Here is a 60,948-nt window from a genome sequence, read left to right on the forward strand (position 1 = left end):
GTCCTCCTTGCATCACTACCTTATCAACTCCTTCCAGTTGGCTTTGTGCTTAAACAAATCCTTCCAACAAGGCATATTCATCCTCAAGGGACAAAAGAAATTGTTGAATAATCATATCTTCTTCACATACATGCTTATTAACTTGAATATCAACCTCAAACCGATCATGAGCTGAATTATTATCTTCAATAGCATCAAAACTTAGATTCATTTCTGGCTTTGGTTGTTGATCCATTTGTTCATCCAAGATAGGAAAAATGCTCAAACATGCATCTTTGACATACTCCTCAAGAGCTTTGCCATCATCCCATATAAATGATGCAATCTTCAAATAATCAATTGCATAAATATCATAAACAATATCACCTTCATTGCTTTGACTTGCTTCAGAATTAGAACCATATCCCAAATCTTCTTTGTTGTAAGGGCTCCTGTACTTAGGCTCCTCAAACCTTTCATTGGATTTGTCTTCTCTTGATTCCACATCACATTAACAATAAAAGAAGGTGCATATGCATAGCATGAACATGTATCATATGAGGCTTCATCATCTTCTTACAAATAGCAATCATCTTTTGGATCATTGTTCTCACTTGATGAATCATTTGGTTGCTGCTCCATTTGTCTATGGAAAAACCCAGAACTGATTGACATCGCATAATCCTCACACATACTTGAGTTCTTTGGCTATTAATACTTGCTTTCGGAATGTCTAAAATTGCTTTCGAATTGTTTGAAATGACATTTGAATCTAATCTGATCTGAAACATTTGTAATTGGATTAGAAATCAAATTATATGAATAAACATAGCAATTACCTTACTCATCTTTGGAAACATCTTTAGAATCTGAATTGGAATCGAAATCATCATCTTCCTCATGATAATATTCAGAGTGTAAAATGTGAATCCTTTGTTGAAGTTCCATGATATCTCCAATCACCTCTATGGAATTTGATATGCCAAGTTTTTGCATCATCAAGCAAAACATAATAGTTTAAAAGCTTATCCAAGAGCTTTGTGACTTTATGGAATGCTTTTTCTTCACATAAAGTTGAAAAGATTTTATAGAACTTCTTCTCCAAAAGATCAGTGCAATACTTCCTTTGATGACCTGGTTGTTTGCAATGCTTGCACAGACACATATAGCAATCTTTTGGACCATGATCAACACTTCCACATAAATGACATTGCTTGCTCTAACACTTTTTCTTTGACTTTGCCATAATGATGAGAAAATGAGACACTTTTTGTCGATATAAATCAAAAAATACAGAGATAAAGGTACCTCCAATTGATGCTTCTCATTGCTCGGACTTTAGAATTTTACTATTGCCTTAGTTTCGATCTTATGCTTGACATTCATCTTGTAGTTTGGATCATCCAGTAAAAGATTTGATCTTGATTTGGCATGCATTCTGATTTGAGTCTGATTTGATCACTACTCAGATAATGAGTTGAAATGTATGATTCTCTAGAAAGGCACTTGTCCAATCCAATTCGCTCCTTGGAAGCTTGACACTGTAGCCTGCTAGCTAGAATGATCTCGTTCATATCTAGTTCATGTCTTGCGGCTAAAATTTAAACTTCAGGCTTTATCAAATGATGGTATTAGAACATCTGATCAGTGTCCCTTGGTAAGAAAGCACATAGTACAACCACTACCACTCTGTGTATAATAGTATTTAGGATATCAGAAAGGCATTGATGGATGGACCATGCCAATAAGCGCAAGAAAATATCACTTGTATCATGGCTTCACAAATCAATCACCAATATGCACATTGGATAAACACTCCTCCAAGACCAAATGATGTCTCATAATGAATAGACTATTCTGAAGACAAAGCTTCTTTCAATTCTAGCACCTCATTGCTCCATCCCACAATCATGTTGATAGATAAAAAGTTTGGGAAGCAAAACACAACTTTGCAGTCGTGGTAGACTGGGCGTTCGTTAAACAAGCACAGTGGGAGGAATTATACGTTGGAGGCCTCGATCGACCGTTTTTGAACTCTTTCTAAAGAGACACAGGAGACTTGCTGCCATCTTGTTGCGGAGTCCTGTCCTTCTCCAATCTGATCAGCTCCCCCTGCCACCAACTCCGTTGCAACCAACGCCTTTGACAATCCTCTACCCTGATTCCCCCCTTGAAATTCAAGAAATCCCTTTGACTCCTCCATGCCACAACATGGCTAGACGTCGTCGCGATGATGATGGGAATATGGACCTCGATACGGAGGTTAACAATTTCTTTAATTGAAGAAATAATAACAATCAAGGCAGGCGCCCCGTGGGAAAACTGGAAGCTGTTGCAGCTACTCCCTCCTCGGTAGGCATTTACCCTTTCTATTCCATGTTAGACAACGTCTATTTTTACTTTCTAAGTGACAACAGCCTTCATTCGCCTTGTGCATCATTTAGATATGCTCACCTGGGCTGTTCAAACGGCTCCACCCGAGGCTCAAATAATTTAGTTTTAACAGAAATGATAGAATGGAAAGGTGTCAATCACCCAATTCCATTGATTTTGCTATCGTCGAGAAGTAGGATGGCCTACCTGCTAGAACAAAAATAGGAAGTGGTAAAATGCGTGGTCACTGCCACATAATTATGATGGCACTTGATGCCAAAGTTGTTGGTTCACTTTCGATGAATCCCTATGTTTTGGATTGTGAACTTTTATGTGTTTGTTCCTTATGTACCACGGATTATGGAACTTTGGGATAGGCCATAGGAGGAGATGTGAGTAAATCATTGTTCGAGAGGAACATGTTTGGAAAGAATGCATGGCATGTATGTCTACATGCATGGATTGATCTTGTATACTCATGATGTACCAAAAGTTGTGGGTCCAGATGGATGGCCATAAAGTGGGTAAATAATCTTAGAAGTGCTTGTTTGCATGCATTGAGTGCCTGCACATGCTCTTGATGTACCTCATGCTTTGAGTCCTATGGGATGTCCATGAGAGGATAAATAATCTATGTCGGTCCTACGAGATGGCCATATGGAGTATCTTATTTGTCTAAGCATGTATGTCTGTTGTTTGTGGAAGGATGCCTTGTTGTGTTTTTGAACTAACTGAGGATTTGGACTTCTACTTGCTTTAAGACTTTTTCTATAGCTTCAAATGGAACAAAGCATAAAGTTCAGTGTACAAACAAGGATGTTTGCTGTGTTTCAAGAGGGAAGTCTATCATGGGGATGTGAATTCCTAAGCTTTAGGAATTTATGATGACTGACATGGCCTCCAACTGATTAAAATAGTTCAAATGACACTTTAGTGCAATTAATTCCATGGGCCAATGCAAGGGTCTGAAGGTTAGAGAGGGGTAAGAATCCCTTTTGCTAAAAATAGCTCAAAGAGCTACGCTTGGCAAAGCTAGCTTGTGGGACAATGCAAAAAGTCAAAATTTGCTTTGAGGCTTGTTTCAAGATCATAGAAGAACATAGACAGGCACGTTACAGGCTGGGAAAGTGCTCCAAGGCTATTCTTTGACATCGCCTTGCTAATTTTTGACTACTACTAGGGTAGTCTGTGGGTTTCCAAGGCTGCCAAAAGCTCTAGAGAGATGAGTAGTGAAGTAAAAGATGCAAGACCATAATGTGAGACATATGAGAGGATAGATTTTGAATACATTGAAATCTATGAAATAAAGTGATTGAAGACAAGAATAATATAATTATCACATTCCTATCATGAGATATATATTATATATAATATGTTATACTTTAAATGAAGACAAGAATGATATAGTTATCAAATTCCTATCATGAGATATTTATTATATATAATAAGTTAGACTTTAAATAAAGTGAAACTGATTAAATAAATTGAGAGAGGAGGAGTTTTTTAATGGCAAGAACACTCTACTAGATAGTGTGAGGTAACAAGTGCAAGACCGTAATGTCAGATGATAGATTGTGAATAAAGTGAGATCTAAGAAATAATTATTATATTCTTATCATGAGAGACTATTTAATGTATATGATAGATTGGACTGAAAGATGCTTTTTTTTCATCATCACACATTTAATATGTATCCATGATAAATGTCCCTTATGTATCCATGAGTAAATGCCCCTTATGTATTCACATATTTAATAAAATCAACCAAAATAACATTGTGAGCCAAGGAAAACAAGTCACACATTTAATATGTATCCATGATAAATGCCTATTATGTATTCACACATTTAATAAAATCAACCAAAATAACATTATGAGAAACAAATATAAAGTTTTGTGAATTTGCACTTGTACATGTATCACTTGCCAAAATAAAGTTTTTCCTACTTCAAAATAAACTCATCTACATGCTAAACTCATCTACATACTTCAAAATGAAGTGGACTCTAATGCTTGTTGTGGACTCCGTTTGATGCTTTGGAAGAAGCAGACTCTTTCTCTCAAGGCTTTAATGCTTTTGATGTATATGGACTCTTCCTTCGGGAATATAATTTGTCTATTCTAAGCGTGGACTCGATTGTGATGGTTTAGGCATAGAATCCATTGGAGGTTGCAATCCTCTTGGCATATATTGAATCTCTACTTTTGAGTGTGGGATCGATTGTGATTCCTTGGGCATAGACTCCTCGGGAGGCTATGATGCTTGCGGCATAGAATGAATCTCTACTTCTACTCGTGGAATCTACTGCGATGTTTTGGGCATAGACTCCCTTAAATGTTGTGATGCTTTGGTCATAGATTGAGTCTCTACTTTTGCGAGTGGACAACGTTCTGATGCTTTGGGTTTAGACTCCTTGGGCATATGTTGAATCTCTACTTTTGTGTGGCTGGACTCGATTGTGATGCTTGGTGATGAGTAGACTCCTTTAAAGTCTGTGATGCATTGGGAGTATATTGAGTCTCTACTTCCTCGAGAGCCTTTGATGCAAACTTGGGTGTCTCATTTACTTCAATTAGAGATTGAGCAATTACGTATCGAATGGTATGAGCAACAAATGCATATAGTTTTGCATCGGAATATGTACACATTGAGGATTGTGATCCCTTCACATCAAATATTTCATTGAGGAGCAACTTGTAGTTGTAGCACACTCTCCACCCATAATTGTCTGCATCATTTTTATTTATTTTTTTGGGCAGAAAAAAAGGGATTATATTAATTCAAAATGTTTTTGTACATTTCAGAGATCAACCAAAATAGGAATGTTGTATACCCAAGCACTTCCTCTCTTACACCAAAAGAGAGAAAAAACAGAAAGAGTATTTTCCTCAATATAGATTGAGAGGAGCTTCTCATATATGAAAGGAGAAGCTAGAAGATTTCTCCTTAGAGTCACTATGAATCAGCTAGCAGTAGTATCAGTAGCATCAAAAGAGTCTAGGAGCAACAATAACACCCTCAGAAGGGTCAATAGACATCTCATTCAAATCTTGTAGTTGAGTAGGTAACACCACAGTAAGTCCCTAAGTCTAGTAGGAAGGGACAAAAGCAGTAGAGGGTAAATGAGTGGCTAAGCCAAGATAGGAAATCTGTATGCAAGAGCCATAAGAAGCAAGGGGTAACTGAGTTGAAGGGTCAACATCAATAGAGGGGGACTGGTTGAAGAGGCCAACCACATGGGGATGCACCAACAGCAGTAGAGGGGAAATGTGTAAAAGTACCAACAGTAGCAGAAGTTGATGACAGAGCAAAGGGGCTCTGTGAATAGGTACCAACAACAAGGGGATTTGTGTACAGGTGCTAGCAGCAATAGAAAAAATTGAGGCTGAGGGGCCAACCAAATTAGAGAGGACCTAGAAGAGGCCATCAGTAGACTGTGTGGAAGGGCCATGAGCAAGGGCTAGGAGCAAAAGAGGGAGTCTGAGGGAAAGGACCAGCTGTAGATGTTCTCCTCTACATGAAGTTAGGCAACTTGGCATGTTCATCTGAGATAAAATAGTGGTGTTTATGTCTTGAAATATCTGCATTCAATTTCGAGTGTTCAAGATTGTAAACACTAATGAAGAAGTCAAAACGTCTTTTCTCCTATCCCACCATGAAGCAAACAGAGCATCAGTACATAAAGCTTTATGATTAAACTAAAAATTATTTCTAGAAATCCATATGAACCAAAGAGAATGAGCTCTTATTTGGAACCATGGCTCATGCCTTACTTTGCATGCATCACCTAGTAAAACAACCTTCCAATTCATAGGTTCTCCACACTCAATCTGAATGAACTTCCAAACTCTTTTGGCATGAGGGCAAGCAACAAATAAGTGGAAAAAATCCTCCATAGAGTCCAGGCATCTCAGACATTTGCCATCTCCCTTTCCTATCCTGAGTCCTCTAGCATTAATCCAAGTTGTTTTATGAAGAATAAGCCAAGTAAGGCAAGAAATTTTCTTAGGAACACTTTTAATCCATATTTTGTGGAACTTGGCATACCACATAGGTCTATCATCCTTCAAATTCCATTTGGCATTGAGGATTCTAAAGAGTAGAAAGCATATATCCTGTCTAGTTTCTTTAGCATACTCACACCCTTCCCAGATGTTAATTATGGCTTCAAGAAGGTGGCATCCTTTAATAAACCCCTTTTTCTCAGAGAGAATCCACTCTTTCATCTTGCCTTGTACCCTAAGAGCTAGGGCTTTTGCAAAGATCTTATAACTATAGTTTTGCATTGTTAAGGGTCTCCAGTTCTTGAGCTCATCCTTGGGGCCCTCTTTTGGGATGGTTTAGTAATACTCCCATTGATATGTAAGGGGAGAGCACCTTTCACCAAACTTTCTTGCCATAGCAGTAAAGGCCAACTAGTTCATAGAAGGATTTATAGAACTCAATTGGTATCCCATCTTCACCAAGTGTCTTACCATCTGCCATAACTGACACTGCTTCCTTCAAATCTTCTAATGAAAAGGGTCTCTCCGAAAAGAGTGTAGATCAAATCGTTTGACAACTTTATGCCTTTATAATTTGACATAGTTGTCTAGCTCTTTGGATGTCCTCATTTGGAGTGATTGTACTAGACAATAAATTCTAGAAATGTTGCTGAATGAAATCAAGATTCTCTTCTATAGATACAGAGTAAGAACCATTTGCTCTTTTAAGAAGAGGGATTTCCTCTTGCATTCTCTTTCTTCTAAATATTCTAAAAGTTTCCTTAGTGGGTCCATCTATCTTCCCTACCCATCAATCCCTGAAATATATTTTGGAATAATTTAATCTAATATGTTCTTCCTTCCTAAGGTTCTTTTTAGCACTTACCAGCTCTTTTTGGGCATTTACATCTCCAGTTCTGGCATTCTGCTCTAAAACTCTGATATTATTTTAAATTCTATCCATTCTCTGAGCCCTAATCTTAGCCCTTTTCTTTCTAGCTATTTTTAAAATGATTTGACTACCATGAATAGCTAAAGCCCAAGATTTTGAAGCAGAAGTGTGCTTAGAAAAAGCAATATGCCAAGCCTTACCACAATTAGTGTTTGAACACTCTTCAACAAAAAGAGCTTTGGGTTAACTTTAAACCAAGAAGAAATCCTCACCCCAGACCCAAAATCACATCTAAGTGAGATAGGTTTATGGTCTAATAGACTTAAAGAAGAGAAAGTTTCTTCTTTTAAAGATAAGTGACTATTCAGTCATCCCTCAGAGATATAGGACCTGTCCAAAATGTCCTCCCTTCTATTGTCCCCAACTTGACTATTGCACCAAGTGAAATCACTAGCTGATCCCACATCCACCCATTGTCAGTGCTCCTTGCACTCTTCCCAAGAGAGTAATTTAGTGCATGTAATGCATGTCCCCTTTTGAAGCCACCTATCTGCCTTGCATTCCACCATGTTGAAACCCCCCATTGTAATACAGTTACCATCATCACATTGTAAAGATTCCCATAATCCTTTTCTTTCTATAGTTGAGTTAGGGGCATAGAGAGAAATGACTGAAAATTTAATTTCCTTCATGAAACACTTCAACATTACCCACTTGTTATGATCATCTACAATGACTTGTGAGATACCATCCTTATAGTGAGATAGTATTCCAATGGCTGCACCCCCTTTACCCTCCTCATGTGAAGTGTAATACCAAGTTCTTCTTTTATCTATAGCTTTTAGTCTATTTTCTAAAATATCCCTACAAGCCTTGATCTCTTGTATTGCTATGAAGAGAGGAGATAAAGAGTTAGCTCTTAGCCAAAAAGCTAGCTCTTCACTCTTACTAGGGTCCATCAGCCCTCTAACATTTAGAGTTAAGAAGGTAAATACTTTATCTGACATTCTTTTTCTACCCCTTTTTAGCCCTGGGGTTGGGGCTGCTCACTTGAACTATAGTAGCTTTCGATTGCCTCCTTTTGTGTTGGACCATAGGGAAGGCCTTGCCTTGATGACTAATGTCCTCTTGATTTATTGGACTGACTAGAGTTCCCTTCCCTTGATCTTCCTCTGATTCCTCATCACTCTTTTCTATCTCTTCCATAGCATCCTCTTCAAACTCTTAAGACCAGCTAGCTTCAATCACCATATTGTCCTCTTGACTAATTCTATTGCTACTCTCTAAAATCTCCTCTTTATCTCTGAGAGGCTCAAAAGAGTTTTTATTTGCTGCTTTTGGCAGATTGTGCTCCTTGTCCTTACCACTATTTCTTGTGCCATTCTGATCAATATGCTAAATGCTCATTGGAGGGTTTTGAGCTTTGGGAATCCATCTTTCAGAAGGGGTAGCTTGTTTGGTAGGAGAGAGTTTAGCTTCCTTGACTTTTCCCCTCTTCAAGGGACAAATTTTAACCACATGAGTGGAAAGTCCACACAAAAAGCAAGAGTGAGGGAGGTTTTTATAAGTTAGGGGCTGCTGCTTATAAACACTGCCATTTCTATTGAGAATAGTAAGAGTCTTGGCAGCAATATCCATCTTGATGCAGATTTGAGGATTGCCTCTAGTGTTAATGAAATTCTTGTGTTCTCACCCAACACTTCTCCCAACCCACATCAAAGAAAGGGAAGTTGACACAAGTACAAAGGTAAATCAGGGAGTTCCACCCAAACAAGGATTCTCGTAGATCTAGGGGCATCAAGAGAAAAATCTTTAGACCACCATTCTAAATAAAGAGGTTGATTTCTAATGGTCTATAAAGCATGTTTCATAGCTCTAGCAGCCATCTCAAGTTTTTCAAAAAGAAAGACAAAGAAGCCTTTCTTCAAGAATCTCACATTCAAGACATTGATACCCTTTCTAACCTAGTTTGTTATGATCCAGGACTCAATAAATTCTAATGGAGGTCTGACTCCAGGTAAAAGGCCAACTAAAGCATGTGTTCTTAGCCATACCATAGAGTCATGCAACAGAGAGTCATCCAGATAGGCCATTACTATTTTACTTATTCCAGCTGATTGATCCTCTCCATCAGGTGGTTGTGTTCTACTAGCATCTTGTTGTGGAGCATGTCTAGATTCTGGGATTGTTTGTGGTCTGCCACCTTTAGCTTTCTCCTTGCTAGGACCCTCGACTCTCCAAGAGCCTACTCAGAATGGATACGATCTGTTTGATCAATTTTGCTTGGTATATCTCTTCCAAATGAGGGTGAACCCCGGTTCTGAACAAGTCTGTTCCACTGCCACAGGCTCCATCTTTATCACCATGTTTGCTTCGTCCTTCACTATTGGAAGTGGCTGCATGCAGAGCAACTGTCCTACCAATCACTCCTGAGGAATCTCACTCTTCATTGGTTCCTCAAATCTCATCTCTGTACTGGGGAGAAGGAGCTGCACCTATTTTGAGTATCTCTCTTGAGGCCACGGGCCCATCTAAAACAAAAGGGCTAGGAGCAAAATGCTATCCTGGGGGGAAGCTAAAGAAGCCCCCGGTGGCTTCTAAGCTGCATGCGTATTAAGAGGGGTGGACAAACCCTCCTTCTCTTCCTCCTCGACCTCCACGCAAGAGCTAGGATAAGCTCCATATATAGATGTAGGTGCAGTACGTTCCTCCAAGAGGTTGGGTGACAAAGCAGGGAAGCAAAACTCATCAGCAAAATCTATGCTTTCTGAGAGACAATAGCCAAGAAGTCTGGCAATGCATGCAGGTGGCGAGGGACGTCAAAGGGAATATCGAGGGGGTTGATGGAAAATGTTGAAAGTGGGTGGCCAGTCTGAAAGCTGCACCTCTGTCTCCATCACCATCATCCTCAGTCTCCATCTTTTCTTCCTCTTCACTTCACTTCCTTCTCTTATGTGCATCATTTTGCTCTGCAACCTCGCATCTTTGTAAGTCTATTGCTTCTTGTAAGTCACCATCATACTTTGTGACTTGTTCGGTTGCACTTATTAACCTTGATCTAGACCTATCCATCATAATATACAAGGGAATGAATAAGTGCATTGCAAAAGATACATACCATGAAAGTTACAATCCATTAAGAGTACACTTACACTAACACATTGCCATGATATCTTGCAATTGAATTGGCAAAATAACATTTCTTGGCTTGTAGGTCCAAAGTCACCAAACTCCAATGTAAATTGCATGGCCAATTAAGAATCTTTATTATTTGACTACATCTTACTTTTGGCAAAAGTAAATATGAGGTTGCAGTGTCCCTTACTCCTCATAATAAAGCATTCTTAACATTGATCTGGTACACATTCCATCTGCTAAGTGTCGCTAGTGATATCAAGAACCATATGGAATCCATCTTTGCTACTAGAGCATAAGTCTCATCATAGTCCTGACCATATTGATGTGCAAATCCTTTTGCAACTAGTCTGACTTTGTATCCTTCAATGCTTCCATCGAGATTGTACTTCACTTTGTATACCCATTTGTTTGCTATGGCCTTCTTTCCTGGTGGAAGGGCACATAATTCCCAAGGATTATTCTTGTACAAAGCTTCCATTTCTTCATTCATAGCAGTTTGCCATTCTAGCTTGCCAACTGCATCTTTGAAGTACATTGGCTCTTTTGTAGCCATGATGGTAGTCATAAGAGCATAGTTAGTGGTTTCGACCTAAATTGCTTTACATTTCTGAGCATAGGTCAATATGGCTAAAGGTCTGCTTTCCCTAGAAGACCGTCTGAGTTGCTATGATTCTTCTTGATGTGCTTCTCGCAATTCTTGATCTTCTTCATCAACATTTTCTATAGATGACTGAGTAATTAGTGCATCTATCTCTTGTGTATTTGAGGTTTTCCATTCTAACTCCTCATCAAGGATTACATCTCTAGAGATAATGACTTTTTGGTTGATGGGATCATACAACTTGTATGCTTTTCTATCTTCACTATAGCCAACCATGATGCATTTATGTGACTTTGCATCCAATTTCCTGTGATGGTTGTCATGTATGTGGGCATATGCTATGAAACCAAATATGCGGAGATGCCCAATGCATGGCTTGTGTCCAGTTAATGCTTCATAAGGTCTCATACCCTGAATCAGTTCAATCAAAAGTTGATTAAGCAAGTAGTTTACAATGGCTATTACTTCTGTGCAATACTGATTCAGAAGATGCTTCTCACTCAGCACTACTCTAGCACTGTTTCCTAAAGTACCATTCTTCCTTTCAGCTCTTGCATTTTGCTGAGGAGTATCTGCATGAGTGGATTGTCTTCAAATGCCATTACTTTTACAAAAGTTCATGAATGCTAAAGACATGTATTCACCTCCTCGATCTGATCTCATGACTTTGATCTTTTTGCCTATCTAGTTTTCTACAACCTTACATTCATCAACTCAATGAGCAGACTTTAGAGTTCAGAGGCATTGCAGATTGAAGGAGAGAGCTTCTATTCCAAATCTTGCAAGTAGACAATGAAGACCAAAGTCAAACTTTTGGCCTTTTTTAGTAAGACCTCCACACTTGATGTGCATTCAATGGTAGTTGTTTCCTCTTTAATAACCTCTTTCTAAATTGAGAGTTCACGCTCAACATCATGTGATCACATGTGCATAACACCATCATGTGATCATATGTGCATAGCACTAACCGAATAGAGTGCTATAAAGGAAAGGGTTAAATCCCCTAACCCTAACCCTAAATGGGTTTGTATATATTCTATTTTTTCAACTAAATCTAGTGTACAGTTAGTCATTTGTGGTGTGCTCTCTAGCTGTGCCCTCTCTCCTCATCTCCACTCTTCTCCTCTCCCCTCTTCATATTTTGTCAGATTGATATAGTGTACCTTGACATTGATTATAATTTAAAAGGGGAATGTAGCTATCAAGTCGACCAAGCAAATCAACATTATAATTCAAAAGGAGAATGTAGTTATCAAGTCGACCAAACATATCAAGATCTTTGGCACGACAGCGGTTTATCATCTCATGTGACAAAGCATCAAGAATGGTTCACAAAAATGAAACCATTGGAAGGACAGAAGAATGTCATCTACACGATAGATAACACACCAAATCTAGTTCAAGGGAAAGGCATTGTCCGTATGAACAATTTCACTAGTACGAAAGGATTGGTGAAAGATTTACTCTATGTTTTGAAGCTCAATAAGAAGGGTGGATAGCAGTTGATTTCACACACACATGCCACCATTGTAAAGCCTATTCGGCTATCTCACGGCATCGTGCACATCATCTCAGCCTTGTAAAGCCCCTTTACAAGATATAAAATCTGATCCAAGGACGAGGGAATGCATCCACCAATGTGTCAAACATTCAGTGCCAAAATTGTCACAAGTTTGGACACTATGAAAGAGATTGCCGCAAGAAGCAGTATGACCAAGGCGGTCAATCCAACTGTAATCGAGGGAATTCTCGAGGCAAAGGAAATCATCGTGGTGGACATTCTAGTCAGTCATTTTGCAAATGAACATGGAAATATGTTTCTTGCAAGCGAGAAATTGCATCAGACTGATACAGTGTACCTAGACATTGATTTCAATCCCAAAGAGGATTACAACTACCAAGTCGACCAAGTGGAACAGGATCCTTGGTACATCGATAGCGGTGCATCATCTCATATGACAAATCATCAGGAATGGTTCACAGAAATGAAGCCATTAGAAGGACAGAAAAATGTCATCTACATAGCAGACAATACATTGAATCCAGTTCAAGGGACATGTGTTATCCTTATGAATAATTTCACTGGTACAAAAGGATTAGTCAAAGATGTGCTCTATGTTCCGAAGCTCAGCAAGAACCTTTTGTCAGTAGGTCAAATGACGGAACACAATTACAAAGTCATCTTCGATGGTGATGAATGCACTATCAGAGACAAATCCAAAAGATGTCAGCTAGTAGCAAAAGGTGTCAAGGAAGGATGCTTATATAGAATGCTAGCTATAGTACCAGATAAGCATGCCATGTCAACTCAACCACAATAGATGCCACTATCTACAAAATGGCACAAGAGCTATGGTCATGTCAACTTCAAGTACTTGTTAGATCTCAGGAATCAGAATATGGTAATCAGGATTCCGAAGCTACAGTTTCTTGGAAAGGTTTGCGAAGCATGCTGCTTCGGCAAAAAAAACCGAACCAACTTTGTCAGAAGTACCTCTCGTGCACGAGGTATTCTTGATTTGATTCATACAGATGTATGGGGTTATGCCCAGACCTGTAGCATCAATGGTTCACTTTATTACTTGACCTTCGTCGACGACTATAGTAGATATTGTTGGGTCTACTTTCTGAAAGAGAAATCTGAAGTGTTTTCCAGATTTCAAGAATTCAAAGCCATGGTAGAAAACCAGACAGGCATAAAGATCAAGGTCATGAGATCAAATAGAGGAGGTGAATACATGTCTCTAGCATTCATAAACTTTTCTAGAAATCATGGCATTCGAAGACAATTCACATGTGCAGATACTCCTCAGCAGAATGCAAGAGCTGAAAGGAAGAATGGGACTTTAGCAGACAGTGCTAGAGCAATGCTTAGTGAAAAGCCTCTTCCAAATCAGTATTGGGCAGAAGCAATAGCTATTGCAAACTATTTCCTTAATCGGCTTCCTACCAAACCGATACAAGGTATGACTCCTTATGAAGCATTCACTGGACACAAGCCACACATTGGACATCTCCGCATATTTGGTTGCATAGCATATGCCCACATACATGATGATCATTGCAGGAAATTGGATGCAAAGTCATGCAAATGCATCATGGTTGGCTAGAGTGAAGAAAGCAAAGCATACAAATTGTATGATCCCATCAACCGCAAAGTCATTATCTCCAGAGATGTAATCTTTGATGAGGAATCAGAATGGAAAACCTCACCTACACAGGAGATAGAAAGATCAACTTCACAGTCATCTACAGAACAGGTTGATGAAGAAGAGCAAGAATTGCCAGCAACACCCCAAGCAGAGCCACAGCAGTTCAGATGGTCTACTAGGGAAAGCAGACCACCAGCCAGATTGACATATGCTCAGAAAGGCAAAGCAATTCAGGTGGAAACCACCAACTATGCTCTTATGACTACCATCATGGCTACAGAAGAGCCAGTGTACTTCGAAGACGCAGTAGATAAGCCAGAATGGCAAACTGCTATGAATGAAGAATGGATGTTTTGTATAAGAATAATACTTGGGAATTATGCGACCTTCCACCAGGAAAGAAGGCCATAGCAAGGGTATACAAAGTGAAGTACAATCCAGATGGAAGTATTCATAGATATAAAGCCAGACTAGTTGCAAAAGGATTTGCACAACAATATGGTCAAGACTATGATGAGACTTATGCTCCAGTAGCAAAGATGGATTCCATACGGTTCTTAATATCACACACTGAGCAAATGGAATGTGTATCAGCTTGATGTCAAGAATGCATTTCCCAATGGTTACCTAGATGAGGAAGTCTACATGCAACAACCAGCACGTTATGTTGAACCAGGAAAGGAGAATAAGGTTTGCCATCTCAAGAAAAGTCTCTATGGCTTAAAGCAAGCACCCAGAAGTTGGTACAGCTGAATTGACAAATATTTTGCTGATCTCGGATACATGAAATCCAATGCAGATCATACTCTCTACTACAAAGTTCAAGTTCAAGACATTACTATTGCACTTTTGTACGTAGATGATCTGATTGTGACAGGAAGCAAGGATAGCTTCATCAGAAAATTGAAAGAAGACTTATCTGCAGAGTTCGACATGAAAGATCTTGGACTTATGCACTATTGTCTTGGAATTGAGTTCTGGAGGGATTCAGATAGCACATTCATGAGTCAGCTCAAATATGTTGACAGTCTCCTGAAGAAGTTTCATATGGCAGATTGCAAGATTGCAGCCACTCCCATGGAACAGAGTTTGAAACTTACTAAAGATTCAGAAAAACCTATAGTCAATGACAAAGGATGCGTCAATTTTACGAGCAAAAACCTATGAGCAGGTTTATCCGAGTGTGTTTTCAAGAGATTTTTAAAAATGTTTTTCTTTAGGAAACATGGTTTTTACACTTTTATTTTCACTAGAACTAGATTCCTTTATCATAAAAATATACAGACTAGTCACTCATTCATTTTTACACAACATAATTTTCTTATTTAGAGACATCCCTTTGTACCCCTGTTATTACCTTAAAAAAGTGTTGATTCCTTTAAGAAACATTCCTCATAATCACTCTCAATGTAATAATACTATGCATATATAATTACTTATTAACACATTTATATCATATGGCAATATCTTTTTAGTGTTTTTATAGCATATTTATGGACATGTTTCTAAAGAAGTTTAAATTACTATAAATAAGTATTAACTTGGGCTTATATATCACTCTCATAAAATACATGTAATATTTAATACTATATATGAAAGATTTTCCAAAATATAACTCCATAGATGTGCTCAAATGGGGTGTTCCGATCAATTTGAGTGGTTGAATGACTATATTTGGACATTGGATATGAAAGTTATGTCACTTTTAAAAGTGCTGTCCAAGGTAGTTTCGCCAGCGAAACTACCTTGGGAGACTTGCTTCAAAGGGGTTTCGCTGGCAAAACTACCTGGATGGCTTGCTTCAATGAGTTTTCTTTGAAGAAACTCTTTCATGAAGATAGGTTGAGAGAGGGTTTTCAATGTCACCCCCTATTAAGTAAAAGTTGTAAGAAGGATCATAAGGGAATTTTCATAGAGAAGTCTACTCTACATGTGGGTTTCTTCAAAAGCCATCCCATTATGCTCTCACCATTCCTACAAATTTACCTAAAGATTTTTGTATAAAATAGGCATTGCTATAATACTTTGCATATTTCTAAGTGAAACTATGTTTTCTTCTTATCGATTTTTGCCATATTTATGCATAGTTGGAAGCTTTTATTTTTCCTTCGCTCAGACACTCGGAAGATTTCGCTCAGAAAATGCTCGTCCCCAATGACAAATACTACATGCAGCTCATCGGATCTCTTATATATCTGACAATCACACGGCCAAATATTTGTTATGCAATAAGCTCACTAGCACAATTTATGGCAAATCCAAAACAGTCTCATTGGAAGCAGCCAAAAGAGTCTTGAGATACATCAGAGGTACAAGACAGTTTGGGATAGAATACAAAGGAAGTCATCCACGGTTGCATGGATACTATGACAGTGACTATGCCGGAGATCATGAGACCAGGAGATCGACACAGGGATATGCATTTTTCCTTGGTCAAGGTGCTATATCATGGTTGTCAAACAAACAACCAACTGTTTCTTTATCCTCGATTGAAGTAGAATATAGGGCACTCACTACAGATGCATGTGAGGCTATATGGCTCAGAAGACTATTGCCAGAAACAGATTACTTTGATGAGTCAAAGCCAACAGCAATATACTATGATAATCAATCGGCTCAAGCATTGGCCAAGAATCTAGTATATCACTCCAGGACAAAGCACATTGATGTTAGAGAGCACTTCATCAGAGAAAGAGTGTTACTTGGTGACATCACACTGCAGCATTGTGATAGCAAAGAGAATGTTGCAGACATCTTTACCAAACCACTCAGTAAAGAGCTATTCGAGAAACACTGACTAGCTCTTGGTTTGACGCAGAGGAAGGACATTCCCATTAAAGGGGTGTGATGGAATGTAATGCTCAGTCCTTCTTCGATTCCCCAGAATCATCATCTTGAGGGAAGGCCTACTTCATGATGTTGATCTTGAGGGAAGGTGTTGAGAGTTCACGCTCAACATCATGTGATCATGTGTGCATAGCACCATCACGTGATCATATGTGCATAGCACTAACCTTATAGAGTGCTATAAAGAAAAGGGTTAGATCCCCTAACCATAACCCTAAATGGGTTTGTATATATTCTATTTTTTCAACTAAATCTAGTGTACAGTTAGTCATTTGTGGTGTGCTCTCTAGCTGTGCCCTCTCTCCTCATCTCCACTCTTCTCCTCTCCCCTCTTCATATTTTGTCATTTCCTTAGTGGCTCTATCAATATTTCTTGCCCACCAGTCCCTAAAGTATATTTTGGAATCATTTAATCTGATATGTTCTTGCTTCCTGAGATCCTTTTTAGCACTTACCAATTCTGCTTGGGCCTCCACATCTCCAATTTTTGTTCTAAAATACTGATGTTATTCTGAATTCTATCCATTCTTTGAGCCCTAATCTTAGCTCTTTTCTTTCTAGCTATTTTAAAAATGATTTGAGTATCATGAACAGCCAATGCCCAAGCTTCTGATGCTGAAGTGTGCTTAGAGAAAGCATTATGCCAAGCCTTGCCAATTAGAGTTTGAACACTCTTTAACAAGAAGAGTTTAGGGTCAGCTTTAAACCAAGAAGAGCTTCTCTCCCCAAAACCAAAATCACATCTAAGTGAGAGGTTTATGATCTGATAAACTTAAAGGAGAGAAAGTTTCTATTTTTAAGGAAAGGTGACTGTTCAGTAAACCCTGAGAAACATAGAACCTGTCCCATCTAGCCTTCCTTCTATTGTCCCCACTTTGACTGTTGCACCACGTGAAATCTCTACGTGATCCCACATCCACCAACTGCCAGTGCTCCTTGCAATCTTCCCAAGATAGTAGATCAATGCCTCTGATGCATGTTCCCTTTCCCATCCATCTATCTGCCTTGCATCCCACCATATTAAAATCCCCCATTCTAATACAGTCACCATCTACACAGTGTAGAGATTCCCATAATCCCTTCTTTTCCAAAGCTGAGTTAGGGGCATAGAGAGAAATAACGGAGAAATTAATCTACTTCATGCAACACTTCAGCATTATCCACCTATTGTGGTCATCTACAATGACTTGTGAGATACCATCCTTGTAATGAGATAAAACTCCAATATATGTACCCCCTTTACCCTCCTCATATGAAGTGTAATATCAACTTCTTCTCCTATCTATCATTTTTAGTCTATTTTCTAGAGTATCACTACAAGCCTTGATCGCTTGTAAATTTTTTGTGATCTACACGCTTGTCACATCATGCGCACATTTTGGTGCAAGTATCACTCACATTTTAGCCTCGCTGGACAAAAGTACTTCCTTCACACATTCGCCTGTACATCGACGCATTTGACCCAGCACTTAAAAAGAACAAAAGAAAGAATTATTTGCTGTTCTTTCATCGATCTACGGTTGGTATAGATCTAGTTCAGAGTAGACTAGATTGCCATAGAGGGGACACTTTGAATTTCCCCAAGTTGCAAATCAAGCCATGCTTGAAATTCCCGACTAGTACCTACTCAGAGTAGTCCATACGCTCACATACAATTTCACATCATTACATTATATGAAACCTTATGTTCATCAGTTCAGTGAGTAGACTTCAAAGAGTTTAGAGGCATTGCAGATTGTTTCAATGGGCAGATAGCATTTGATTTCACACACACATGCCACCATTGTAAGCCTACACAGCTATTTCATGGCATTGTGCACATCATTTTAGCCTTGTAAAACCTCTTGGCTATTCCCGGCATCATTGCCACAAGCTTTGTCACACAGATCATATTTTATATATTGCAGTTCTTCACCGACAGTTTAGATTCCACTTGGCACAATTAGTGTATTTGCAGTTGATTTATACAGAGATTTTCATGACACTTTGAGAACATTTCTTGCACCATGTCTATGAGTAGCAACCTCAATCTAGAGGCATCTGCTAAGCTAGACAACTCCAATTAAGGTACATGGAAATACTAAATGGAGACTAGTCTAGTACTTCAGGACAAATGGGAGTATGTCGATGGATCTACACATAGACCATTGGATGATCCAGCCACCAGTAGCTCTACTCCACCTATTGTCAGCACCAACAATGGGATCTACAATGGCATCTACAACTAACAAATAGTTTTCGCACCTGTAGCAAATCCTACCATTGCCCAAGCTCAGGCAGAATGGGATAAGAAATACAAGTACACCTATCATCTGATCAAGTAGAATGTGCAAGATGTCATGCTAGGATAGCTCAACACAGTCAAGACATCGAAAGAAGCATGAGATATGTTCGCAGCTCTCTATGAGTCCAAGAACACTTCCAAGATACTCACTCTGAGAAACCAAATCAACTAGAGTTTCCGCAACAGTAGCGAAACCGGTCATGCTTATATACTCTGGATAAAAGACTACAACAATCAACTTGCAACCAGTAGGAGAGACTACGAACCCCACAGAAACAGTTCAAGTCATCCTGAATGTGGACTAGGAGAGGGATACAAGAATCTAGTCCAAAGTATTGCCATCCAACGGTAAATTTCGACAGTGGAAGAACTTCAATCAGTCCTACTTGGTGAAGAACTCAGGATGCAAGCCATACAAGCATGAAAAGGTCATTCTAATGATCAGGCATTCATAGCTTTAGATAGAAGTAGAGGTAGAGGTAGAGGCAGAGGTAGATCATACCAAAAAAGTGGTCATCATCAGCAACAAAATTAATTTCAGAGTCAACATCAACATCATCCTCAGCAACATCAAAATCAGCCAAAAAGGAAATCATTCCAACTGAGGAAGATTCCAATGATGAGGGAATGCATCCACCAATGTGTTAACATCCATTGCAACTATTGTCACAAGTTTGGACACTATGAAAGAGATTATCTCGCAAGAAGCAATATGACCAAGGCGGTCAATCCAATAGTAATCGAGGGAATTCCTGCAACAGAGAAAATCATCATGTTGGACATTCTAGTCATAGTCATTTTGCAAATGAACATGGAAATATGTTCCTTGCAAGAGGAAATGCATCAGACTGATACAGTGTACCTAGACACTGATTACAATCCCAAAGAGGATTTCAACTATCAAGTCAACCAAGTAGAACAGGATCCTTGGTACATCGACGGCAGTGCATCATCTCACATGACAAATCATCAGGAATGGTTCGCAGAGATAAAACCATTAGAAGGTCAGAAAAAAGTCATCTACATAGTAGACAATACACTGAATCCAGTTCAAGGGACAGGTGTTATCCCCATGAACAATTTCACTGGTACAAAAGGATTGGTGAAAGATGTGCTCTATGTTTTGAAGCTTAGCAAGAACCTTTTGTCAGTAGGTCAAATGACGGAACACAACTACTGAGTCATCTTTGACGGAGATGAATGCACTATCAGAAATAAATCCAGAAGATGTCAACTAGTAGCAAAAGGTGTCAAGGAAGGACGTTTATACAGAATGCTAGCTACAGTACCAGATAAGCATGCCATGTCAGCTCAACCACAATAGATGCCACTATCTGCAAAATGGCCCAAGAGATATGGTCATGTCAACATCAAGTACTAGTTAGATCTCAAGAATCAAAACATGGCAATTGGGATTCTGAAGCTACAGTTTCTTGGAAAATTTTGTGAAGCATTTGCTTCAGCAAACAAAAGCGAACCAACTTTGTCGGAAGTACCTCTCGTGCATGAGGTATTCTCAATTTGATACATACAAATATATGCAGTTATGCTCAGACCCGCAGCATCAATGGTTTACTTTATTACTTGACTTTCATCGATGACTACAGTAGATATTGTTGGGTCTACATTCTGAAAGAGAAATCTGAAGTCTTTTCCAGATTTCAAGAATTCAAAGCCATGGTAGAAAACTAGACAGGCAAGAAGATCAAAGTCATGAGATCAGATCGAGGAGGTGAATACATGTCAGGAAAGAAGGCCATAGCAAACAAATGGGTATATAAAGTGAAGTACAATCCAGATGGCAATATTCAAAGATACAAAGCCAAACTAGTTGCAAAAGGATTTGCACAACAATATGGTTAGGAATATGATGAGACTTATGCTCCCAGTAGCAAAGATGGATTCCATACGGTTCTTGATATCACTAGCGACACTCAGCAGATGGAATGTGTATGAGCTCGATGTCAATAATGCATTTCTCAATGGTTACCTAGACAAGGAAGTCTACATGGAACAACCAGTAGGTTATGTTGAACTAGGTAAGAAGAATAAGTTTGCCATCTCAAGAAAAGTCTCTACGGCTTAAAGCAAACGCCTAGAAGTTGGTACAACAAAATTAACAAATATTTTACTAATTTGGGATACATGAAGTCTAATGCAGATCATACTCTCGACTACAAAGTTCAAGGGGAAGACATTACTATTGCACTTTTGTACGTAGATGATCTGATTATGATAGGAAGCAAGGATAGCTTCATTGGAAAACTAAAACAAGACTTATTTGCAGAGTTTGACATGAAAGATCTTGGATTTATGCACCATTGTCTTGGAATTGAGTTATGGAGAGATTCAGATAGCACATTGATGAGTCAGCTCAAGTATGTTGACAGTCTCTTGAAGAAGTTTTATATGGCAGATTGCAAGATTACAGCCACTCCCATGGAATAGAGTTTGAAACTTACGAAAGATTCAAAAAAGCCTACAGACAATGACAAATACTACCTGTAGCTCATTGGATCTCTTATATATCTGACTATCACATGGCCAAATATTTGTTATGCAGTAAGCTCACTAGTATAATTTATGGCAAATCCAAAACAATCTCACTGGAATGCAACCAAAAGAGTCTTGAGATACATCAGAGGTACAAGATAGTTTGGGATAGAATATAGAGAAAGTCATCCACGGTTGCATGGGTATTGTGAGAGTGACTATGCCGAAGATCATGAGACCAGGAGATCGACATAGGGATATGCATTTTTCCTTGGTCAAGGTGCTATATCATGGTTGTCAAACAAACAACCAACTATTTCTTTGTTTCCAATTGAAGCAGAATATAGGGCACTCACTACAGGTGCATGTGAAGCTATATGGCTTAGAAGACTATTGTTCAGAAACAGATTACTTTGATGAGTCAAAGCAAACAACAATATACTGTGATAATCAATCAGCTCAAGCATTGGCCAGGAATCCAATATATCACTCCAAGACAAAGCACATTGATGTCAGAGAGCACTTCATCAGAGAAAGAGTGTTACTTGGTGACATCACACTGCAACATTGTGATAGAGCAAAGAGAATGTTGCAAACATCTTTACCAAACCACTAGGTAAAGAGCTTTTGGAGAAACATCGATTAGCTACAGAGGAAGGACATTCCCATTAAAGGGGTGTGATGGAATGTAATGCTCAGTCCTTCTTCGATTCCCCAGAATCATCATCTTGAGGGAAGGCCTGCTTCATGATGTTGATCTAACAACCAGAAAGCTAGCTCCTCACTCCTACCAGGGTCCATCATCCCTCTAACATTTAGAGTCAAGAAGGTAAAAACTTTATCTAGCATTCTTTTTCTGCCCCTTCTTAGCCCTCGGGTTAGGGCTTGGACTGTAGCAGCTTTAGATTGCCTCCTTTTGTGTTGAACTAGAGTGAATCGTTGCATATTACTATTGAAAGTTCACGCTCAACATCATGTGATCATGTGTGCATAGCACCATCATGTGATCATACTAGTGTCCTCTTGATTTGCTGAAATGATTGGAGTGCCCTTCCCTTGATCTTCCTTTGATTCCTCCTCACTCTTTTCTATCTCTTCCATAGCATCCTCTCTGTTAACATCCTCTTCAAACTCTTTAGACCACCCAGCTTCAATCACCATATTATCTTCTTGACTAATTCTGTTGCTATTCTCTAAGCTCTCTTCTTTATCCCTAAGAGGTTTAAAGGAGTTTTTGTCTGCTGTTTCTGGCAAACTGTGATCCTTGTCCTTACCACTAAACTCTTGTGCCATTTTGATCATTGTTCTAGTTGCTCACATGAGGGCTTTGAGCTTTGGGAATCCACCTTTCAACAGAGGTAGCTTGTTTTAGCAGTAGAGGGTTCAGGTTCTTTAGCTATGTCCCTCTTCAAACAATAATTTTTTACCACGTGTGTGGACAACCCACACAAAAAGCAAGAGTGGGGAAGATTTTTATCAGTCAGTTTCTATTAAGAAAATAGTAAGAGTCTTGGGCATCTCCTCAGCTATATCAATCTTAGTGCAGATTTGAGGATTGCCCCTGGGGTTAATAAAGTTATCTTGTTCTACACCCAGCACTTCTCCCAGCCCACAACATAAAAAGGGAAGTTGGTTACACATATACAGAGGTAAATCAAGGGGCTCCACCTAAACAGGGATTCTGGTAGATCTAGGGGCATTAGGAGAGAAATCTTTGGACGACCATTCCAAATAAAGAGGTTGATTCCTAATGGTCCATAGACCATGTTGCATAGCTCTAGAAGCCATCTCAGGTTTCTCAAAAAGAAAGACAAAGAAGCCTTTCTTCAAGAATCTCACATTCAAAACATTGATTCCTTTTCTAATCTTGTTTGTTCTGATCCAGGACTCAATAAAGGCAAGTGGGGGTCTTTGACTCTAGGCAAGAAGCCCACTAAAGCTGAGTTCTCAACCATACCATAGAGTCATGCAACAAGGAGTCATCAGGAAGGCCATTACTGTTTGACCTATTCCAGCTGCTTGATTCTCTCCATTAGGCTGTTGTGTTCTACCAGCATCTTGTTGTGGAGCATGCTTGGGTTCTGGGATTGTCGATGGTGGGACACCTTTAATTTCCTCCTTTCTATACGCGGAGAACCTCGACTCTCCCGGAGCCTGCTTAGAATTGACACGATCTGCTCGTTCGTTTTTGCTTGAAGTGCCTCCGCTGGCTGAGTGATGCGTCTGCTCCACTTCCATGGGCTCCTTCTTTATCACCGCGTTTGCTTCCTCCTTCACCACTTGAAGTGGTTGCATGCGAAGTGGCTTATTTACCAAAGGTTCCTGAGGGAGCTCGATTTTCATAGTTACTTCCAATCCCTTCTCTATGCTAGGGAGAAGGAACTGCATCGGCTTTGTGTAGCTCTCTTGAGGCCAAGGGCCCATCTACACCAGAAGGGCTAGGAGCAAAACGCGATCCGAGGGAAGCTGAAGAAGCCCCCCCATGGCTTCTGAGCTGCATGCACATAAAGGGGCGCACAGCACCTCCTCGTCTTCCTCCTCTCCCACCGCGGGGGCTGGGATGAGCTCCATATCTCAGTGGAGGTAAAACACGTTCTTTCAAGAAGTTAGGTGACAGCGCTAGGAAACACAGTTCGTTAGTAATATCCAAGCCTTCTGACAAACGAGGAGGAGCACGATCAACAAAGGTGCAAGGAAACTCCGACAAGAAGTCAGGCGATGCATGCAGATGGCGAGGCACGTCAAAGGAGATATCGAGGGGGTTGATAGGAGATGCAGAGTGAGGGTGGCAGTCTAGACATCACCCTCAAAAGCTTCACCTCTATCACTATCAGCGTCATCTTCCGTCTCCATCGTAGCTTGCAAGCACAATTCTTTCAGATCCTGGTGTGGCAACTTCCCTCTCCACACTCTTCGAAGCAACATGGTATTAGAGCTCTAGGTCTACCTCTTTGTCTCCATTCAAGGATGTATGTGGTCTTTGTGGCCATAGCAACCTACTAATGCTTTCTAACAATTGCCATAGTTGCAAAACATGTTTACTAAAGAAATACTTCTCATTGGGAGTCCTTATAACTACTATGACTCCAATAATTCCATTGTTTTTTTGTTTTTTCAACTAAGAGAGTTCCAATTTTTATAAACTTTGGATGACATGCCAGATTGAAACTCGAAGTTGTGATAGTCTCCATTTGTTTGAAAACGTCATAGTACCTCTCTGTGTCTGTTTTGACATTTGCTTGCAACATTTGTGAGGTTAGTGTGGTCTATTTTGTCCTCACCATTTGCTTGCAACATTTGTGAGGTTAGTGTGGTCTATTTTGCCCTCACCATTCAACTCAACAAGTTGTTAGAAAGGTTGTGAAGTTGGGATTCCAAAGTGTGCATATAAGTTTCAACCCCTCTACCTCTTGACTAGTACTAATCCGTTTTTTGTGGCGAAAAAGGTCTACCTTTAAGATTTGTCTTGCCTTTTGTCAATGAATCAAGATTTTGAGAGGGGTAAAAGAAGCTCCCCAATGTATGCGAATTATAGTGAGTGAGTTGGCTTTTTAACAAGGGTTAGGAACCTTTCTACACATGCATAGGTAGCGAGTTCATAAAGGACAAGATTTGAGCAACCTTAAAGAGTCTCAGTTTTTTTAAAACAAATTGCCACGTGTGACCCTACTTTTTCCTAAAAAATAAGATGTTTCTTGCAACCAAATTGGAGCCTCATTGTTGTCAAAGAGGATTTCTTGCTTCTCCAAAATTACGAAAAGGTCCAACGCAACCATTTTAAATTATCAGAAGTCCCACCTTTGATAAGGGTCCAAAAATTTACAACTTTTAGAAGGATGCGTCAATTTTACGAGCAAAAACCTATGAGCAGGTTTATCCGAGCGTGTTTTTCAAGAGATTTTTAAAAATGTTTTTCTTTAGGAAACATGGTTTTTACACTTTTATTTTCACTAGAACTAGATCCCTTTATCATAAAAATATACAGACTAGTCACTCATTCATTTTTACACAACATAATTTTCTTATTTAGAGACATCCCTTTGTACTCCTGTTATTATCTTAAAAAAGTGTTGATTCCTTTAAGAAACATTCCTCATAATCACTCTCAATGTAATAATACTATGCATATATAATTACTTATTAACACATTTATATCATATGGCAATATCTTGTTAGTGTTTTTATAGCATATTTATGGACATGTTTCTAAAGAAGTTTAAATTACTATAAATAAGTATTAACTTGGGCTTATATATCACTCTCATAAAATACATGTAATATTTAATACTATATATGAAAGATTTTCCAAAATATAACTCCATAGATGTGCTCAAATGGGGTGTTCCGATCAATTTGAGTGGTTGAATGACTATATTTGGACATTGGATATGAAAGTTATGTCACTTTTAAAAGTGCTGTCCAAGGTAGTTTCGCTGGAAACTACCTTGGGAGACTTGCTTCAAAGGGGTTTCACTGGCGAAACTACCTGGATGGCTTGCTTCAATGAGTTTTCTTTGAAGAAACTCTTTCATGAAGATAGGTTGAGAGAGGGTTTTCAATGTCACCCCCTATTAAGTAAAAGTTGTAAGAAGGATCATAAGGGAATTTTCATAGAGAAGTCTACTCTACATGTGGGTTTCTTCAAAAGCCATCCCATTATGCTCTCACCATTCCTACAGATTCACCTAAAGATTTTTGTATAAAATAGACATTGCTATAATACTTTGCATATTTCTAAGTGAAACTATGTTTTCTTTTGATCGATTTTTGCCATATTTATGCATAGTTGGAAGCTTTTTTTTTCCTTCGCTCGGACGCTCGGAAGATTTCGCTCAGAAAATGCTCGTCCCCCTTTTAGAAGATCCCCTCTCGAAAAGGCCTCATTTGGACGACCTCAAAAATCAATATAATGCTTCACTTTTGTATAATGAAAGGGAGTCTGGGTACTAAGACCACAGTCGTCTATGGTGTTCCACCGGTTGGATTGCAAATAGCATGCCTATGGCTAGTGCCAGGCGTCTGAACAATGCTGGGCAGTCTCATGGGTAAAATCTAGTAAGACGAGTGGCTTGTTGAGGAAAAAGTTATGCAAAGTACAAGCCCGAACAGAATGACTGAAAGCTTATCGATAGGATACTACCACTTTCAGACTGAAACTCCCTACCAGCATTGTACAACTTGAGGGAGGATCTCAAAGGCTACTAGGTGACCTTTCATAAAGGCCATATGAACTCTTAAATTGCTTTATGAAACAGACTGACCTGCTTACTAGGCTGAACAACAGCAAAGGCATGACAACGAATGCTAGAGAAGCACATAAATACTATATGGGACTGCAGGGTCCCAAATATCAAACTTCTATGAAGAATTATGCATCACTATGTGGCTGTTACAGCAGCATTGGCTCGTGCAACTGAGGTGAAAGCCCTCTAATGTCTATGTCCTATTCAGAAAGAGGGTGTTCTACACCTGTATGGGAACTTGTGAGGTCTTGCCACTATGAGTAAGTACAATATGCTATGAACAACTGTGGGTCTGATGTGATGTTGAGGTGACGCGTGTTGTTTCAAGACATTTGAACCTTCACTAGCATGGCTGCTACTGGACTTTGCTATGGTGTATCTAGAGTAAAGAGAACACAATGATATTCAGAAACTTGGTCTGAGTCCACTTGAAAATGCCATGAGATGGATGGTGAGCATAGCTAAAATAAACAAAGGGAGATTCAGCAACATTACCACAGCAAGCATTCGCTTGCTGGTGTCTTTTTGAAATAAATAGAATTTAATCTATTAGCTCTAGCCCGACTGGCTGGTCATTTCATTTTCTTGTTAAGACTTTGAGAGCTCTCTCGCAGATCCTTATAATTCAGGAGGTCAGATCATGAAAGAACCCACAGAAAATGCTTTTGTCATTATTCAGTTAAATACCCTCTTGTGAATTTCAAACGTGGTCCTTCTGTTGGCCTTGTTTTATCTATTCCAACAAAGGTGAACCTTTCGTTCAAGCAGAATACATTTTTTCAGGAGTTCAAAATCATATTTAGACTTTTCCAAGCATATTGTCGTAGCATCCTTTATTTTTCACTTTCTTGAAAAAAAGTTGGAACGTTCTTCATTTGTTATCTATTTAAAACTTAATCAAGCTCTAACACAGGTTATGCTTTTCCATGAATCAATGTTTTGATGAGCTCTGTTTTTCCATCAGTATTAGGTGTCCATGGATTCATGAGTGAGCATATGCAGGTGTGTGGCATGTGCACATGCACGCATGTGCCTGCATGAGACTGTATGATGACAATGAATTGGAACATTTGTGCATGCACAGGTGGAGAAAAAAGAAGATGGAACATTTAATCTCAAAGATGCCTATCAACGTACTTCGCCACAAATACAATATTTAATCCAAAACATCACCATTAATGGTCTCTAATTCTTAGGTAAGCTTGTCAAATATTGAACTTTCATTCCTGTGTATTTTACATTCCCTAGCATTCTCAGTTTACAAGCGGCCATAGAAACCTGCCTTCCAAGTACAAATATTTATTTCCAAGCAAGAAATCTCTCATGCTTTCAGCATAGGTATCCTTGAGGTTAACCTTGCAAATGTGCATGACTTAAAAGATTCTGCTTGGAGAACGTGAATCTTCATGCCAACTGGCAATTGTTCAATCAAACATTTCCCGTATTATTGACAACATGCATATTAGACATCAATATGTGCTTGCAATAGCCCACTGTTCGAGTGATACTGTTCTTTGTAAGAGACACAATTCTGTCTAGGTCAATCAACAGCAGTTACAGGAGACTCTCCAGACTTAGTTTGAGAAGACAACGTTGTAGCCAGCTGTTTACAGGTAGTAAAGTCAATTTTGTTGACACGAACACAACAAAGAACTTGCTCGGGTAGTTCGTCAGACCTGTTCCCCTGTTTTGAGCAAATAGAAGTCAGCTGACCAAAAAAGGCAAACTCTCTAAGTGCTACCTCAAGTTCCACTGACTTTCTCCCTTTTTACGTCTTGACTTTTTATTTCTTAAATATACTTGCATGCACATGCATCTTAGCACTTCTGTTGCCTAAAATGCCACATTGTGCTCAGTTTTCTTCCGAGTGTATCTACATTGCTCTGTGTGTGTGTGTGTGTGTGTGTGTGTGTGTGTGTGTTTGTGTGTTGGTTTGTCTGTGTGAGAGAGAGAGAGAGATGTGTTTCTCTTCTGTGTGTAGGTGCAAACGCATGTCCATCTTGGTGTGTGTGTGTGTCTATGATGTGTGTGTGGTGTTTTGCAAGCGGTGAGAGCTCGTTGCCCGTCAACGTCCGGTGCCCTCCAGCCATCGTACGGCAGTTTCCGTACAGATCCCAGCGCCGCTTCAGCTGCTCCGTACAGGCGTGCCTTTGCTGCTGCTCTTCCGTAACCTTTCGTACAGCCCCTTGGAGTGTGTGTATAGTCCACGGTATCTTTATGCGATTTCAGCCAGGTGTACGTGTTTTGGTATTTCGTCCTTGCCAAGTACCCTCCGCAGATTCGTCCGTACGTTGTACGATCGCCGTACGGTGTCCGTACGACCGTACGATTACGTACCTGCACTGTATTTCCGTACAGTTAGCCTCCCCCCGTGCAGCCTGTGCATATTTCAACACAGCTCGTCGTAGTCCGTACAGCCCAGCACCTCTTGTCGTTTAAGCTTTCGGGGTTTCTTTGCTTCGTTGTCTTCCTGAACAGCCCTGTTTTTTTTTCACCAAAATCTTACCTTTCCCTCTACTTTTCTCCTCACTAGCTATACTCTCCTCCCCCTCCCTTGTGGGCTTCCTGTGGATACTCCTATGGTTTTCACTACCCCTTTACAGGTATTTTATTCCCAAGCTCCCCCTCATACAAAGTTATGGCAGAATACTCATATGAAAAAACGTTTCAAAAGGAGCGCTTGGCTCCCTGCAAGAAGCAAAAGCAGGTTGAGGGTCAGCATGACCCGGTGCATGACACTCTTGAGGCTCAACTAGTATATGATGTCATGCATGAAGGATTTGCAGATACGAGAAAAGAATGGAAAGACTCAGTTCCCTCAGTTGGCATCATGGTTGAGGTTGATGAAATTGTGGATCCAGTCAGAGAATATGCTAAGAATGCAGTCATATTATTTTTTCCAGGCCGGATGCCACCTGCTGCAGAGATAGGCAACTGGCTGACACGCACATTGGCTAGCTCTTTTGTTCGTAAAGTACATTATGCAGCCAAGGGCTTTTTTGAGGTGATCATGGTGGATGAGATCCACAGACAAATGCTTTTGGAACACTCGCCTCTCTTTTTTGGGCAGCAAATGGTGCATGTTTTGCCATGGTCTCCCACACGGGACTTTCAGGCTTTAATCCGACACAGATGCCCGGTTTGGGTTGAAGTTGTTGACTTCCCACAATGTATGGCCTCACTTTTGCCTAAAATTGCAGCATCTTTAGGTAAAGTGGTCTGCCCACCACGGCCCAATGGCAACTCAAACAGATTTTGCATTCTTTGGGATACTGATAATCCCACACCGGACTCTTATTCGGTCACGGTGAATAATGGGAACATGGGCAGTGCTTTTTATAAACTCAAATGGGGTTTATTTGCAGGGGCTTGTTTTGAATGCAAAAAGTTTGGACACATGGCTTCACAGTGTTCACTGAACCTACATAAAATGCCTCATGTCACCTTGCCAGTCCACATGCCCACTAAAGATGCTCCTACTCCAAATGCAAACAAAAACAAAAGCAGTAGACAGCATTCTGGGAGTCAGGATAAAGGCAAAGATTCAGTAGCTACCAATGCGAATCTCACTTCACATTCACCTCCTGCTACTCAATCCTTGTCCAAAGGAAAGCAACCTTCAACTGATGGCTGGCAGAGCCCAAGAAAGGTTATTTCTGCTCGAAGAATTCCACCCCCTCGCACTTGGAATGGTGCCTCTTCTAGCGGAAACACCCCAGAGATCAATACAGGAATTGGGATTACATGGGCTGCAGTAACAACCAGCAGAACACTCTTCCCTGAAGAAGAGGTTGCTGCTTTGCTGTCTACTTCTCAGGCGACTACTTCTTCTCAGGGGCGAGGCCTCGACCCTGAGATAGAAATGCAAGGCTGACCTCATGCATTTTGCTGCTGTACATAGTTGTTACATTACTATAAATATCTGTATATATGACTGCTCACATCACCTGTTTTACACTCAATGTCCAGGGCATGTGTGACAGTAGGAAATGGAAATCTGTGTGGTTGTACATCAACAGATTTCAACCTGACATAGTGGCATTACAAGAGCACAACCAACATATTTATGCAGGCAAGACAGGACACTACTGTGGGTATGACATTTTCTATGCTGGGGAGCACTCTTTCTCAGGGGTTGTCCTTCTGATCAAACATGAGCTTCAACCAGTCATTGCATTAAATGACAACAAAGGCAGATGGCTTGTTCTCCAATGCATTATTAGAGGAGAGGTGTTTGAATTTGCTTCAGTTTATGCACCTCAGTCATCTCGAGACAGAACTGTAATTTGGCATTCTATGCAACAATACCCGTGGAGATCTCATGCCTACATATGTGGGGATTTCAATAATGCTCCACAACAGGGAGACAACACTTCCAGCCACGATCATATGTTAGCTCTTGAAAGGCATGCCTCGTCTCAACTACTCTTGCATTTGGATCTAGTGGACCTTTGGAAGGAATTGCAGCCTTTGTCACCGGGCTATACTTTTCAACATAATGCTCTTTCCGCTTATAAGGCACGACTGGATCGCTGGTATAGTGTTGCTCCCCAACAAAATGGGGATTTCGCATGCAAAATGTGGATTGACTACGCCTTTGTGCATTCAGACCATGCACCACTATGGCTGCGGTTATCTTTTCATAAGATGCCAGATGATAGATTGCCACAAAGGCGACATTTAATCATCAACAACAGTTATTTGCAACATGCTGAATTTAAGGCAATGGTCACTGAAGCAGCTCATTGTCTGTCATCAAGCAGCCATCTTCATGCTGATGATGCCTGGGCTTCTTTTATTTCTAAAATGCAAATGGTGATTAGAGTTTATGGCAAGTCTTACATGAAGACTCTGAGGGAAACCATTGCTCAGGCCAAGTCTACTTGTCAAGACCTCACTAAACTCAGTCATCATCGTTTGCTGTCCATGCATGATCAAACCACATTATGTCAGGCAAGACTTTGTCTTAAACTAAATGATCACAGGAAACTGGCAAAATGGGAGACTAGAGCAAGACAAAGAGCCTTCACAGATAAAGGTTGCTCTTCCAAAGAATTTTTCAAGAGTTTGCATCAGAGGAGAATCAAAATAGAAATTTGCAGAGTGCTTATGCCTGATGGATCATGGACTACTTCACGGTCACAGCTTGCCTCTGTTTGTGTGCATCACTTCTCTCAGCAATTTGGCTCTGCAGCTCCTCCCTCGCAACAGGTTTTGCTTGCACGAAATTTACTGTTGAAAAATGTTTCTCCAATCATTTCCCCTACTCAAGCTTTGGAATTGGAAGAACCCTTTACTGAGAGGGAGCTGTCAGATGCCATCAAATCATGTGGCAGATGGAAATCCCCTGGATGGGATGGTTTGACAGTCGAGTTTTTTCTAGCATACTGGCCCATTTTGAAGCATCCATTACTATCTATGGTGAATGCCAAACACATGGAAGAGAGGTCTTGTTAAACTCCTTCCTAAAAAACAAATTTGTGAGTCTTTGGCAGACTAGAGACCTATCACTCTTATGCCTGTAATATACAAAGTCACTACCAAAATGATTGTTGCTCGGCTAAAGGGGTTTTTACATGATGGGTTGCATCCTGCGCAATATGGCTTTGTCCCGCGTAGGCATATCACCGATAACATTGCTAATGCCTACATTGGAATTGAATATGCCAAATACACACAGCAGGATGTTCTGTTATTGCAAGTTGATATTGCCAAAGCTTTTGATACAGTTCAGTGGGATTTCATTTCATCGACTATGCAGGCTTTGGGTTTTGGCACAAAAATGCAGCAACTCATCAATTGGCTCTATCAAGATAGTGAAGCTGCTTGCATACTTTCAGGAGATATTTCTCCATCCTGGACTCTTGCTTGCTCTGTCAGACAAGGATGCCCACTGAGTGCTTTACTTTTTGCCATAGCCACTCATCCACTGCTTCAATATCTGGATCACCTCTTGGACACGGACCAGCTGCACGGTTTGGAGATCCATGGCAGTCGCAGCATGATTGCTCAAGCATATGCCGATGATTCTTTCTTTACTCCAAAAAATACTCGGGCTGATCTGTCCATGATTATGCATGCTCTTTCTACATATGGATTGGCTGCTGGCCTTCGGGTAAATTTTCAAAAATCAAAATTGTTGCCTTTACATCCACAGGACTGGCACAACCTTTTGTGGCCTGGGGAAATTGTTCGTGCTTCTCAATTCATTCGACATCTTGGTTATCCTTTAGGATGGGGACTCACCCGTTCACAACAAACTGATTGGGTGCTAGTAAAGTTGAGGGCAAAACTTGAATATTGGAAGCTTGCAACTTGGCCATTACATGTTCGTCCTGCGAATTACACAATCCATTTTGATAGCATACATACAATTTTATCTGCCTCTCACTATGTTTACTAAGGCAGATTTGGTTTCATTTATGTCAGCTATCATGGAAATTTTCTGGCGTTCAAAACATGGCAAGAAAAGTCTCAGATTACTCTCCATGCATCGTCTTTGTTCTCCAAAGATGCACGGGGGTCTGAACATTCTCAATATTCAAATGCATTTACTTGCTCACAGGGGGAAAATGATGATGCAATTTCTACAAGGAGATCAGCCTTGGGCTTTTATGATTCGCTCTCTCTTCTTACATCTTCATACATCTGCTTTTGGAAATTGGCAGCCTACTCAGTGGGATTTTTTATTTGGCTCTATCCAAGGCAAGATCAGAGGATGCCCATTTGTTTCTTCTCTGGTTCTTGATTGCAAACACATTTTATCCCACTTGGAATGGAAAGGCAGGGACTCTCTCTTGGGCAACTCTTTGAGGGTAGAGAATCTCTTTTGGTCTAAAGTATTCCACCCACCTTTGGCCATACAAGAACCTCGACGTTCTTATTTTCTCTCCTTCAAAGGCATTTCATCTATGGCGGATATACTTCACGATGATGGCACAATTCTATCTTTTTCTTTGGCTACTCGCAAATACGGCTTGGGAGCTCATTATCGTCCTTTATGGCATAAAATTTCAGCAATGCTCCAACCGTACTTGCCGATACCTCATTTAGAAATACAGCATCGGCTTGAGGATTGGATTTTACGCTCTCCTTCCTCATATGTCCGTCCTTTGAAGCTTTCACATATCACAGTGTCATCATTGTATAGAGTGTTATTACCTCCACCTTGGATTTCCAACAGAGCAAATATTGTTTGGCATATGGATCGTCCAATGAAGTGGTGGAGAAAAAGGCTGTGTCTCCTTTGGCATTACAAAGTCCCTCTTCGACAACAGCTTTTTCTATGGCGAGTTCTCCTTGGCATTTTTCCATCTGGACAGTTACTCGCACACAGACATATTGCTTCAGCTGTTTGTCACAGATGCTCGCACTCTACTGAATCAGTGCTCCACATCTTTTGGTCCTGTCCAAATACTTCTGATTTCATTGCTCTCATCAGAAAGAGGCTTCGACAGCGATTTCCTACTGTTACTTTTGGCAGATTTTTCTGGTTGTTTGGATTTCATCCCCAGAGACAGGGTTTTGATTTATTTTTTATATGGGTGCGATATTGGACCCTATGGACTTTATGGATGGATAGAAATCATAGAGTCTTTGGTGATCCACTATTTTCATCCTTTCTTTTTTTCAAACGATCTCTGCAACAATCATTCTACGATTGTTTTCAGACTCGTTTGATTGATCAGGATGTGTATACAGCCTATACTGAGATCTTTTCTTGAGTAGTAGCTACTTCGTTTTTTGAAGCAGCTATGAATGTAATTATTATATAGAAATAAAAGCTTTCTTCTCACAAAAAAAAAAAAAGTGTGTGTGTGTGTGTAGAGAAAGAGAGAGAGAAATGTATCGAAGATAAGATGACAACACTTGAATACTATATACTACTTTTAACAATATTATAGTTAAAACAAAAACTGGACTTGAGATTGTTTTCCCCTCCTTTTTTTTACATACAACAACACTGACAAGAGCAGCAGAACAATGAAAACTGTCAGCAGGTCCTCCTCTACCAAATTCCAACGATAAGTGAGTATAAAGTAGTTTTTCAGAACCTCACCTGTATAGTCAAGCCAAGATCCAAAATGCACAATTCCAGTCTTTCCCGGAATAACTCCACTCCTTTCCTTGCAAGATAGCTAAAACGATGCACATCCAGGTCTACTTCAAGATAATCTTCACACTGCGAACCAAAAAAAACTCATATTGTCACCTTTCTCAAAGTTATATTACCAGGGCGTATGCAGAACAAGGCAAGACTTAATTATACAAGGCTGGTGGACAGACTCTATGACACTAGTAGTCTTGGTAGTTAGTTTCATGAACAGAATTTGCAGAGCTCCACACTCCTAACCTGGGTGTTCCGCGCAAATTCATTATTTTGAGATATAACTTGACAGATTTCCCAATAAAAGAACTCGATCAACAAATTCCACTCTACCTGCTTGTACCTTATAAAAACTGTGCTGAGGTCGAGACAGAACTGGCTTTTTATTGTAAGAATACACGAGACTTTTTTCAGCCCCACTGAGATGGAGCTCCTCAGGGTTTACTACCCGCCCCAGGACCTTCAGCCTATCCCTAAATGGTACCATAGAATTTGTTGCAAAGCATCTAACCCTTCCAACCTCGTCATTGAGTATTTTCTGTTTCAGCCGACAGAATGTTGAAGAGCACATGGTCAATTTCAATAGTTCTTTTTGCAGGAAAGTGTGAAATTTTAATAAAAAGAAATATCAATGCAGAAGTCCTGAGAATGAATACAAATTTAACCTTCCTGCTTCTCTCCAGCCAGGTTTTTATTCTCGAGCATACCTCCATATCTGTGTTCATTCTCAAAATATTATTTGTGTCTATGTCTCAAGCAAGTGGTTGGATGCATTCTTGCAACCGGCACAATCTACATCAAGATTTGGATTATCATACAATTTAAAGGCATGCTCATAATGCTGATACTTTAACCCATGATGTCGAACATGTATTTTGAAGAAACATATACACAAGACTTAGGGTATCATAGGACAATTGAACAATGCATCCTTGATTTCTAAAAACATAACAGCTTTCGATTGATTAACTTCTCCAGAACTTCTGGAAAGGAAAGCATGAAAATATTAGATGGTCCTGAAACATCTCTCCCATTTGTCACACCATCATGGATAGCTGATCTGTAAGTATTTTCAAAGTGTAATATAGAAGGTAAAACAAGGTACAAATTCGTTCAGCCATGATTCCACACATTTTCTTTGGGCAACCAGCTAAATGCTTGTGCAGAGAGAAAGCCTGGGAACACTATTAATGGGGCCCTGGACAGGACACACACCTTTTTAAGACTTGGTCTCATGAACACAAACTTATTAAATACGAGGTTGACAGCTATCTATAGAGATGCAGCTTGTAATTTTTGATACGGGACCAACCTTTGTCCCATAGATCCTGTTGTGTCTATAGTGGACATTAGCAAAATCACATTGTATCATATATAATCTCTCACTCACTCTCTCTCTGTCTCTCTCCCCCCATATGCTCCATATATGGAGCACTGGTTTGTTCCATGACGTAAAAATTCCCCCTCATCACCCTCTCTTTGTGTGTCTCTCTTTCTCATAGTTATCTCTGCTACTGGACGATATTTGGATTAAATTACTAAAAAAATCCAGTGTTGCAGCCAAGACTAATCTTGCAAATGTATGATCAACCCAAAGACACACACAATATATAGATAAGAAGACAAGCACTCAATGATCCTCTTACCATAAACATCTCCTCGACATAAGAAGGGACCCCTGTTGAATAGCTTTCTGAAAGCTTGTGATACAAAACCAAGTTCAACCCCTCTCCATCACCTTCATTTAAGAAGATAGCAGCTGGGTATATAGGTATCTGGAAGAAAAATATTATATTTGTTAAAATGTCTTCAATAATCTCAAGTCCTGTTATATTTCATCAATTGATACTAAATGTATATCAACATAAGGCAATGATTAACAGTGTTAGCATAGCAGAAAAAAATTCAGTCAAAAAATCTTAAATGGATCATTATGCTTCTGTAACATTTATATTCTCAATCACAGTAGCTTCAGTCATTTCAAAATCAAAACCACCTGAATATTAAGAATAAGAAGTGATGGTAGCTTTCCAGTTCCATGGCACTTTGGGAGTTCAACATATTGAGCAATATGATTGATTTTCTTTGGCGACCAGAATAAATCGACACCAAAAGGTTCGTACATTGCATGCTCTGATGCAAATGTCTTTTCCTTATCCCTGCATATATCACAAATTACTCACCTCTCTCTCTCTCTCTCTCTCTCTCTCTCTCTCTCTCACACACACACACACACATATTTGTACCCGCAGATGCTTGTGTATGTGCGTGCGCTTGTGTACTAATGAGAACATAAGCGTAGTTTTAATTTTCTCATTTTACTCATAATTTTGTTTAAAGTTGCTTACAAACTCCCTTCTTTCCTTTGCTCTTTCGCTTGTTTTATTAAAAAACTAATTTGTAAGATTGGATATATTCTAGTCTTATGAAGGTATACTAAAGTATGGTCACTTCTATTTCCACTATGAAATATAAAAATTGCATTACTATTAAATCAATCTGAAGTGCTCACATGGGATGTCTCTCTCTCTCTCTCTCTCTCTCTCTCTCTCTCTACACACACACACACACACCCCCCTTTTTTTTTTTGTAAAAGAAAGATTTCATTCAGAAAAATATACATTCATAGCTGTCCCAAGTGGGACAGCTACTACTCAAAACTAGAAACAATAATGAAAAAGTTTGCAACTGTGCCTCATACACACACACACATGTATGTATGTAATACGTATGTATGTGCACATGCATACACGTGTGTGGGGGGAGGGGTCGGTGGGTGGGTGTGCGTGCGTCCGTGTGCATGCTCACACACACGAGCGCGCGTATGCACGCATGCACATATGTGATGTGTGTGTGTGTGTGTGTGTGTGCACCATAGCTAATCATTATGTTCAATATAACATAATGTATAGCTTGTGCACTCCATTCTTCCCCCTGATCTTCCAACATGTTATCAAAGCCACTCATGCTATATCCTTTGTGAGAGAGTGCAAGCCCTTGCTTCCATCAAGGCACGAGCCCTTGCTTCAGTCAAGGCACAAGCCCTCCTTGAGGCATCTTCATCTTTGTTTAGCTCAGCTTCCTCTTCAATTTGCGTTAGAAAGTTCAAGAATCTGCTTCCTAGAGCTTGAGTTACCCGTTTTTAAGTGATTAAGTGATTTGTAAGGTCCATTCTTTGTATTTTGTGAAGGGTTATTTGTGATTTACTGTGCTTGAAAGAAAGAGAGTGTTTTCTAAAGTTTTTCTGTGCTTTGGACTCGGCAGGCTTTTTCTATTCAAAAGGCAACTTCAGCCTCAAGATGGGCTACGAGCAACTCGACTCTGAAGTGCCTCTGTCTACACAAAAGACCAACAAAGAGCAGGGAGAAGAAGGCTGACTTCGACATCTACAATGGCCACAAAACAGAACCAGCAGGGCAACTACTATTACCACTACTCCACGCCGGCAACGAGTAGGGTGCAGCAGCAATGCATACCTCAACTATGCAAAGCAGCATCTACAACAAACAAAGCCACAACACTCAAAAAACTTCCATTGGCATACTTCCCTCTTCCCTTCGGCCTATATTCCTTCCCAAAGGCAAAGGGAAAATGCATCTTTATGTACAAGATCTAAGTTGTACTCACTGGACAGACTTCTGCTCTCACACATGCACATACTACTATGATATTTTCAGTTGCATTCAGTTTTGTTCTTCTTCTTGAGCGAGGCACGGAAAGCTATGAGGGTGAGGATGAGGGAGCAGAGGACTTCAAACTGCACCCTTTGTTTTGCTCACTATCGCAGCCTCTTTTTTCAGAAACAGCAACTTGCAGTATACTTTTGAGTATGGTCGAATCTTGAAACTAGGCCTATCACACAAACCACCTTTCTGCACAAAGGATATTCCCATAGCACCAACTAAACCACAAGGCTTTACAAATACAGGACCTGAACTTGCTCTGATGCCAACTGATGCCCAAAAATGGTAGTAGGATTCAATAAGCATTTTACTGAATTATAGTTATGCTGGAACAGGTGTGTTGAAATGCATGGCCTTTGAATTGAATTCCAGGGTGCTATGTAAGTATCACTGAAAGTGGCCTTGTTAGTTGTGCACCTTAAGCACTAGGTGGAGTATTATAGCATCAGCCTGTATCTACTTCTTCACAAAAGGCTGTTCCCCAACACTAAGTCTTATCAGGCAAAAAAATTTGACCCCCATACATCTGAAATCCATCCTCAGAAGTTGGCAATATCTTCTACAGCACCAGTGTTATACCTCAGATAACTGTGGCTGCGGAGCTTGAATGTTGAAGGGCTGACGACAGACCAGCATCGTTCACGAGGTTTATCTGCAGGGCATAAGGGCACCTGGGATCCCGCAATAGGCCTTTCTATGATTCTTTTAGATAGAACTGTATAGACACGAAAACAGAATAACCAGATTTGCAAAAGATTTCATAAGTAAAGACTCGTGACAAATGGTGTCTCAACATGAGAAAACCTACATCCTAACTTTTCTGACAATCAACAGGAATGACACCAAGAAACATTTCCACAATGGCCTGGCTGTTACATTGCTGAAAATAGCCCTAACATACACTCAGTACAAAAGAACTTTATCCATAAGGAACCAAAACGGTGGAAAGAACATACAAGGATGAGAGCTTTCACGCAAATCACTAGAGTGCCGCTTGAAAGAAAACCGTAGCAGTGTACTTTTATCCTTGTGTACACCAGGAGTAGTGAGCAATTTTTTGTCATTGAAGCTGATGGATGGAAATAATCGTGGTAAGCAAGACTTTTGTATAGAATTTTTCTGTTGATCACCTGCCATATCACCTTTGAAAACATTCACAACTTCTAAAATCAAAATTAAATACAAAAGCCCACAAAAAGATTTTTCATTGGAAAAATACTCTACTTGAACAACGAATTGCTGACCTTTCTCAGCAGCCAATTGATGCTCTTTGTTCCCTGACTTGAAGTGCTCGCCTAGAGGTAGCTTGAGGAAAAATTCTCCCAATGTCTTCCTCTCAGTAGGGCTAGCCAACCCACTTTCTCTTCCGGAAGGCCATGCAACATCCATCTCCGAGTTTTGCATTTGTTCTCTCAGTGATGTAAAAGTATGTCGTGGAGTCCCTTGAGCACTACCAGGATAACTAAGGCTATTGCCTGTTGCAGGTAGAGAGTCTAGCAACACAACAACCATCAATCCTGCGGTGCTTAGCTACATCTGAAAAGCCATTTGTGGAGTATACAGAATGCATATGCATAGACACATGCACACCAAAAACCAAGAACCTTCCAATGTCACAAATTAGAATCGTCGGCAAACAAGAGATGCTGGAACTTGCATAGAACAGCTTTTTTTTCATCCCCTTGTATCAATACCAACCAAGTTTAAAAATTACATTGCTTACCACTGTACACACTCTTGAAATCTTCATCAGAATCAGAGTCCAACCAGAGTTGTGAGTCAAACCAGACTTCATCTTTGCTTGCTGCCATGCAGGATAAGTCAACGTTGGAGGCAAAAATCACCACGAAAGCATGCTAGTTTACAAACATGAATGCATTAATCTCCCAGCCCCAAAGAAACTGGAAAAATGCATGGTTAGGTATACTGAAGATAAATATAATGTGAGCCACGAGCTGTTTGCCATAACAAAATTGGCTTTTTTCACAAGTCAAAGGGAGCAGATATTGGATATGAGACCAAATGATCTGACTATGTTACCAAACCCTTCATGTACAGAATAAAAAGTGCGTCTCGAGCCTCAAATCAGCTACCTACCAGCTTCATCAGTGTGCAACAGTGGTTTAATAAGCCTATGCTCCAATACATGCACATAAATCGACATACCATAAAGACCTTATTAAGCTTCTGGCAAACGCCTGGAAATGAAACAGTCATAATGGCGGATACACCTTGGACTGGCTAAAGTCATGCTGGAAAATAGCACGCAAACTTATCAGAAATAAACATTCCATGTGTACCTTGAATGCTGCTATGTAGATCAGAATTTTGCTTGGGTTTTTGACAGTTTTCATCACTAATTTGACTTGATCTAAACACTGTCGCTTGTTCTTTCTGCACATATCTGCCAATCCCGTTTTTTGTCACCCAGGAGGTCTTGTCACTCACATGTTGGCATCCCTTTGATATCTTTTCTGTAAAGAAGGTGTGTGAAGATGATGTAGTTCTTTTCTGCTTGCTACTATGAGTTGAAAGGCATCCTCCCATTTTTGTCACACCCTTTTCATGATCAAACTTGTGAAGATTTCATAATTTCTGGGTTCTGCAACCACATTCAAGAGAACGTCATACTGCTCCCAAACAAACTAAGCTGTGCCAATACATCCTCAAATCTACTCCATGATACATTGATCTGCAGGTGTTTTTCCTAGAATACGAACATCCATAGGTTCATAAAAGATCTTAAAGAGAGACAAAGAATTTTGGGCAAAAGCACTTGCAATAGCCATATATTTGATTAACTGCTCACCGAGACATGCACTCAAAGGTATGACACCGAATGAGACATGGATAGAAGTCAAAGCCACTGTGAAACATCTCAAAGTATTTGGTTTAACATCATATGCCCACATCAACAAATATAGCATGGGCAAGTTTCCATCAAAAGCAAAATTGCATATTGATGGATGTTTAAAACGCATACAAGTCATACAATCCGACAACCATGAAGATGTTTTCTAGTCACGATGTCATCTTTGAAAAAATGCCACAATATAGCATATGTCACGGTCATGATCTAGCATATGAAATGCATATACCTAGATGAATTCAGGAACATTCCCAAACTCATCCTCTAAAAACACAACATAGTGCAGTTTCAATCTCATGATAGTCACTCATAAGGTTGAAAACCATAAACTCCATCACGCATAGCAGGGACTAGCTACTATGCCATCCCCACTGACATCATCAGCTCCCAACAGTGGGTGTAGACCATAGCATATGAAATGCATGTCAAAGCTAATCCAAACAAAGCATTGGCACAGTTGGATGATACAATTAAACAAATAGGGGAAGCGATGAAGGAGATATATGAGGAACATACAACTTCAAATGTTATTGTAGGTCAGCAATAACCTGAGACATTGGAGTCACGTGAGGAAACCGGTCTCCTCGAAGAAGTGAGGTCAATCTGCCAACATCAACTCCAAAATCTCAAGCAAGATGGGTGAGAAAACTAGTGGAAGCACATGACAATATAAAGGATGAGAAACCTAGAAATCAAGGTCTATGCCAGAACCAGCATCTTTTGAGAAGCAGCCAGGTTAGATTAAATTATTGGATTCGGTTCATAGATGAAGAATATGAGGCATAAAACAAGCTGTGGAAGCTTCTAGACGCAACGCCAGACAAAAGACAAAAACAATGATGGTTGCAAATGGGTTTACAAGGTCGAACTTACTGCAAATGGCATGGCACAGTTAAAATATGCAAAGCAAGGTTGGTTGCAACAGATTACTGTTTGCACAAAGGAGTTTATTTTGAGGAAACTTTTGCATGAGTGATTAAAATGAAAACAATCAAATAGATATTGTCAACTACAATGTCTTTGGTGGACTTGTATGTTCATCAAATAGATATAAAGTCAAAGTTTCTTAATGGAGATCTACAAGAAGAGGCATATATGCAATAGGCACCAAGTTTTGAGGTAGAAGGGAAAGAGCATATGGTATGCAAATCAAGAAAGCACTATATGGTTTAAAACAAGCCCCAAAAGCTTGGCAATTATTATTTATGTGATGATTCGACAATGCAAGCAACAGGCAGATAGCATGCAGCAAGGAAGCTCAATCATAGGAGTTGCTAATGCTGGAATGAGGGCCGCCGGAAAAGGGGAGAGTTATAGGAGAGTAGGGAGGTGAGGTGTTCAACATGCATGTCAATGTAGGACATGTGGTTCAGTGTATGCCCTCTTCTTGCAAGGTTGCTTTAGAGACCCACGTCTTTAATCTTTTATTTGCCTTTTAGAAATTGTGCCTTCCAGTGCTCCTTGGAATGAAGGTTCACCTTCTTGAGCTCTTTGACATGGTGGCCTCAAGTTTAAAAAGTCCAAGGTAGAATTTATTACTCCTTTTACTAAAATTTGTGGTAAGAAAAATTTAAAGTGCAATTGAGCTCAGATGGACCAACCAAGCCATGACCAACTCCAATGCCTCTTCAATTGCTGCTAGGGAGCGCTTGTTAATGCAAAAGTCCCTAAAGAGTTCATCAATTGGTCACTCGCTAAAATAGCATGTCAGAAAATCTGCCTTTGTCAATCATCTCAAACTCGATGTTCTTAATATCTTCTTGATGGTGCCTTCTTCTCTCTTTGAAAAATGACATTCTGGTAAAGTATTATGCCACTAGCTAAAATATAGAAAGTGATCATACTTGGAAAAATTGATTTCTTGTTTCACCTTCCTTCAGCACTCCTAGATCTTTTCTGCCCAAGGTGTATCACAGATCAAGTTTATCATCCCGATGGGGTACATCAAACTTAAATTAGAAGTTCTTAAAACTTAGTGCAAGGACCTAGAGGTGCAAATCTATTAACACAGTTAAGGTTTAGATAGTTTGCACCCTCCTATAAAGCAAGACCTAGCGTTAACACACAAGGTGCACATAAATGCAATATTGAATGTACAAAACGGTGCACAACCTTGGCAAAATGGACGTATAACCTCACGCCTTGCCATTGTATGGATTGTGTTGTTTTGATTGATACCAATTGAGAACGCCTGGTGTTGGCGATGTAGGTTGCGTGTCACTACTCTTAGTCCCTTGTTCAATTTTAATCGCCACACAAAGAAAGACATAGATTAAGGGGTCAAGGTGCGGAACCACACCAATAGGCTAATTTCATTCGACACAATCCACCTTTAAAGTTTCTCCTGAACAATGCTTAGGGACCAAAGACAACACACACTCTGACAGAGTCAATGCACAAATTTTTAACTAGGCTCAATATGGATGAGCCATACCCATATAGATATGAGTCATGACCAACTTTATCTTGGTTTTTAGAAGAATTTAAGCTAGAATTCGGTTATGCACTATTCTCTTAGGTAGGGATGACTATTCTTATGGGAGATTGAATCCAAGAGTGACAAATGGTAGGGGGTATTAAAGAAGGAGAATTAATTACCTCACAAACTAAGACAATGCCCATCTCATAGATGTGTCTGAGAAGACCTCTTTCACTCAGAAAAATAATCAGGTGGGAGAAAATAATAGAAGAGCTAGGACTGACAGACTTTACCTTTCAAACATCCCAAGTAATTCTTCATTAAATCTCATAGGTAAAGCTCTTCATTCCCTCCCTTTTTCGATGATAACCTTCTCCTGATGAATACTAATAGAGGTGTAAGTCATATCAAGAATACTAATAGAGGCTGTCTCTTTTTCTTCCATTCCCATATTTAAACAAAAGATAATGCTTTTGGGAATACTGCTACTTTCTCTAATATTCCTCCGGCATATTACACTCTTGGTTTGGGAAGACAAAGTAGCAATAGCTAGAGCTACTTGCCGTACTTTGTGACCAAAGGTATTGTCTTCCTTTGACTCTTACTCCTTAGACAAGAACCTTTCTTTAGAAGAGCTTAAGGAAGATGTGGACAAAATGGTGAAGGGCAAGATTCCTCGTGAGGATGGACTCCCAATGGAGTTTACTTATACTTTGCGGGACAATGGTCCCTAAGCTCATTGATCTTTGAAATGAGTCTCTAAATCCAAGCATTAATACAAGCACAGAAAACTTATTCCCAAAGGAGGGGCTAAAGAAGAGCTTAAGAATTGGAGACCCTTCACAATGCTCAACACATGTTATGAGATCATCGTAAAATCTTTGGCATTAAGGCTTTGAGACAAGATGCAGTGTTGGATAAGAGAGGACCAAACAAGTATCATAAAATTGGAAGCCATATGAAATTGTGGGAGCAGATACATGACATTTGTTTTATGAAAGTGGATTTTGACAAAGCTTATGATAGATGGAATGGGGCTTCACCACTCAAGCTTAAAAGGATATGGGCATTGCTTGATAGATTCTAGCAACTTGTGGACACTCTCCTCAAGGATTCAAGGGCCAAGGTTTCTATCAATGGCTAATTTCGCCTATTTTTGGAGGAGATCCATTAGATTCCAACAACTTGTGGACACTTTCCTTAAGAACTCAAGGGCCAACAAGCTTTATATCAATGGCTGATTTCGCCTGCTTTGAGTCAAGGAGATCCATTAGATATGGCTGCCCCCTTTCTCCTCTCCTCTTTGCAACTATTGTAGACTCTTTGTGATGGCGTGTTCAAGACATGACTAACAAGGGAAATCACCAATGGATTCAACTAGACAATCGCCAAGCAATTGTATGTCAACCATTTGTTGATGATACGATTCTTTCGTAGAAGGTAAGACCATATTCTAGCACTTCGAATTAAGGAATTAATGATCCATTTACCCATGAATGTGGTTGTAGACTTTCCAACATTCACAAGCTTGAGACCTTCCTCCTTTCTAGGTAAAAGTGTAGAATCCCACCTTCCCTTGGTAATCCTCCATGTTCCAAATCTCCTTTCCACAAGAAGGACATTACCATGGATTAAAAGCTTATTGGGCCCACTTTTGGAAGGGTACAAAAGAGAGAGAGAGTAAATAATCAAAGGATAAATAAAGAAATTGAAAACAAGCTTTTCCCCCGAAGGGAAGGTTATACGCCTCGGCACTTTTGAATCTCATCTTTGATTTTCTGAAGGACCCACTCTTGTCTATCTTTTATAGAATAGTAAAATCCCATTGGAACACCCAAAAGTCTGATTGGGACACGTTCTTGAAGGACTTTACAACCCCTATCCAATGGCAAAATTTCCGTTCATTTTGGAAGAAATTCCAACCATTTCCGTTCATTGAAAGTTCTTTCTTCCGTCAAGGGAAGCTGGTCTCCTCTACTAGGTTGGGTAAGCCTTTCCATCCATCCTCCTCCTATCGACGAGGATAGTCAGCTGGAACATACAGGGCCTAGGCGAAGTTCCACACCGTCGCCGTAGGCAGTTGATCCGGAATCAGCTTCATCCAGGTGTCACTGGAGGTGCTATTGATATTCTTTTTATCCAGGAACACAAGTTGGATGCTAGTGATTGCTCTAAGTTTGGCAAACTGCTTTCAGGACATACCTTCTGGTCACGTGCACTCTTTTTCGGCACTGGCAGATTTGGCGACTTTCATGGATAATGATGAGTTTGTGCCCTCCATCTTAGGCGTCCCGGTCATTGGGATTCCTTTTGATAGGGCCTCCCCCTCAGCACGTGTGGGGATCCTTTTACCTGTTGAGTTTCCTACCCTCAGTAGGAGTGTTCCGGTCACTTCTAGACCAACAAGATGTAAAGTATGAAAGAGGTACCTTAAAGTAGCAGCAATTTTTGGTCATGCAGCTTGCTCTACTAAAATTTATGTGGAAAGTATAGGGTCTCTTAAAACCAACTTCGTTTGGAAAGATTTTACCAGAAATGTGGATACATTTGCTGTACATGATTCTACAAGGTTCTATTATCTGAAAGAATCAGCCCATTGGAGATCACCTTATTAACGTAGGTTTGAGGCTAAGCAAGAAGAGGATAAGAACGTGACTCTTGGGATAGAGGATATCAAGATGAAAGTCAAAGCGTGTGAGAAGGAGGTAGAGGAGGAGGGACATGAGGAGTCAAGATAGTGGATGAAGAAGAGTTACGAAGGTTTTTGAGGGGTGCTAGGGACAATAGTTCACTGGCCTGAGTGACACAACTAAGCTTGAAGAGAATGTCAGGAGCGGAGAGTGTGTATGGATAGATGGAATAGGGTGGAGGAATTGTCCTAAGCTTCTAAGGTCAACTCCCCTCCTCCTACTCCTTTTTCTTCTTGCCATCAATACTATCGCGAGGGTGTGAGTTTGTACTTGCATGTGGGCAGGACCCTGGAAAACTAAGTGGGTAGGGCCATGGGATGTGGATGTGCAAAGTTCTCCCTAGTAATTAGTGCCTTGGGGTGAATTTGGGGTTTGGGCCCAAGAGGGGGAAAAGGAACCTTTAGAAATTCAAGTTGGCCATTGGTTTGGTTTTAAAAATGCCCCACTAGAGGGGGCATGGGGCACATTCATTGGTTGGGTTTTAAAAATGCCCCGGTAGAGGGGGCCATGGGGGCAAATGACAAGGAGGGGTTTTGGGGGGGGGTGGGGGGGGGGGGATGCCACGTGGCATTCCCCCCCAGCTTTGAATGCATTTGGCATTGTTCCTTGTGGAAAAGCACTTGGAATAATCACGGGCGCCGACGGGCTCGTACAGCAATTTGGTCACAGGCGGGGAGAAGCCTTGACAATTTGAACGTACGAGATCCTCACGGAGGGCTGTACATTGCATTTTGGGACTGTGTGGATCAGCCTAGAGGCCTTGAGCTAGTTTGCAGCACCATGGGCTGTTCGTACAGTGAACAGCCAGCGCTTGTTGAAGGGGCTGCCTATATTTTATCCTCTCTCTCTCTCTCTCTCTCTCTCTCTCTCTCTCTCTCAATCATTGATGTGGTACGGGCAGGTTATGCTGAAGTACAGGTAGGATAATGCACCATTGAGACTAGGATTGCACGAGCTCGTGTATGAGCTTAATTGGATGCCTTCACATTGACCAGGACAAGCTGGTTGCTTCCTCTCGACCTTGCTCTTTGGTTGTGAGCTGCCTTGGAGAGATTTGGTTGTGAGCTGCTTTGGAGAGACTTAGTTGGCAGGATGGTTCACAGTGGATGCTTGCAATTCAAGTTCTTGTTCCCGAGGTTGTGGGCAGATCATTTATGCTCTCACCCATTGGTTGGGTACTTTCAGTGAATTACAGGACACCAGAGGCACAGTGAGGGGAGTTGTGTGACCCCGTATGGGCTACTAGCAACAACTCCAAGCCTCATGCAAGTGTTTGAACCAAGATGGATGCCTATTTCCAATAGGGTGTACCAACAGAGCCCAACAGGGTTATTGCTTGGGATATTAATGCCTACTGAGAGTGGAAAATGCATTGAATGCAAGTCAGATTGTATTCACAAAGTAACTTATTTGCTGTTTCCTCCAATTAATAAAGAAAGACCGAAAGGGGCGCGTTCTTGAGCAGGAGCACTCTAGCTCCCAATTTGTGTTTGAGTTATTTGCTGAATATTTTAGTGTGAAAGCACTAGCTGGTTAGTTGTTAATTATTGCCCTCTTGTGGCCTTGAGACCGGTTTCATGCCGGGACATCACATGTTTCTTAAGGAGGTGAGCCTATGATTGTCTCTGGTGAAGTATTGCCTACTGTAATTGGATTGGCAGTGGTTCGGTGTTCCACGCTATGGCTGGTCAAGCTCTAGATGTTCCTGGAATGCTTGGAAACTACCTAGTGGGATCTCAGCCTGGTATGCAAGGAATGCAAGGGCATGTGTCTGGGGGTATGCAGCCCGGAATGCCTAGCATAATGTATGGCAATATTGGCATGCAGCCAGAAATGCAAGGTGGAATGTCAGGTAATTTTGGATCTCCCACGAGTATGTTTGGTATGCCTGGGGCTGGTTTGGCAAATCCTCTAATTGGTAGTGGCTGTGTAGCACAGGCTGGAGGTATGCATCCTCCATTTTTTGCAGCCACCTATTTATGACAATCTGGCACCCAAAGGGAAGGATAAGGATTATAAGGAAGGTGGGGCAGTAGTGAAGTTTGAGACCTTCAATGGGGCTCAAGATAGGCTAAAGGCTTTAACTTTTGTGCAACAGTTTCATGCAGCCTTCTCATAAGGTTAACTTCACTGAGTCCTCCAAAAGTGTGAAAGGCAACCACCTTTTTGAAGGAAAATTCTTTACAGTGGTGGACCAATTTGTTGCTCCAAAATAGAGCACCGACCAGCTGGATACAGTTTAAATAAGGGACAAAGAAAAAAATAAGGGACATCTCAACCTCTCCATATTAGTTCACCAAGGGCATCTTCCAATCAATCAAACTTTATAAGACTGATTAGGCCTAGAGAGACTTTTTGCAAATAACACCACTCTCTTGATCAAATAAGTCTAGGATTTCTCGGTCGAGAAGTCGAGAAGTATAAGAGGCCCTTTGGGAAGACATCGGCATTATATTGGTCCTTAACAAATAATCAGCCTGTGACATGGAGTGCCAAGTAGACGGACACAAGCAACTCGTTAATGTCCTAGGCAGTGTCCACAAAAGCTCCATTACGATTCAGCTACTTTAAATCAAGTGTCGTAACACACGGAGCCTTGTGCTGGTATTTTTTGTAAGATTTACAATGAATAGGTTCGTAACCTAACCAAGGCTCTCTTGGTTTGAAAATGGACTCTATTTAGAAGGACCATGGTATAATCACCATGTTCTCATTCACGTGCAAAAGGAATAAAGACATAAGTACACCATTAAGATTGGATACAGGGTAAAGGAAGCAAGATGGCTTTCTCAGCATAGACACGCTTCGCGTCCTTTGTGGTACAGAATGCAAAGCGTTGCTTATGATATCAGTGACTAGTAGAAGCCTCTACAATCACATGGGGAGGAGCCCTCTTGGTTCCACTTGGACATTTTGTCACCACAATGTAAATATCCTAAGTCAAAGTACAGTTGACCATTTATTTGATCATAATTAAAGAGTTTTATATGTGTTAATTATGGTCAAAGAGTTCTTTTAATGGTCAAAGAATTAACTACGGTCAAAGATACTTGACTTTGGTCAAGTAAACCTGACCTCGGTCGGGGAGACTTGGTTTATTACCAAGAGGGTTAACTACGGTTAACCAGAGAACTACAGAGCTAACTACGGTCAGAGAGTGTTGACTTCGGTCAACGAGACTTGGCATGCGCCAAGAGGGTTAACCACGGTTAACCAAGATGTGTTCGGTTGGAGAGACTTGGCTATAATTAAGGTGCCTCGACCCTTGGTCAAAGCCCCTTAATTATAATCAAGAGCGTTGACTTCGGTCAACGAGAGAATAAATATATATATTTTTTATATTTGTTATGTGTGCACATGTATTCATTGGGGACGCCCACCGTGACTAGAACTAGTCCACAATGTGTTGTTTGCATGCAAAGCGCTAACAATTAATGGGTGCCATGGTGGTGCGCTTTAATTAATTGTTGCAGGTACTAGGAAGAGTTATTTTCCTAAGCGCTACGGGAGCCTAATCAGAGTCTGGGAGGCGGTTCGCGTGACCAAGTGCTTCGAAGACTCCAGAGTTGCCCTTAGTGGCATGTAATTACGAAAGTAATGTAGAAATTGACAAGTGGCTTGTTGCCAAGAAAGTAAGCCTGAGAGCTCATGTAATGATTCATTCATTCACGCTTTGGATTTTTATGTATGAACAGCTCTACGCTGAACTATGTACTTCATCTTCTCTCAAGTAATAAAATCCTTCGGGGGGGTCCAGCCCAACTGTTGTCCTGGTGGGCCCTAGTGTCTCTGTTGAGAGAGGGAGAGAGGGAAAGAAAATGAGAGTGTTGTTGGTTGTTTTTCTGCCGGTAGTATTTCATTGGTATCAGAGCAAGGCATGAATTTCCTTCTATGGCAATCACGATCAGAGAAGATAGTTTGCACCTGTGTGACGATGGGAGAATGAACGAGGCTTTTGCTATAGCCCAACTGCCCAAGTGCTTGGAAGGTCGACGAGATGATCGCAAAGGGTACAATGGAGATGGAAGTTTCATCAGAAAGGGATGCAAGGCATTTGAAATGGCAGGAGAAAGCGTTGAACGAAGATGCCGACGCGTTAAGTGTATTTTGGGGAAGCAACGTCTTGTGCTGAGGTCTGTGGGTGAACAACCAACGGAAGACGAACGCTGACACTAACGCGAAGACGAACGGCATAAGAGCAAACGGGGCACTTGTTTTATGGATTGCGTGGGCGGTCCCGTTATCTATCTGCGCAATGATCAACGAGGCTTTCATGAAGGCATACATGGAGCAGGTTCGTGGCTCGACGGAAGGATCATCTCAGAGATACGAGGCGGGTAGATGTCGTGAAGGTACGGGGAATTCCGCCTTGCCGCAGGCACGAAGCATGACGCTGATCAGTCAGCCAAGGTTTGGAACCTTAGGCTGACGTGGCATAGGAGGACACGTGGTAGAGGGATCTGACACATGGCGCTAACGTGGCAGGCAAGGCAGCCAGAGCTGACGTGGCAGCACATGCAAGAATGCTGACATGGCAAGTGAATGACGTGGCATACTGCTGACATGGCAGCCAGCTCAACCCTGGTTAGAGGTCCAGTTAGTTGACCCAACCAGACTAGTCTGGTCACTGTAACCAGACTGTGACTAGTCTAGTTGCAGACTAACCAAACCAGATTAATCTGGTTAGTGTAACTAGCAGTTACCCATCTAGTTACTGTCCCCCAGAAAAAAAAAAAAAACAGTTACAGAGACTGTTTCTGCCAACAGTTTTCACCTATCTACGAGAGTATTTACTATCAGAAAAAGAAGAAATCAGAGAAAATCAGAGATTTGCAGAAAAAGAAATATGCATGCCTTTGAGCAGTGAAAAAGGGGGAAAACAGATGCTTTTTGAAGTCATTTGCAGCAGCCAAAAAAGGGGCACACAGCTTTGAGTTTATGCCTTGAGTTGACAGCCGGCACTGGCATAAGTTGTGAATGCAAGACACCTCTTGTTGAGGTAATTTTCTCTCTGAAAAGCAAAGGCTGCTTACATCAGTTGCATACACAATGTGTGTGAGAAACTTGCAGATCTCAGACGAGTTATAAGAGAATGGCTCAATCACCTATCCAATGGGATTCACAAGATAGGGATGCACATCCAAGACAGAGAAGTGTGCAGCAAAATCAGCAAGAATTTGAGCAGATGGTACGCACTCGTATGCAGGAGATGGAAATTTTCAGAAGGGATCCAAGAGCTCAGCATTTGTTTCAAGTAGAAAATATGCCTAATGTAGCCTATGATGTGCCAATGCCAGAGGCACACTCTCGTGTACAGCCAGAGAGAGAGATCTCATAGGGGATGGTCTCATAGTAGGAAGAGATCGAGGCATCATTACCGATCTCTCAGTCCTTCACCGTCTACCTCGAGCTCGACTTTTGTACCTTCTTCTTTATCAGATAAACCATCTAGGAAAAGAAAGAAACACAAGAAGTCTAGGAAGAGTAGGTCTTCCAGAGAGACCAAGGAATTCAAAGAGGGAGGTAAATCTGTCAAGTTTATGACCTATAATGGACAATATGATCATACAGACAAAGCATTGCAGTTCATTAGGCAATTTGATGCTGCGTTTGGTACATAAAAGTTTTCAGAATCCTCCAAGTTAAGAATGGTCAGTTTGCACTTGACAGTGACAGCTAGTGCATGGTGGAGTGCACAGACCACAGATGGGTCAGCCCCAAAGAAGTGGAAGGACTTCAAGAAAGCCTTCTACCAGCAGTTTATGCCTAAACAGTTTAGAGATCATGTTCTTCAAGATTGGGACAGTTTACATATGGATGCAGAAGATACAATGGATGTGTACAACCAAAAGTTTTGGGATGCTTATTTGCAGGTTGCACCTTTCAAAAAGATCTCCCAAGAAACCCAAATGAGAAAGTATAGAGCAGGTCTCAATCCAAGAATCCAGGCGGTAGTAAATGCTTTGGGGGCAAAGAACATTCAAGACCTTATGCATTCAGCTTCAGTAGCTAGTCTTGTGCCGTTACAAGATCCATCCACAGTACTATCCTTGCATGCAGGACGTGCTGAAAGAAAGAAAGCTGATTTTTCAAAATCAGAAAAGAAAGAGTATCCCAAGGTTGAAAAGAAAGGGTTTCACCCTCAGAAGCCGAGGGGTACTCAGTTTTCAAAGTCATATAAAGGCAAATCCCCATTCACTCCTGAACAGATAGCTGAATTCCGCAGAGATGGGAAATGCTTTAAGTGTTGGAAAGAGAGACATATAGCTGCCCAGTGCCCTGAGAAGCCTTCGGGTTCTAAGGAGTAGAAAAAGCCACTAGTACCACTGAGGCCAATGGTGGGAGCAGTCCCAGATGTTTTAGGGAGTACCTCGAACCCAAAAGAAAAAGAGCTTTTGCTATCATGGGGAAAGATAAGAGATTAGCAAGCATTAATCCTATTTGATCCAGGGTCTACAGACAATTTCATATCTGAAGATTTAGCCCTAAGATTAGGGATAAAAACTGAAGAGCTAGGCAGAGCTCTTGATGCTGATCAAATGTTTCAAGGGAATCCACTGCAAGTTACTCCTTTGATTGGAAAGCTTTGTGTCCATGTGCACAACTATGTAGATCAGGAGGACTTTTTAATCTCTCCTCTCAAGCAGCATGATGTTGTACTTGGTACACCGTGGTTCCATCGAAAGGAAGTGACAATAGACCCTGAGAGGGTGCTGAGTTTTATCCATAGGGGAAAAAACCAGCGTTAAGTTGCCAGGAATAAAGGGGAGACTATCCCCGTTGTATCTGATTTACATGTGGTAAAGCAATAAAGTCTGCAATTTCCGCGTACATGGTTTTTGAAGAAAATGATATGCATGCTGAAATGAATGATGCAGACAAAGATAAATTTCAGTTTCTTGTAAACTTTAAAGATTACTTTTCCGATGCTTTGCCAAGGGAGTTACCCCCAGAGAGACCAGAAGATCATGAGATAGAGTTAATGCCTGGTAGTGAGCCACCAAACAGACCACCTTATAGAGTCAGTGCGACTCAGAGAGAGGAGATTATGGCTCAGGTACAGGACTTGCTGTCCAAAGGGTTGATTCAGCCCAGCTCGTCTCCTTTTTGTTCACCAGTACTTCTAGTACAGAAGAAAGATGGTTCTTTTCGAATGTGCATTGATCGCGTACATGGTTTTTGTAAAAGAAAAAGAAAATGATATGCATGCTGAAATGAATGACGCAGACAAAAAATTTCAGTTTCTTGTAAACTTTAAAGATTACTTTTCCGATGCTTTGCCAGGGGAGTTACCCCCAGAGAGACCAGAAGATCATCAGATAGAGTTAATGCTTGGTAGTGAGCCACCAAATAGACCACCTTATAGAGTCAGTGCGACTCAGAGAGAGGAGATTATAGCTCAGGTACAGGACTTGCTGTCCAAAGGGTTGATTCAGCCCAGCTCGTCTCCTTTTTGTTCACCAGTACTTCTAGTACAGAAGAAAGATGGTTCTTTTCGAATGTGCATTGATTATCGTGCATTGAATAAGATGACCATCAAAAATAGATTTCCGATACCACGCATAGATGATGTGCTTGACCAGCTCAAAGGAGCAACAGTTTTCAGCAGGATAGACTTGAAGAGTGGCTATCATCAAGTCAGGATACGACCACAAGATGTGCATAAGACAGCTTTTCGCACTACATTCGGGTTGTATGAATACTTAGTGATGCCTTTTGGGTTGACAAATGCTCCAGCCACATTCAATAGAATGATGGATCGCATCTTCCGAAAGTACAGGCATTTCACGGGTACTTTCTTTGATGATATCCTAGTCTTTTCAAAGACAGAAGAAAAGCACAGGGAACATCTTGCTTTGGTATTTCAAGAACTTCGAAATCATCAACTTTTTGCCAATAGCAAGAAAAGTGATTTCTTCTTGGAAGAGATGCATTATCTGGGGCATATAATATCCAAGAATGGGATACAGATGGATCCTGCAAAGATCCGAGCCATCCAAGAATGGCCTGAATTGAAAACTGTGCATGAAGTCCGTAGTTTTTTGGGACTTTGCTCCTATTATAATAGATTTATCAGGCTTTTTGCTGATATCGCAGCTCCATTACATGACCTTACTAAGAAAAATGTAGCCTTCACATGGGGAATATCACAAAAGAAAGCATTTAATACACTCAAGGAGAAGTTGACTACAGAGCCTATTCTTGTAGTCCCAGATCTTTATCAACCTTTTGATGTTGATTGCAATGCTTGTGGAGAGTGTGTTGGGGCTGCATTACATCAGAATGGACATATAGTAGCCTACGAGAGCCGAAGATTGCGTGATGCTGAAAGATATCTGGGAATCTATGAGAAAGAGTTATTGGCTGTAATTCATGCCATCCATACATGGAAGCACTATCTTTTGGGTGCAAAATTTACTATTAAAACACATCACCAAAGTCTAAGATACTTTTTGACTAAGACCAAGCTTTCCGAGAAGCATGTGAAATGGGCAAACATGCTGTCAATGTATCATTTTCAGATTGTCCATACCCCAGGAATTCGGAACAGAGTGGCAGATGCCTTGTCCCGAAGACCCCAGGTCAATAATGTGACTATTGCCTATTATCAGGACCTGGAAGGCATGAGGGAACAATATGCTAATGATGCAAATTTTGGAGAGATTTTACAGCAAATGCAAGAGGGGCAGTCCACTAGTCACTATTCCCTGAAAGATGGGTATTTAATGAAAGATGACTGCCTATGCATCACCCAAGAGATAGAGGAAAAAGATTTTGGAGGAATGCCATGCACCTCCCTATGCTGGACATAGAGGAATTACAGCAACAACTCTAGTACTAGAGAGGTATTTCTTTTGGCCTGGGATGCGGAAAGATATACATCAGTTTGTTACTGAATGCCTTACGTGTCAGAAAGGGAAGTATGATAGATGGAAGGCACCTAGCCTACTTATGCCTCTTCCCGTGCCTCAGGCACCATGGGAAAGTATTACAATGGACTTTATTTTTTATTTGCCAAGATCAAAGTCAAGGAATGATGGGATTTGGACTATCATTGATAGATTCAGCAAGCAAGCTCATTTAATTCTGGTTTGCAAAACCATAAAGGCAGATCATATGGCTAAGCTTTTCATGGCACAGATCTTTAAGCATCATGGTATGCCTAAGTCCATTGTCAGTGATCGAGATCCCAAAATGACCAGTCTATTCTCGAGAGCTTTATTTGATAACATGGCGACGAATTTGAATTTTTCTTCTTCTTTCCATCCCCAGATAGATGGTCAAAGTGAAGTAGCAAATTCTACAGCATTGGATATGCTGAAATGCTACGTGGGTGACCAAGGTTCAGACTGGGAAAAGTACCTTACCATTGGTAGAGTTTGCTTACAATAATATAGTACACGGCTCTATAGGGAACGCCCCCTTTGAGGTCATTTATGGGAAGGTGATTTTGCCACCTATCCTGAGGACCAAGGATGAAATATTGGCTCTGATCAGTTTGTGGGAAACCTCCAGACAGCTTAAAGCCAAGTTCGGACAGCAATCGAAAGGTCTCGAGAGAAACATAAAAGAACTGCAGATAAGCATAGGAGACAGTTAGATCTCAAGGAAGGGGATTGGGTACTTTTGAAGTAGGCTCCGCAAGTTTAAAGGCAAACAGAAAGTGTATGCAAAGTTATCTCCCGGATACTATGGCCCTTTCAGGGTTACAGAAAGAATAAATGAGGTTGCATATAGGTTATCATTGCCAGAGCATTGGAGGATTCACAATGCATTCCATGTGAGTCTTCTAAAGAAATTCCAGAGGCCAGAGCCTACAGAGCCAATATCAGAGGATCCACCCGAAGTGGATGAGCTAGAGGAGGTTCTTCAGCCAGAGCAAATTGTGTACCATACTGTACGCAAAGGCCCTCAGGGCAAGGAGTTTTACAGGTATCTTGTAAAATTCAAGAATTATACGGCATTAGATGCCAAGTGAATGGATGAAGACATGTTATCCGATCATCCACAACTTCTGGATGTTTACAAGGAAGCTTTTCAGTTGAGGTCAACCAAATAGAAGCCGAGGGGATGTCACCACAATGTAAATATCCTAAGTCAAAGTACAGTGGACCATTTATTTGATCATAATTAAAGAGTTTTATATGCGTTAATTATGGTCAAAGAATTGACTACGGTCAAAGATACTTGACTCTGATCAAGTAAACCTGACCTCGGTCGGGGCCCACTTGGTTTATTACCAAGAGGGTTAACTACGGTTAACCAGAGAACTACAGAGCTGACTACAGTCAGAGAGTGTTGACTTCGGTCAACGAGACTTGGCATGCGCCAAGAGGGTTAACCACAGTTAACCAAGATGTGCCAACTTCGGTTGGAGAGACTTGGCTATAATTAAGGCGCCTCGACCCTTGGTCAAAGCCCCTTAATTATGATCAAGAGTGTTGACTTCGGTCAACGAGAGAATAAATATTTGTTATGTGTGCACATGTATTCATTAGGGACGCCCACCGTGACTAGAACTAGTCCACAATGTGTTGTTTGCATGCAAAGCGCTAACAATTAATGGGTGCCATGGTGGTGCGCTTTAATTAATTGTTGCAGGTACTAGGAAGAGTTATTTTCCTAAGCGCTACGGGAGCCTAATCAGAGTCTGCTGGGAGGCGGTTCGCGTGACCAAGTGCTTCGAAGACTCCAGAGTTGCCCTTAGTGGCATGTAATTAGGAAAGTAATGTAGAAATTGACAAGTGGCTTGTTGCCAAGAAAGGGAGCCTGAGAGCTCATGTAATGATTCATTCATTCACGATTTGGATTTTTATGTATGAACAACTCTAAGCTGAACTATGTACTTCATCTTCTCTCAAGTAATAAAATCCTTGGGGGGGGTCCAGCCCGACTGTTGTCCTAGGCCCTAGTGTCTCTGTTGAGAGAGGGAGAGAGGGAAAGAAAATGAGAGTGTTGGTTGGTTGTTTTTCTGCAGGTAGTATCACATTTCCACGTGCGTGCGTGCATGTGAGAGAGAGAGAGAGAGAGAGAGAGAGAGAGGTTTTCTAACTACCAGCCCCTTTCTTTGGGTCTGCTTTTTGTAATATAATGTATCACCCCAAAAAAAAATGTGTGTGTGTGTGTAGGTTTTCCGCATTGTAGCCAGCCATGTATAGCTGCCCACTTAATTAAGTACCAAAAATGACATTAAATACTGTTATTCTAACCTGCCCCGCACCAAACAGAATATTAGAGTAGGACCTGCAAATCTGCTCTTGCAAAAGGGCACCTGAATCTAGAACTGAAGAGGTTTACGAATTACGTCAGTTAAAGCAACACCTTCGCACCTGCAAATCAACTGGATAAATTCCACGTCCTGAATAGGCTTACCAAAGCAAAGGCAAACACCGACGCACGTGCGTTGGGCGAACAAGAGCTGTTTTCATTCGCACAGGTCCTTGTGCTTCTTTTTTTGGAACTGCCAAGAAAAGCGTCAAGTGAAACATTTTGGAATGAACAACCATAAAGCGGCAAAGACTGGAAGCTTGGAATGGTGTAAAAAGTTGTTCACAGCAGGTCGCCTCTCTAAAATAACCCCAAAACGTTTGTGTCCGAAGCGCCGCTACTGTAAAGCGGCAAGCTCATCGTAAAGGAGAAGCAAGGAGGCTAGCACCCGGCAGATTTCAAGAGAAATTGTCATCCCATCAACCTTGAGAAAGGAGGAAGATAGACAACTCACCAAGGGGCGAACTTCTGTAATGAAATCGCCTCAGACGCCAAAAGGTGATGAAACAGTCTTTACATGAAATCGCCTCAGACGTCAAAAGGTGATGAAACAGTCTTTACAGAGAACTTGCCACGCAAAGGGCTAGAGTGGTACTTTGTAGCCATTTCAAGTTTACGCGAGGAAAGTACGAACAGGACCGGTCCCTTCTGCCAAAAGAATTCACCTAAGGTCCGACTGTGCCAGAGCCGGTGAAGCGACCAAACTCTGTAAGTGTTGGTTGAAGACACCAAAAGTTGAGCGGAAATTGAGAAGAGCACCAATCTGTGGATGGCGAGGTGTTTTCAGAGTGAAGATGAGGACAAGATGGTGCCAATGCAGGCATTCTGACAGAAGCAACCCAATCCGTGGTGTCTGGCAAGCGGCAGGCCATCACAAGACGAGGAAAATGCTCTACTAGCATCCATGATCGCGATTCAAAAGCGGAGCAAAGATTGCTGTCAGGAGCAGGCCTTTTCTTCTGCCTTTTTTTGGATGCATGCCGCTTTCTGACAAGCCTTTTGATGAAGCTTCACGATTGCTTGATCAGAAGGCGACGAGACGGTGTCAATGATGGCGTTGGCCCCTGGCCCCCTGCCCTTCGTCTGGCGCTACCATTCATGCGAGCCTCCAACCTCTCTTTCCGACCTTCTTCTCCCTGCTCCATCCTCTAGCGCTGCGCCTTTCCGCTACCTAAAGGCTCTTGACCGGATACCTGTCTCTAGAATTCGCCACAGAATTACTCCGAGTCGTCCCTGTTATCGCCTTTGCAGTCCCTCCAAGCTCCTCCTGTCGATCACAAACCTGCGCTTCCTTCCCATACTTACCCGCCACAGATTGTGACAATTGTTACTCGGCATTTGCTATTTCCAAACCGGGTTGTTTCCCTTCTTCGGCCGCAGAAAGTCATTTAAGTGCTCGCCGCAAAATTCGCCGCAATATTGTGAACAGGTTTCTCGACCTTGGCTTGCTAGAACTAACGCTATCCACAGACGTGTTGTTACGCATTACCTGACAGGACCACTGCGTCTTCGGTGCTTGCAATTTGCAAAGCATTGCGTTGACAGGGCCACTGGATTCTTGTTTACGAGGAAAGCAGCATACCTTAGCAACGTAACGTAGTACATGGAAGCATCCGCATGCGTCGTCAAAGTTGGTAGTCGACAATGACTCGCGAGTAGGCACACGAAGAATTTTCAATGTCATGTTATGTTAGTACGACTCCCTGCATACTTGGATTGGATTTTGAACCATGGCTCTCACACCTTCCATCTCCTCCTTTCATTCCATTAACCTTCCATCTCCTTAAATTGCTAATCAATTCACCTTGCATACTTGGATTGGATTTTGAACCCATGGCTCTAGACCTTCCATCTCCTCCTTTCATTCCATCAACCTTCCATCTCCTCCTTCGTCCCAAAGGTGACCTTCCATCTCCTCCATTCCATTGACCTTCTATCTTCTCCTTGCCCCTAAAGCTGAGTTTTGTCTTTCCACCTCCTCCCCAAAGCATGCCTCTTGTCTTTTCACCTCCTCCCCCCTCCAAGCCTCCTTCCAAGAGCTCCTTCTTTGTGACACGTGGAAGGCTCCTCTTCCAAGCTACCACGTGTCCTCTTTTTTTTTTTGGGTGTCCGTGGTTAATAGGTTAAAGATATGGTCAAGACTTTATCCCTAGGTATATTAAATGAGTGTTTCCATCTTCTGAACTGACATAGTTGTGACATGCTTGGGGTTATCTCAGTAAAGTCAATGTTGAAGTCTCCTAAAATGTGCTTGGTATTATTGCTATGAGCATTTCTTTAAGTGTTTACTAGGTTGTGTAGGTTTAAGGATTTAAATATTGTTAGGAAGCACTCAACACTTTGGTTGAAGTTGTTGCGTGTATACCTCCTTCTTGTAATATGTAGTGAGCCCTAATCCTTTTTTCTTTTTCTTAAAAAAAACATAACAAAACCAGACGGTTTTTTTTTTGGGAATAATTTGTCGAATATATTGATAGGGGGGGTCCATCCCCAAACAAAGGACCCTAATTACAAAAATAGGCCAACTCTAGGGGCTAATTGCCCACGACCAACGCATATATACCCGTATTACCTATTTGAGCCACCAAGAGACACCCAACAAGTAGGAACCCACTAAGTCATCTGAAGGCATCATAGACGAACCCAAATCCTGCAACTACATAGCAGTATCAAAGACTAGAACTATGGCCGCTCTGTTCTTCATACTCCCCTTTTCGAATGCCAATTGGTTTCTCCTTCCCCACACCGTCAGGCAAACCGCGGCTTCGATAAACGGCCAACATGCTGCCAGGGTGGAAGGCATGCCCTCAGTATCTCCCAATAGCACCGCCCTCCATTTACGCGAGACATTGAACTGGGTCATCAACCCTGCCGGCCTGATCACCTTCTACACCTTGGACCAAACCTCCCTGACCACTAGGCAAGC

The 60,948-nt window shown here is 41.0% G+C and overlaps 1 protein-coding gene and 1 pseudogene across 2 annotated transcripts; one reads left to right on the plus strand and one right to left on the minus strand.

Annotated features, from left to right (window-relative positions):
- Nucleotides 1–28,194: 28,194 nt before the first annotated feature.
- Nucleotides 28,195–59,024, minus strand: LOC147905120 (uncharacterized). 2 transcript variants are annotated; one of them, XM_087396849.1, is made up of 12 exons: nt 58,477–59,024; nt 58,128–58,215; nt 41,077–41,378; nt 40,500–40,580; nt 40,021–40,269; nt 39,733–39,906; nt 39,356–39,491; nt 37,090–37,252; nt 36,740–36,868; nt 35,437–35,631; nt 35,046–35,168; nt 28,195–28,670 (listed from the first exon to the last, which is right to left on the minus strand). In XM_087396849.1, the coding sequence occupies exons 3-12, from the start codon at nt 41,321–41,323 to the stop codon at nt 28,527–28,529; spliced, it is 1,641 nt and encodes a 546-aa protein (XP_087252975.1). In that variant the 5' UTR covers nt 41,324–41,378; nt 58,128–58,215; nt 58,477–59,024; the 3' UTR covers nt 28,195–28,526. The 2 variants fall into 2 exon arrangements, with proteins under 2 accessions (XP_087252975.1, XP_087252969.1); XM_087396843.1 differs by having other exon boundaries at nt 39,733–39,918.
- LOC147905121 (uncharacterized) lies at nt 51,010–53,566 on the plus strand (annotated as a pseudogene).
- Nucleotides 59,025–60,948: the final 1,924 nt, after the last annotated feature.

The sequence above is a fragment of the Dipteris shenzhenensis genome, chromosome 2, assembly GCF_047967505.1.
Source record: "Dipteris shenzhenensis isolate YYH24624 ecotype China chromosome 2, Dip_SZ_1.0, whole genome shotgun sequence".
Lineage (NCBI taxonomy): Eukaryota > Viridiplantae > Streptophyta > Polypodiopsida > Gleicheniales > Dipteridaceae > Dipteris > Dipteris shenzhenensis.

Coding starts and splice junctions, on each gene's coding strand:
- LOC147905120 (XM_087396843.1), bottom strand. CDS start 41,323: ATGGGAGGATGCCTTTCAACTCATAGTAGCAAGCAGAAAAGAACTACA. Junction 40,581..41,076: donor TCTACATAGCAGCATTCAAG/GTACACATGGAA, acceptor CCTGCATGGCAG/CAAGCAAAGATGAAGTCTGG. Junction 28,671..35,045: donor ATCTTGGCTTGACTATACAG/GTGAGGTTCTGA, acceptor TGCTCAAAACAG/GGGAACAGGTCTGACGAACT.